We start from the raw sequence: 70,353 nt of genomic DNA on the forward strand, positions 1-70,353 counted from the left end.
ATTAAACCGGACCAGGACAGACGTAATGCACGACTCTAACACCAGCGTATCCCTGCACCGTAGTGAAAATAGACTCGCTGCACCACACCGAGACAAACTCTCACGGCATCGGCCAAACCCTCGCCGCATCAAGCCCAGACTGATGCTCATCCCGCCCTTTAAAGACGGGCTGCCGCATTGGACAAACCTTCGCCGCATCAAACCCAGACCGATGCTCACTCCGCCTTCAGAGGACCGGCTGACGCCCTGTCTCGACATCTGATTCTACAGCAGACATAATATGAAGCTAAATGGAAGCTAAAAGTCGAGTAAATATTGCTGTTGAAATGGCAGTCATGTTACCTTCAAAGTCCATGACAGTGCTCCAAACGCAGACACTAGGAATGTCAGACCCGGCAGTTTTCTCATATCCTGGGTAATGTCAGATTTACATTATCTGTTTGACACGTGCTGTAAAAGCTTTCTTTTGAGCAGCATTCGTCAGCTGTTTTTAATGAAGTTGCTCAAACTCCAATTTGCCGCTTCACCAGCCGCGCCCTGAGGCTGCAAGGAGTCGAGTTCGTCTCCAGCCGCAGTCCCCCAAACAGGTACTGCATTCTGTCAGGTCTCCCGATGTCAGGTCTCCCTATGTCAAGTCTCCCAACAGGCCTTTCTGTAGAGTTGCCTTCTGCGGCGCCCGTTAGAAATGTTGATAGATGACTATTTAAAAAAACACACAAACAAGTTGCGCTTCTCCCGACGGAAATGCTGCGGATTGTTGTGCTTGTGCTGACGAGCATGTTCACTATTGCAATCCTAGAACTGGTCAAATGTCAGTCACGGGATTGGTAGTGATCTCGGTCGCAGAATGCCACGATTGATATCCCTTGCCGACACCCATTGCAATCACCTTCGCACTGACCAATGTGGTACAGCTCTCTGTGTGCGGCGCCTCTTCTTGTTCGGATTATGCGCCACAATACGCATGCATTCCTACGTAGCTTTCATAAACCAACCACCCAGCCTTGCGTAATTAATCTACGGAAGGTTGTTGCGATCCTCGTGTTAGTAGCGAGAGCTCCAGCAGCCGACCCACTCTAAGAGAGTCGTCCGGAGGCGTTCTCCTCCGCCTGGGATGAGCCGCTGCGCCCCATTGTGGGCTGGGTTGTCGTCCTCTCCGGAGTCGTCTCAGTGGAGCCGGAGTCAGCCGTTTCGGAGAACCTCGTCAAAGATCGGCCTTAATTTGCGATCTATCTACGGATTATAATGATGGCACGTCCGGCGAATAACTTTCGTAACCACGCGCGCACCATGCTGATGGACCGCGGTAGGAAGTGTTCCGTTTTAGTCATGGAACTTATGCTGTACTTATTGGGCGCTGCCAGCACGGGGATTTTCCCACGCCCCTGTTGCGTCACCACTGCCCCGTCTCCTCCCTTCCGTCGCTGTCGCCATGCAGTGCGCGCCCGGCGTGGCCGCCGGCGCCGCCTGCAGGTCGCCCTGCACTGCGGCAGAGACCGCACGCCGAACGGGCGGGGGGAGGGGAGGGGTCGGTCCGAGTGCCGGCCGTGTTTCGACGCTCTGATCCGCTGGGATGAGAGGAGCCGGCAGTGGCGCGCGCCAGCCGCCGCGGCCGACTCCGATAAATCGCAGCGGCAACGGTGGCGCCGCCGCCCGCCCGCCTTCCGGCCCGGCCTCGCCCATCCCTCCTCCCAGGGGACCCGCACGTGCCCGGCTTCGCCCGCCGCCAAAAACAGATGAAGACTGTCCCACGGGACAGGCGGATAAAGTCGCGCAAACTTGGGACGCCGTAAGCAATATGCTGTTTAGGTCGAATCGCAGCTCCAAGTCTATATGCATCCTCTTACCGAGATTAGCACGTCAAACCTAGCTCTGTCAGAAGGAGAAAAATGCATGTGGCACACGTGCACGCGGCGCAGAGAGGACGTGCAGCGACAAGCAGCGTCTGTGTTCAGCAATGCACGGGTGATACATACAATACGTCTGGTTCTAAGGCACAGGCAATACAAGTGTTGGAATTGTGCTAGGCTTGATCATTCTGATATTCGTGCTGAATCGTATGTACGCAGGCGATCGTCATTTTTTGTTAATATAATGGGTACAGTCGTTAATGTTTTAATCAGAACTGCGAGAAATTTCCGAAGTCACTGCTGCCTAAAATACGAGAATCATGTTTTCGTATTTTTATATTTATTAAAATCAAAAAAATTCTGCCCAGCCCCAAATCACGCACCAGAAAAAATGTATGGCCGCGTTCGTAGTATTCTCAGCTTACGTAAATTGTTTATTGGATTGGCGCGGATCATTATTCACATGGATAAAAAAGTGGTATTAGCCTTATTTCTCGGAAATGCCAGGAGACTGGGGATAAAGTTGGGTTGATATTTCGGCAATATGCCTTCATTCAAACAATAGCACGAGTGCATTGCTGTTGTTTCGATGAAGGCATGTTGCCGAAATATCAACCCAACTATTCTCCATTCTCTTGGTTTTTCCAAGGAATAAGGCTAACACTACCGTCTTACCCATATTCTCAGCTTACCTTACAGAAATGTTATGGTCTACGGAATGCGGTAATTTTTCGTATTACGTGCGTGTCGTCTGTTCGCCGTCCAATAAGCCACATAAAACACGACGCAAAAATGTCGCGGCGAGACTAAAATGTCATGAATTGGGGAGGAATTTCGGAACTTTTTTCCATGGCACAGCTTCTCTCTCTCCCTCTCTCTCTCCCTCTCTCTCTCCTCCCTCCCCCCCCTCTCTCTCTCTCTCTCTCTAACACATCATGATCTTCCTAGCTCGTTAGTGTGCTTTAATTGGGCTGTCTAAATCGTGAATGAATTGCTAAGCCTCGGCTTTTTATCGCATCGGAGTAGCTGGGTGTAGAGCCATACGAATGATGTTGTATGATTCACGCGAGCTCAACGCATCTGCCAACTTAGTTTCACTTCTTAGCAGTCTGCTAGAGGTCATGTCACCTGAAGAAAAGCTACGGCATAGAGCTTGCTGCCAGACCTGTTACGTGCCGTGTCCACTGTTTTATGTAAGTTCGCCTCGGGCATAAGGCCAAAACTGATGCCGAATATTTACTGTGGCGTGCATCACGCGCCGTGACAGCGTCGTAACCGATGTGAGCGCGCTGCCAGACCGTACAACCGGTGCCGCGCCGCCCATCTGAGCCAGCGGGGCTGCACCAGCTTCGGGGGGAACTACGACTACCCGGGCGGGAGCTGCTCCAGCCCAGGAAAGAGCTCCACCAGCTCCGGGAGCTGCGCCTGCCCGGGCGGAAACTGCTCCAGCTCGGGCGGAAACTGCTCCAACCCAGGCGGGAACTGCTCCAGCCCAGGCGGTAACTGCTCCAGCCCAGGCGGTAACTGCTCCAGCCCAGGCGGAAACTGCTCCAGGCCAGGTGGGAACTGCTCCAGCCCAGGCGGTAACTGCTCCAGCCCAGGTAGGAACTGTTCCAGCCCAGGCGGAAACTGCCCCACCTCGGGCAGGAGCTGTGCCAGCTCCGAGAGCTGCGCCTGCTCAGGCGGGAACTGCTCCAGCCCAGGCGGGAACTGCCTCCAGCCCAGGCGGGAGCTGCGCCTGCTCGGGCGGGAGCTGCTCCAGCCCAGGCGGAAGTCGCACCAGCTCAGGCGAAAGCTGCACCAGCTCAGACGGCCGCTACACCAGCGCTTCGCATGAGTGGAGCGTCTGCAGCATCTGAATAAAAATGTTAAAACGTGATGGTGAGGCTGAATGAACAAAAAGTCTTTGAAGAAAGACTTAAATTACTTTTCTGTTTACCCGTCGAGCCATTTCTGTATCAAATTGGTGAGGGGCCGGTGGCAAAATCTGTAAATGACAAGCGGGTTGTGATTTCAAAACACCATTCGTTCTCAAGACCGCTGCAACAGATATTCAGGGGACCCTTCCGTCCTGCCACGTTGCAGCAACTTCACTGTGCACAGCAGGATATCGTAGGAAGCCTTCTGACTGCCAGGAAAGAGACACAAGGCAAGACGTCCTAGCCTTGCGTTAGACCACAGACCTAGACCCACAGACTCAGTGTTAGATTACATATGTTATTGCTTTACTTTATCCGGGTTGACGGTTTAAGTTGTGTGATCGCTGCACGGTTCCAGCTCGCGGGAGGTACGCATTTGGATGAGACGCACGAGTTACAGGGGTATCACGGATGAACTGTCGTTTCGATAAGAGTGCTGAGTTTGGTTTGCTTTGGCTGCAGAAAACGGCGACGCACCATCGTGGTGCGTTACTGCCACAGGTGCCGACAAGGAAAGAGGTTGCGGCCGACGCCCCACTCCCTCCCTCTCTTCTAGACCTGCATTTGTTAACTGTAGTCGGATCATGACAGAATATTAAAAAGCAGCATGATGCGTTGTTACTGCCCCCCCCCCCTACCGTTTTAAGAAGCTCCTGTCTGCGTTCCCGCTCATTGCTGTGCTACCGAATTACGTACTTAAAGGTACAACAGCGAGTTTGGTCCCGGCCAGACTCTGCATTTTACACGACCCGTAAGGCGCACCGCATGACGCTCATTGAGTTTGTCGAGAACGGTCTTCCTTGGAAAACTCACGGAACGTGTGTCACCATCAGTGGAAAGGGCTCAATTATGGTAATGTCAATGAAAGTTGGCGTGGCTCCTGACACACGGCATTTTCACACGTCACATGTTGCAGTCGCCTGGAGCCTGTGGGCAAGCCATAAACTAGAAGTCATTTACTCATTTATTTACTTCCGGCAAGGAAAATAAAATGCAACAATCGCGCTCATCAGCATGTCCGCTTACCACACCTTTCCAATGTTGAGCTGCCTTTGAAGTGAAGCTACGATGCGATCATTTCAAAAACTCTTCACACGAAACCTAAATATTTTCCGAATGGAGGGCTTGAGTCTTGTGCCAACTTACAAACAGTAAATGTAAGCCAGAGAACATGAAACGGCTTTGAAACTGTGAGTTTTCAACATATATGTGCGGCTCGCGCCATGCACTGCTGTTAGTCGATCGTTATGGTTTGCCCATGTCCATTCTGGTAACAAGAAGATGGAACAAATGACCACTATGGATAACTTGTGTATCCTCAGGCACACACCCGCTAGAAGTTTCGTGAGACTTGTTTTCTGCACTTGGTCAGGCTAGGCCTGCCGTGCATGTGATGATCGAAGAAGTTGTGTCGGGTCCGGACCGGTCGGGCCGAGCTGAGCACGCGGGTCCGACCACCTGGTACGGGGGAGCCCCCTGACCTGCCGATGAGCATGGGACCAACTCGGGCCGGATGCACAGGGCCGGGCTGGGTACGACAGGGCGGGGACGGGAAGAGGCCGCGTGGTGCGGCCGCGTGACGCGGCGACAGCTGGCGAGGAGCCAGCGTGGCCGCCGCCGCCGCCGCCGCCGCTGGCCTCGCCGCAAATAGCTGTCAGAGCGGGCGCGCCGGACAGCGCCGTGCCGCGCGAGGACACCGGCGGGGCCTCGCCACAGCGCAGCCGCAGGACCCGGGTGTCGTACGACGGCGGACACCGGCGGGGCCTCGTCACAGCGCAGCCGCAGGACCCGGGTGTCGCACGACGGCGGACACCGGCGGGGCCGCGCCACGTCGCGGCAGCAGGACTCTGGTACCACGCGGCGGCGGAGGCGCGGGCGGGACGGCATGGGACGGAGAGCGGGACACGAGAGGCATCGCGGTGGGTAGCCGATGGGACGACGAGGGACTCAAGCGAGACGGCAGAAGCACAGGCACGCGGGACGCGACCGCGGTAGTTACACCGGCAGCGTACTGGGAGCGGTGCGCCTCTCGGAATCTCTGCCCGCATTTTCGGCCGCATGCCTGCTCTGCAGGGGGGGAGGGGGGAGGGGGAGTCGTCACCCCGGACGGCCGAGCGGCGTAGGCGGCGGCGCTGTCCAGACGGCCGCGTTGCCAGCTGGACCGCGGCTCAGGTCAGACCGGTTCACTCCGACGACAGCCAGACAGTCGGTCGGCCGGCCGACCCGTCCGGTCCGAACCCTCACCGACAAACGGGCGACACGTGGGCCGGCCATCGGCGGAGAGGTCCGCTGGGCCGGCATTCCCCTCCCCCGGCCGCATTACTCATCCACGAGCACCGGCGACTTTACGTCGGCCAGTCGGCTCTCAGAGCATCGCCGGGTGTCTCATGAGCATACAGTGCCGGATGCCAGCTGATGAGGAATCTGCAAATGGGACTGCTCTCTGTCCCCGCAGGATCATTGGTCTTTGGACTGAGATCGCGGTAGCGACCCGCTCGATGAAATTGGCATGATGATAGCACTATTGTTTCTACATGCTCTCATCGGGCGGTATTTCCATGGCCAATGCCAGATTCGCCGTTTTCAAAGCGGTTATGAATAATTTGACGTCTCACCGAAATGGGACCGGAAATGAGCACTGTTTCGAAACATCGAGCGACGTGAGTAACTCAATTTGGAATTGCTTTTATGTTATAGGTACAATGCACATACTCCTTGTTTTTGCACACGTTTAATATGAGATGAAATATCTAAGTCGAAAATGAATCATTGATATTCCAAAGGTCATTTCAGTAGGAAAACGAGCAAGAGCTGATTCAGCTGACCCGTCTTGAACGTTATGTGCTGCCACCTATACCACCTGAACCTAGCGGTGTGGAAAATCATACCAGAGATGTCGCTACTATGCAATATTTTGCTGGGCTCGTCACTGAACATATTTAAGGATCTTGTATTCATCTAATGAGTGGACTTAACCGCATTCATAAACTACTGCTGCAGCTGGTGCTGACTGTAATTGAACCGGATGCTAATAAATGGCTGGAAGAATCAGTAAGGATGAATTGGGCGTCCTAAATAACGTTACGCATTTTTGCCATTTTTCAACCTCCTCACTCCCTGAATACATACTTGATATACTGTCTTCCTGCTCACTCTGTATCAAGCGCAACATCCACAAAGGTAACACCCATTTAGTCCCTAAAAGAGGTAGAGGTGCGACACAAAGGGAGGAAAGCAATGTAATTACGGCTTTTTGGGTCAAGAAAACTTACAGGCATTAAGCATATTTTGCACACACCTGAGCGTAGCGTTGCGCCATCCAACGCCCCCCCCCCCCCTCGTTGCTCTTTTGGCTACGCTCCATTAAAACCATTCTGCCCTCCATTCGTAGCGCAGGATGTCGATGGCTCAAAACTACACCGCACATTTTTGGTTATTTTCAACCTTCCCTTCGGATGCGGATTGTTGCGCTGGGCGAAAGCTTCAGCCTGGTAACGCAGCGTTAAGCGGGACCCCCAGAACGCGTAACGTCCGTTTGTCCTCATACTGAGCAAGAGGTGTGCAACAAAGCGATACATTTATTTTTATGAAACGAAACTAACAATGTTCGGTATTAAGGTGTCTGCGTATTTTTTAAAGATTTTAACACGATCTGCGGCCACACCTGAGCGTAAAGTTGCGCTGTCCATCCTCTCCATCCTTGATATGTTTTAACTACCCCCCCCCCCCCCGCCAGCCCCACATTCCCGCCCAATGCTATGCACAACGTAATTTGTGGAAAGCCCTTGGCGTTCATTTCAGCAGTCGTAAACGAGCTCAGATACGCTGCTTTGGCATGGTGTATTACACCGTCTTCTGTAAAAGATTGGTTGAGTCACGGGAAATATATTTATTCGGTGTTAAATTTGACCGGAGGCGGGTCACTGGGTGAATTCAATTTGAAATTGGTGGGTAGAATTCAACTTGATCTTGAGCCTTCATCATGAAAAAAAATACTGTTGCACTGACAACTGTTCACATTGTCAAATATGACGTCATACGTTACGTCGTCTGCACTGTGAACTGCATCTCAGTCAATAACGTGGTATAGCAGGGGGCATATCGGTCCCAGCGCCATTTCTAATGACACGTTGCGACATACACGCATACACAGATTCGAAGCGTCTGCTCGCCCGTCTGAGGAAGTGGAGATCCTGGACAGGGCTCCAGACTTTTTCGGACATTGGCTGCATATCCGACCGACTTTAGGCCGGCTCTCTGCAGTTGCACAAATCCAAATAGGCAAATTTGCAACAATTTTTCATATTGCGTCTATCGAGAGGAGCTTCGCGTTCGGACATCCTTCGATTGCGCATGCACAGAGGGGAAGAAGCCCATCCTCTCCCGATCCGTTTCGCAAAAGTCAAAACAAACGTTCCAGCCATTACTAAAAGACCCATTCGGTCCCGCAGCGGCAGAAATGCGCGCGCCACTGGAGTTGTGCGACAAAACGTGTGATGAAGAGCCATAGTGATATTCCAAATCCGCGTTTTATTTCATGGACGAAATCCGCATGAGGTCGAGAGCTCACAAAATATCCCGTAAACTGATGCCCACATGCGGTTGTCAATATGCCGCCTGGCGCTGGGCCCTGATGGGTAAAGATTCCGTACAGTGTAGCCGTCGACGCACCGAACCGCCCGCTTAAGCCAAGTGCACCATCGGACGTCTCCTACCGACCGAGGCCAAGCCAAACACGGCCGGTGATGAGGCTCCCAGGAACGTCGGTAAGACCTTGGCATTGTTTTCTGCGGTAGCAGCACTCGGCTGCCAGCGGGGACAGTGCACTCCGAGGGGCAGCTGGCGGCGCGCGGCCTCATCAGCGTGGCCCCGTCCCCGGCGCTCGCGGCGCCGGCGGCGGCGCGCGCCTCTGATGACGGCTCGACATTATTGTTGTAATCTGATTTCCCTAATGTCGGTGTTTGGCGACGGCAGCTGCCAAACGTGCCGGGGTGTTGTCACAACAGATGGCGGCGCGCCGGTGTGACTCAGAGGAGCGGCTGGCCGCCGACTAGGCCGACCGACGGCCGTCCACCCACCACCCGCTCCGCCCGGTCAAGCGACACCCCATCTCGTCAGCTGGGTGGGGCCAGGCACCCCGATGAGCATCAGGGTGACCCTCTCCCCCCCCCCCTCTCCCTCCATGGACAGGGAGTGATAGCAGCAGTCGGCCCTGGGTTAGTGTCTCGCTGGATCTGGTCTGTGATTTGATGAGATGTGAACTTTCCTAAAGTTGTGCGCGTTGTCTCACGACAGCTGACGAGCCAGCGTGACCATTTCGGAACTCCTGTAACAAGGAATCAGCCAGTCATACGATAATTCCTGGGTACACACTAAATGCACATTATATGTCCGTCGTACACAAAGATGTGTAACTATGGTGCAGATGTGCTGAAACAATGTATCGCCCTTGGTAAAGGCCTTGAATAGCGTAACTGTGTTGCTGTTCCCTTTTCTCAAAAGATTGCCGGAGAATGTCAACTTCCATCACTTTTTTAGAAACAATTAAGTATAATTTCACTGTCATATACAGCGCGCACTCTGCGTCAACCAACTATTCGCAATTGATAAAATCTATCCGCAGGAATACTAAAGCACAGTTGTATAGCGTATTATATTGGCTCGAAATATGCTAATGGAAGGGGTTCTCGGTTTATTGGTTTGTTATAGCAGCATGGCGTAACATATCAGAAGGCCGACGAAGTAGAAAGACGAAATTTAAATAATGCGCTATTTGAAACAAAAGGCATGTGTCAAAGTACATAGGGTCCACAACAGCACACGATATTACATACATGATTACAATTGCTCCTAGGAAGGGGAATTGAACCACGAAAGGGAAGCACCGGTACATTGGCAACAACAAGGGATTCATAGACGATTTTTGCACCATACTTATCCATAGGTGAAGCGATCACTTTAATGTCAAACGGAGGAGCTCACAATCTGGTAGGGCGGGGAGCTCAGGTGCCAGCATATCCGAGCGATTTCCATTGGTGCCGATCCGAGGCTGATCGTTAACCGCAACCAAGCGAATATGAATGTGTGACGGTCCTGGGCCAGGGCTCGAGGCACCAGAGCGCGCATCCGTCCAGCGGCGATGAAGCGGACTGCCTGGCTGGACGGCCGTGGAGGAGTCTGGCCAGCGCGCTGGTCTGGCCGGGGCCGTGATGATCGATCGTGGCCGCACCTCACAGCGTGAGCGCGCTCAAGAGGATATTAGTCAGGGCTAAAGCACGTGCAGATTTATATCGGTTTTGACGCGTCACCACCTAAAAACACGCAAAAGTGGATAGCACGCTCTCCACCGTTCGGCCTCATTAGGCACTCAGTCATGTACATGCTCAAGAAAGATAGGAGACGTCTCGGCATGACTATCCATAGTAGGCATAGCATTTTCATAGCAACCAAGAACAGAGCCTGTGGAAGATAACACGATTCCCAAGAAACAAGTTTCCATCTTGTTTCCTCACAGCTGCCCTGTGCCCGGGCCCGGTCAGGTCAGGTCACGTATCAGGCACGGTCAGGCGGTATCTGCCGCACGACGGCTGCTCGCCTCTCAGCGACGGCCGCGGCTGCTCCACTGGGGCGACCGGGCCTGGAGTCGAACCGGCATCGACCCGCCGCCGCCGGGGCCACGGACGCTCAAATTTACATTGCCTGATGGCATATTCATGCAAACGACACGGATGTGAACGGCGCCGGACGGTTTCAAGGCCTGTGGGGAGCAGTGTATCGCGTGGGCCTCCAAGTGCACCACATGAGGCAGCGGCGGATGCGTCCAGGAAAACAGGGCGGGTACTTACGAGGGACTGTATTTGCGCCCCAAGTCAGCGAGCTTTGCGATGGATCCCCGTCGATAACTGCTTAGTAACGGTCGTGCCAATAAAGCGCGGACGTTGGGCGCAGCGCAGCCAGACTCTGGCCATCGACACCTAGCTCAGGGGCTATGTGACAAGGTCACAGGTCGACAAGGTTGACAGGGCTGGGTCGTTGTGCGACTGGTGCATTGTTTAGTTCTTGTTGTTAATAAGGAACGAAAGGAACCTTCATTTCTTCAGCGATAGGCTTGCTCCAGTTGGCATCCTGGCGGCTTAAACTTGATAACAAACATCTTGAAACATCTTAAAATCATCAAACATCATCATCAAACATAACAAACATCAAACAACAAACATCAAACATCAAACATCTTGATACAAGTTTCGTAATATCCACAATAACACTCACAGTAATCCGCAAGTCGAAGCACATCTTCAAGTCTATATTTTGTTTTAAATTTAACCATCGCATAACGACAAGGCCTCATTAGCCTCATAATGGTTTTTGCGAAGTAAGTTCTGAACGGTCTTGAAAAGAACGCAGACATTGCTAGTACCTGTGTTTACATTACTCTTACACATATTGTTAAAACTTTGCTTTTTGTCTTTGACAGCTCATGGTCTATGATGCCGTACTCGAGATCATGCCATTTACATCTGGCTCAAGGGCGATAAGCAACGCTTATTTCTCACAGGAAATATACTCCAATGAAGTTTTTGCACTCTTGTTCTTGTGTATACCGCTCTAGAGTGCCGTTTTATCGTTCTAATGACTTAGATGAGCTGTCTTGTGAGGACAGCTCATCTAAGGTATCAACCTGGAGTCATCTAAGGTCGCCAATGTAGGTCAGACCTCAACTTTTATCACCAGACTCGATTGTCGGAAGCTCATATGCGCATGTCTTGATGGCGCCGCATATCTTACGGGTTTTGGAGGTCTTTCCAACCGTGCTTCCCTATTGACGTGGCTTGTTTAGTTCTTGATATTGGGGAACAGGACAATGTAGCAATTGTCTTCATTCATTTGACCTGACATGACATGTCACAGTTCGCATCTGTCGATGTCCCTTGGTGTCTTTTTGATGGAGCCTTCCAATGGCTATCCACCACAGTCCTTCGCATAATCGCAGCACGCGTAGTTATGATTTTATAAAGGCAGGGAATAAGTGGACGGGTCTGTCAAGTCATAAGTTGACCGTTTTGACCGAATGTCGTCCATTGGGTCATATTCACCATCGTCCAGATCAATCTGCCGGATACAGTTTGACAGAGCTTTCACTGCCTGACGCCCGCTTTCAGCGAGCCTCGTATCGGTCAGATGTCGGACACCCACCAGCTGAGCCGCGGTGACGGTACTGAGGCATAGAGGACGCCACGTCATCCACATTATCTTCAACTAGCTTGCGATTAAGGTGAAAGGCGTGTTGGGTGCAACGTCCGTCTTACTTCCAAGTAACTGTGTTAAACAGTCTAGGCCCCCAGCCCACGGTGCTGTCATCAGTCTTCAGGTAATCACGTCTGTGGAATTCCCGCGTGCGAAAAAGATCATGTGAAATGTTGTGCCGCATGGTGGCATAGCAGCAGTTATTATCTAATTTCGCTCATCCTGACTTGCCGTCATATTTTGTCTGTAATCCGGTGTATGGAGGCAAGGAATATCGCGTGAGAGGGTGAGTGCATATGGAGGATATCGGCCAGCAGACAGCAGGTTGTATCCAGAAGGGCGTGTTCGACGCACAGGCGAGTGAGTCATGCAATGTCAAAAACCATTTAGCATGCGAGCGTGTGATCCAGAAATATTTGTCCCTATTTAAGCTTAAAACAGCTCTAACATTACTTCGTAGCCCTCGCTAATGAGGAAACACCGGAACAGTCTCCATGAAACAGCGCAGCCAAGCTGGTGCTGTTACTCAGCTTTGAGGTGATGAGGACCGGACAGGTCCATGTAAGGCTGTCAGTACAAAACCGCAGCGAGAACATGTTGACGCCGCATCGCCAAAGGAGAAGGCGTGCGACCCGCGCGTGTGGTGGATGCGGAGGCGACCGAGTCTGATCTCACTAATGCTGTCCCGCTGGGTGAACACCCATCCACCGTGCACTCATCGTGACCTTTACTGGCCGCGTTGTGTACCTCATACTGGCCGCGATCGCCGACGCATGCCTGACCCCATGCATAGTCGAACAGCGGACGGCATTCGATTGGAGCCAGAGAATGACACAGGAGCAGGACGGGCGCGGGGCGGCCGTCGTCTCATTAGCAGCCCATCGACCCTCTCATCTGCAGCCAGCTCGGCGAGTCCTGGCACCCGGGCGAAGACCACCCGCTCTCCACCCCGCTCACGGACACGGACACGGCCAAGTCCGGTGGTCGATGAGAGCGTGATCCGCGTTCGGTTGCGTTCAGGTGAATGACTAAAACGCTGTCCAAGAAGTTCGCTATGGCACAGCGGATCGTCCCGCTTGATGTTCGTCCGTGCAGGCCAACGTCTCACAGCACACAAGTTGGCGCCTAGTTGCCATTGATCAGCTCAGAATATCACCCTCAGCTTCCAATACAGTCTACCGCATTTACCTTATTTTGTTCTTACGCCATGATGAACTGGCACATTACGCAACAGGAAGCATGAAACGGTTTCGGAAGGTTTTATATAGTGAATAAATAAGATATCAAATCCGAAAAATTGTGTTCTTCTTTTAGGTGGTGTCACATCAGTGTCCATTGGTCTGGTAATTAATGCACATGTGTTGAGGTCTAAAGTCAAAGCATTTAACAACTCATTACTCTAACTTTTGCTTCTCATGCAAAGATACTAATAACCGGAAGCAGCGTCATTCCAACCTGGTGTTCTACTTATATTCGATCATTCGTCAGAAATTACGTAAGCTGCTAAGTGCATTGAGAAGAACTTTATGCACATCGATAAGACAGAACGCAGTAGTAAAAAACCTTACTCCTCGGAGAAAAACCAAGAGGAATGAAGGTCGATGACCTGATATTTCGGCAATATGCCTTTATGGAAACGAATGGCAGAAGGCTGCTCTTCTGTCATTCGTCTCGGTAAAGTATGTTGCCGAAATATCAGCGCAGTCTATATTCCATTCCTTTCCTTTTTCTCCGAGAAATAAAGCTATTAATGCTGTCTTATCACCTGTTAGAAATATTCAGCTGAGGAAAACAGTTGGCAGGTGGGATGCTTATTATGCAGTCATAGATGAACGCGGGAGATGCGTTCATTTTTCCATCGTAATCAATCGCAGACGCAACAGGGACTTGTTTGTGAGCGGATTCCAACCAGCGTCGGCGTACGCGACCCAGCGTCGGCGTGCGCCACTGTGCGTAGCGGCCACTGTGCGTACGAGCGTGGGCTGCGTGGCCCTCGGGACGACGTCACGAACGGAGCCAGGCCGTGACGGCGCTGCCATGCAGGCTGCAGAGGCGGGCACGGCGTGCGCGTCGCTGGCACGCGGAGTTCTCGGCCGCCGTCGAGGCTGAGCGCGCGGCTGAGGCCGGCGGGCCGGCGGCAGGACCCGGGGCGGCGGCGCCCGCTGCAGGGCCGGCAGGCCGAGACGGCTCCCAGCGGCCGGACCGCGCCCCGGGCACTGCCCCGGGCAGCGCGTCCGGTCCCAGGCGGCGGCAGGACGCCGTCGGCCGGCGCCCCGAGGGCGGCCGCGCCGCTCGTCCGACGGGCACGGCCGTGCAGTCACGGTGACGCGGGAGGATTCACCGCGGGAGGAAGTCCGGACTGGGCGGGTTCATAAGGCGGCACCGTTATCCGCCATAATCTGGGCTGAGATTCGCACGGGTTGACATGGAATGACAAGACAACGGTATGCCTACATTCCGTTTCACATCCATGGACACAAGAGCGTGTAATAGCAGGTCAGATGCTAAAAATAAATGATATTGCGGAAGATTGTTACAAAAGTTGCCCATAAATGCAGCCTATGGGCATCAACCACATAACTGGCACGCACGACGCATTATGCAATTGTCGATCTCACATTTGCAGGCTAGGTAAAATTGTTGTCAACCATAGACAGCTCAGGAACTTGTGCTTACTTTTTGTCATACCTCGGAGTAGTTAGAACAGCGTTCGATGTAGACCACAGTTCACGCAGTATTCGGGACATTAACATTAGTTTGGCACCTAACTCTTGACCACCAGCTAAGCACATATAACTATTTCGCTTGACACTTACACTTAGATAAAAGAATCGACCATGAAAAAGTCTGGCCGTCCCACACAAATCGGGGTTCGATTCTACACAACTGCCTAGTCTAGCATTTTCAAAATGCACAGTTTGGTACGAAACACTTGTGCTACTTCATCACGATTTTGTTGAAAAAAGCAAACATTTTCAGAAAATACCATTGGTGAGACTAACGCCGGGCGCAGTGTCAGTGGCGGGTCACTACTCCATCAGTGTTGGTCGTCAGAGAAGAACTTTCAGGGCGGCATTTTTTAGCATGGTGAATGGGGGAGTGCTCTCGCACTGGGCTTTATGCCTCCGCACCCCCCCCCCCCCCCGCTCCCCCTCAACATATGCACTGACCAGACACCCCCCCCCTCCTCACAGCTGCTCTAGCCCCGTTCTGGCGTCCTTTTAACCTCACTTTAATCAAGCCAAGTCGCCACGCATCGTTTGTCGTTTTTTTGTTGCTTTCTTAACGCACGAATAAAGCGATTTGAACTCGAGGAAAAAGTTGAAATTGGGGACAGTTTAGGTGAATCCGTACCTAGAATCAGCCGATACGCAACGATACGGCCGATATAGAACATCAGCCGCATCGCTGGGATCCTCTTCTCGATTCAAAATATCTTTAAAAAGCCCTAGATCGACCGAGAGGGCAAAGCCACCGCTGAGACTAAGACCAGTAGTAAAAACAGACAGCAGCCTCAAAGGTGAGGGCGGGACTGGTGGCGGGGGGTCAGACCAGAGCGTGTTGAGATCGACTTCAACAGTATCTATCTGTGAAGATACTGTGAAGTTGTCTCTGGTATCGCAGCACCGCTGCGAGACATGTATGGTCATCATTATCTTACTGCAACTTGCGGTGTGTAAGAGCTTACAGCAGGGTGGGCGTTGAGGACTGATGAGGATAGAAAGTGAAAATTTGTGTTGCGGATGGGACAAAGAGGCGAGGGTGGACCACCGGAGTTCGTGGGTGGTCGTGATGCCGTGACAGCGCACCTTCACGCATGGCACTTGGATGCCATGTCATAAACGGTTAAAGCTGAGGGGAATGGTCGAGCTTTGTGTGAACTGCGTACCTCAGAGACCGTGAGGGTGAAATCGGCTACAAAAAAGAAATACGCATGCATATTTTACGCCAAAGCTTTCCGCATGATTCCAATGCATGTAACGCTACTGCCGACCTACGTCCCACCCAGCTGTGTTTGTCCCTGCGACGGTTCATTGTCTCGAGGGAGCAGACCGCATGTTCAGCTCAGCTCCGTGTCCTGCGGGCTGGGCTCGGTGTCGGCGGCGCCGGTCCACTTCGGAGGAGTGTGGCCGCGGACCTGACCCGCCTTAGATCGGCGCTTCCCACGCTCGCGGCCGCCGCGCCGCGCCGGGCTGGACGCCGCGTGGGAGTGCGGCGGGCCTGCGCTCCTCTTCAGCGCGCTGAAAGCCAGGAGCAGCGCCGCTCCCCAGACACGAGGACGAGTGTAGGGCATGGTGTACCTAGGCGTATGCTGCCACTGCCACTGTCACGTGGACTGGGCTAAGATCACGTGGGGTTGCGGCGGCCAAGATCATATTTTTCATAAATGAACCTTAGTTCCATGCAGGTAAATTCTGGCAACTTATCACATAATAGGCAAATTCATCAACTACATAATAGGCAATTCGGAACCCAAGGAGACTTTGGATTTCGTTCTCTGTGGTTATCTTTGAAGTCGCAGCACCTCTGCGATACATGCATGGTCCCAATTATTCTATTGCATAATGACCTGGATGCATATCGTTGTTGAGAACGTTTTGTTAGATAAGTCAAGTCCTCACAATAGTATCACGGCGCTCTGAGATTTAAAAGTAGCCTATTTATTCCCGTTATTACTTCCAATTGGCCGTTTCAACCATTGTTGGCCATAGTGAACAACTTGCTATGATAAGCGGCCCACTTTGTCAGTGTTGAATATGGTTGCTAACTCGGAGACATTTCAGGTCAGTGAGCATAAATAAGCTAACGGCATGCCTCAGGAGGGCTGCGTGTTCCAATCTCAACTCCTGTCTCCCTTAAACATGCGGGAAAATCTCCGTGGAAAATCTCCGCACATAGAATAGAGACGGTTCAAACGGACTCGAGCCCAACTGACCAACATGGAATGTTTGCCACGAGAGATAAAATCACATGTCCAAGGGCATGGTTCCACAAGTGGAGTTATGGGGCTGAACAGTGAAAATGCCCCAACGTATCCCTAATGTACGTTAACAAACATATTCCAGAAGAAAAAAAGAAACAGAAATTCCTCTCCAGATTTGGCCCACTTTCTTGCAAAAACCTGGGAGCTGGAATCTAAGTTTGGCGGGGGTTAAAGTCCCCCCCCCCCCCAACTGAAAAGGGAGCTACATTCCTGCATATGCCCCGAGTAGGAAGCTGCACACCACGCATGAGGATGATTGCCGTTTTTTAATTTATTTTGGGCTCCAGTAGATCAAGTTTGGATAGACACGGGAGAGGGGGCCGCACCAATTGCCCGCATGCTGTGGAAGGCGGCGAAACCGGAGCAGCTGCTAAGGGGTAAAGTGGCCCGTAAAATGCGTAATACATGTGGAAAGTAGACCAGGTTTCATCATATTTGCATTTTATTTGCTTAGAAAATGTTTCTGGAACAGACTTACTTGTGGAGATTTCCTTCAAATGCAGTTTTTACGGCTTTCGCCTTTCACATAGATAACACAGTGGTAATGGCATTACTTCTCGGAGACAAACCAGGACAATGGAGATATGGGTGGGCTGATATCTCGGCAACATACCTCTATTGAAAAAATATCAGAAGATACTTCTGCTATTGTTTCGAAAAAATATATGTTTCCGGAATATTAACCCACTAAAATCTCCATTCTCCTGGTTATTCCCCGAGGAATAAGGCTATTACTGCTATCTTGTGTCTGTTATTTCTCCGAGGAATAAGGTTATTACCACTATCTTGTCTATGTTATTTCCCGAGGAATGAGGCTATTACCACTATCTTGTCTCTGTTATTCTCCGAGGAATAAGGCTCTTACCGCTATCTTGTCTATGTGGATAGCGTTCCTCGCAATGCACTGAACAATTTACTTTGCCTTTCTGCCAAGATGAGTAAGAACATCACTGAGCATCGGAAGTTGTGCAGCTTGGCACAGCTGACCGTGCTGGGCAATGATATATGCGTCTACGCTGCTGATGAGCATGACATTGCCGAGAAAACAAGCCACAGAGTTTCGTCAATATACTCAATGCTTTTTTTGATAGCGTCGTTTTGATAGTACCTCTTGGTATAGTGAAAATGGATAGCTGCAGATTAAGATCTCCCAACTCATAATGCCGAAAAACGGGAGCTTGCTCGTTTTTTGCTTATGTCACGATTGAGGGAATAAACTCAGACCGATCCAGCTGTTATCAGATAAGCCAGTTATTATCAGATAATCCAGTTATTATCAGATAATCCAGTTCTTCAACAATGTTAAATAGAATTGATACTGGAGCCAAACACGGGAAGCGCCCGATTTCAGCTACTTACTTGTGATGCACTCGCGTCCCCAACATATTTGTGTACGAGGTTCATGTGCATCGAACGAAAAGCTCGCTGGTTCTCGAGAAATGTGTGCATGCAGATATACGGCATGAATTGTGGTGTCAGCTCAACGGCTTATTCCAATGGTAAGCCCCATGTTCCGTCCAGTCTCCAGCTTACTCCAATCTAGTTGTAATGGCACCTAATTTAGCGCAGTATCTACATCACACCTCCTCACTAGTCCATAGCACTAAATGTAATTGAAAAATATATGTTCTTTCGTGTAATTTATTGCGCTCATTATGCACCATGCGCAAACATCACATGGCCCGGCTCTCCCCTAACTGCAGCTGTTATAGCCGGTACAACCTGTTAAAAGAAACTAAACGATACCATCTGCAGACTGAAACTGCCGCTATTACGACAGCCTCGTCCCCCTAGGGTTTCTTGCAGTCTGCGGGCTCCAATGAAGCAGGTGGCGGGCGGCCATCTGTATCCCTGCCAACGAATGGACGGTGAACGGCAGTCAGTCCAGTGAACCGGCACGTAACCTGCACTGCTCGCCTTGCCGCGGCCACTTCTCCCACATGCCAGTTTCGCTTTCGTCGGTCCGTAACGCGTCACTTGCTGCCGGCCGCTCTTTCGCGAATCGGAGATGCAGGGGAGAGATCGCGGCGGGGACGCTGGGTCGGCGGACCGTGCCCTTCGGTGGGACGCTTCGCCGGACACGTGATCGGCGTCGCACGCCGAGAGTGAAACCGCCGCCCGGCTAACAGGGCACGCCAAGTCAAGCGGCACGCGCCGAGTGACGGCGTGCCGACGGCGGCGGCGGCTTAGCAAGGCTATCGGCTAGTGTTCGGCGTGCGGTGTTCCGGGTTCTGACAGGGAGAGCGCGGTGCCGGCCGCGGCGTCTGGAGCTGCGGTAGAGGTGCGGAAGAGGGCGGCACCAACACCACGTGTGTGTGTGTGTGTGTGTGTGTGTGTGTGTGTGTGTGTGTGTGTGTATGTGTGTGTGTGTGTGTGTGTGTGTGTGTGTGTGTGTGTGTGTGTGTGTGTGTGTGTGTGTGTGTGTGTGTGTGTGTGTGTGTGTGTGTGTGTGTGTGTGTGTGTGTGTGTGTGTGTGTGTGTGTGTGTGTGTGTGTGTGTGTGTGTGTGTGTGTGTGTGTGTGTGTGTGTGTGTGTGCCGACCGGGCCGAGCCACTTCCGCCCGCACCGAAGAAGGGGAAAAACTGAGCGGAATGCTGACGCAAGGTATGCGTCCAGCGCTCTGACAGGAGAGACGAGTGTTCAAGTAATGAACTTTCCATGCGCCATAAAAGAGAACAAAACATTATATTGATTGTGATCTGCTGATAATCGAGCATGCCGATGACAAAAGCCTGATCCTGTGGTCTGCATTGGAGTGCACTGACTGATAAATGTCGGAGGCGTTGCAGTGAGCTGTGAAAGCAATGGTGACCTGTCAATGTTAAAGACATTCCAGCGAGGGATATTTAAAACTTTTTGGGTAGTGATCAGATAACGTTAAGGAGGCAAAAACAGGAGGGTTAACAGTCAATGAGTATTGAGTGGTTTGGCTATGAACAATGTAGTACGAGGCAAAGAGGAAGCCTTCGACTTTGGAACAATCAAACATAAGCCTTACCGGATGTTACCCATTCCGCATATCCAACCTTAAAGATATTCTACCGTCTCAGGCTCTCGCCGTGAAGGAAAGGTCAGGTGCGGATTGCTTATACACCTCACCAGTGCAAAAGGCATGACCATCCCGTTCTTCAAAACGCGTTGAAGTCCTGGACAAACCAACGTCAAAGTCCCGACTCGGATCCTCTGCAAGAAAGGGTGGCGAATAGGCAGAGTATAGGCGGATGACGCCAGCGGCAATGACAGGAGTGTGGGCGTGTCCACGCTCACGATATCCCAGAGAGTGATGCAGACGAAGTCCAGTTAGGTAGTGACCGAATCATATCTCTCAATCATTAACGGCAGAGGATGTTAAGGTCACATATTCCATTGCGATGCTAAAAGTGAGAAGGGCAGCTTTGAAGCCCTGCACCGAAAAAACGGGGCTATCACGTCCCGATCGGCCTGGCGGAAACGCCGATGTCGCAGACGTGCCCGGAAAGGACCGCACGGCACACACAGCCCCCGCCCCTCCTATCTCAGGCGAGAGACGCGCGGCTGGCGCCGTTGACAGCGGTCGCCGATGCCGGCGGCGGTGTGCGGTCAGCGTCCCGGTGCCGGGGCGCCGGCGGCCGTACGTGCCGACGGCCCGTCTGACCCAGAATGCGGCGCGGCGCGGTGCGGCGCGGCGCGCCGGAGACGCCGCCGGCCGCCCAGCTGGAGAGCGCGCCCGGCAGCCGGCCGCGCCAGTGCAGCTGGAGCGGCCTGTGAGAGCGGTGCACGGCCGGCCGCCGCCGCCGCCGCCGCCGCCGTGCGCCCGTGCGTCGCTGTCGAGTGACGAGCCGAGGCGGGTCACGCCGCCGCCTCCGGCCGACGGGGCCGTCCCTGCTGCGCCGCCGTCCTGCTCGGCACGCCCGCCGCGCCAGGTAGGTGGGGAGGCGGTTCCGGCGGTTCTTGCCAGATGCGCGAGGGTTTCCGCGTGCCTGTAGATGGCACTTCGCAATGGTGATGGCGTGATGCCCTTCGATCGATCCGTGTGGCCTGCTGTAAGATAAATGGGACCTCAGCATGCTTGGTAGCTGGTGCGTCATCCCAGAGGAGTTCCCACGTGCGGGCTTCCTCTGCCTGAGCTCATCAATGGCAGCGACGCCCCACCAGAGTGTGTCCTTCCCCGCCACGAGCTCCACCTGTTCCGTGCCCCCGGCGAGGCGGGCGGGAACGATGCCATCAGAGTCAGCGAGCGACACAATCTGACGACGCGCCGGCCGGCCAGCCGGCCCGCCGTCTGCGCCGGCCGCCGGTAATGACCGTCCGCCCACAATGGCGCTCACAATCGTGATGATCGCTGTTCGGGGAGAAATCCCGCCGGCTTTCAGGGTATGCATGGCGCGGCGGGAGTCCGCCGCCCAGGAGCGGGCCGCGCTCCCGCCGCCGACGGCGTCCGTGGCACGCACACCGGAGGAGAGAGGTCGACTCTCGCACACGCGTCACGTGCCGGCCGCATCGGGATATCCGTCGGTCGAGAGGCCGGGCGCTCGTCACATTCGGGTCATCAAGCGTGACTGTGCGAGCACGCCAGCTTGGTCGTGTTCGTCGCCAGATATGAGGGCTTTACTCACATGAACGCCGGCCGCCCATTGTATGTTTCAGAGCCGCGCACTTCCGAATATGTAAATGCATCGCCTGAATGTAGATGTATAAGGTATGGAGAGAGAGAGAGGGGGGGAAGAGAGCGAGAGAGAGAGGAGAGGAGAGAGAGAGAGAGAGAGAGAGAGAGAGAGAAAGAAAGAAAGAAAGAAAGAAGAGAGAGAGAGAGGAGAGAGAGAGAGAGGAGAGAGAGAGAGAGAGAGAGAGAGAGAGAGAGAGAGAGAGAGAGAGAGAGAGATAGAGAGAGAGAGAGAGAGAGAGAGAGAGAGAGAGAGGAGAGAGAGAGAAGGGAGGGAGGGAGCGAGAGAGGGGGAGGGAGGGAGAGAGGGGGTGGGTGCTTCAATGAAAATGGCGATTTTAAAAATGCTGCGATTTGTGTAAAAACATTGACTGGCAAGTTTTTTGCATAACAGATGTTAAACATTTTGGTATACTACTTTTCACTGTCAGTTTTCATCAGCCTAGCAATCGCCTCCACGACGGGTCCCTGAACACGAAAGTACTGTTACAACCTGCACAATGACCCATACCGGCTGGCGTCTTCGAACTGGCTGTTCACCCGTTGGACCGGCGAGAGGAGGTCTGCGCCCCTGGCTCCAGACCTCACTGATTGTGTGAGACAGCGATCGAAAGGTTAAACAAATTGTGCTTCTTGCCAGAAACCGTGTGTTTGCTGCATTAGTATTTTTAGTTTATTTCAGCATCTCCACGTGCACTTTTTAACTTGACGTTTCAAGTGAAGTACCCCAATATATGCAAACTCCCATGAACTAGCAGGCACCGATTGTGATTTATCCAGTTGGCTGCCAATTCAGTTCGTAATGCGTCGTTCTCCTTCGATGGCCTGGAGTTGGACAGTGGCGACGTACCGCTATGCGTGCACCGGAAGCGCCCGGGAAGCCCGAAGTGGGCGCAATCTGCAGGGCAGAAATGCCCATACTATATCCACGCATCAGTGCAATTCATATACCCAAACGGGCAAGCTGGCATTCCTCTGGCTGCCAGCGACGGTGGCCACGCGGCTCGCGAACTGGCACGCTTGACGGCATCATTACAACAGCACCGGCGTCATCACCGACAGATCAAGCCTGGCGCCCTTTCACACGCGGCGACCAGCCGGCCGCGCCGTCTGGCTCCTGCTCAGATCATGAGGATTATCAGGAGGCACCATGTTCGGCGCCACCCTTTCACATTCGGCGACCAGCCGGCCGCGCCGTCTGGCTCCTGCTCGGATCAGGAAGATCATCAGGAGACACTGTGTCCGGCGCGACCCACGGCATCATCGGCCGGACATCCTGCGACGGTCCTGACTGATGAGGCCCGACGGGACCGGGACGTGCGCGCGGCTCTGCCGCCCCGGGCGCCGGGCCGCCTCTCGTGCCGAGCTCGCCGAGCGGCGCACAGTCGCCGCGCCCGGAGTTCAACGTCCGGGCGCGCACGGCGGCCACCCGCGCCGCCCACCCAGCCATCGGCATCTGACGGCTCCCTGGAAGACGCGTGGCTGGACTGGCGCTGCGCTTCACGTGGAAGGGTTTACTGGAACGGCGCGTGCGACCGATCCGACGCTGTATCGGGGGGATGGAGCGGCGCGTGCGACCGATCCGACGCTGTACCGGGGGGATGGAGCGGCGCGTGCGACCGATCCGACGCTGTACCGGCGGGATGGAGCGGCGCGTGCGACCGATCCGCCGCTGTACCGGCGGGATGGAGCGGCGCGTGCGACCGATCCGCCGCTGCACCGGCGGGACATGCCGAGGCGTCCGGCCCGGCGCGCTGACGCGGCATGTGGCTGGCGCCGCGCGGTGACCACGGCAGGCGCACCGGACGACGGCGAACGTCCTAATGTAGGAGTGGCAGCTTGTCCAGCGAGCGCCGGCGGCCTGTGGCTCTGGCTCTCCGACCAGGCGCAGAGACGAGGCGGATCCGTGCGCCACCACGCCCTCGGTTGGCCGTCCCCTCCCACGCGCGCCTTACCACCGACCCCCTCCAGACGTCCCTGGTCGGCGGTACTACTACATGACGTGATTCAAGGTGCGCCGTACACCTGTTGAAATCGGTTGCTTTTCCAGCGGTGTGCCAAAGTACCAGCTTGGCTACAGCAGTAGGTCGCGAAAGACTGTTTGAAGCTGATTTCCGCAGGTGGTCATGACCCTGGCTCTCTCTCTCTCTCTCTCTCTCTCTCTCTCTCTCTCTCTCTCTCTCTCTCTCTCTCTCTCTCTCTCTCTCTCTCTCTCTCTCTACGCCAAACGAGCTGATTGCTAAACAGAGTCAGCTCATGTGAATTGTTGTATTTAAGCGTCTTTCAGAAAATGCAAATATTTCAGGATCTAAGTGGATGGAAATGCTCTGTTGATCTCGACCCTGGCTGAATAGCGCATTAATCAGCCCTCCCAAGACATCCATCGTGGCCCAGCCAGGCCCTGGCGTGCCGGTGGCCTGGTACTATCCCACGACACGGCACTGCCTAGTATTTCAGATTCAAGACAGAGCCTAAACTTTGATCCTGCCAGCGATCTAGTTCAAACTCGTTAACGTAACGAGCCCGGCTACGTTTTGATACGAAAAAGGTGATTTTTATGCAAAGCGCTTAAGATAGCTCAGGCCACAGCGTCAGGTATTCGAGACCAGTTTTAGAATTCGAGACCAATTTTAAATTGATAAAAGGCGGCTTTGCTCGCTCCTCGTTGTCGTCATGCCGCGCATGTGGGTAATGAGGTTTTGGGATATGTTAGTGTGTTCCAGTCGGTACGTTCGTCAACGCCACAGAGTTTGTTTCACAGCCTGGTCTGCTCTGGATGCTGCGAACTGACATAACTCCTTTAAAACGCTTCAAAACAGGCTCTTCCATAGTTCTTGCAGGATAGCGCGCAATAACGTGTCCACATTGACCCACACGTTTGGCAATGCGGTTGTCCGTGTTTTTCCTCCGTCGGTATAAGCTAGTTTCATGCCGCTGTAAGACCTACTGGCCAAAATCTCCCGTCTTCAACCTGTGTTTCGGAAATCGGTGACTCGGCCTAAAAATTCACACCTTCTACACCACATACTGGGAGAAAAAAGTGAATTTTTTTGCAACGTTGCAGTAATACGCCACTGGGTTACACATCCCGCATGTAAATGTCTCGGCAATGCTACAGTACAACTTTAAAGAATTCCATCACTTATTGGTGACAACTCTGCGCTGATGCGATCAATAGACGCCACGACATAGGCCGGTGGTCAGAAGCATTACTGACCGGGCAGGGCAACTGAAACCGCACATTTTCCGGTTAGTTGACGTTGAGACTCACTCGGCCTGCGACACCGCTCGTAACCATGTTTTGTTATCTGAAGAGCATCGAAAATAATCAGGTACCGTCGCGTGTCCCAGATCCACGAGCAGCAAGGAAATAAAACGAGAACATCCCGTATCTTCCTAAAGTGATGGCACCTGTGAACAGCCAACGCTGTTCGCCAGAGCGTCGACCTGCAGCGTCCAGAACGCAACATGCCGCGCACGGGCTCCAGTGAGCACGGCTTGTCCCGCGGCGGTGCGCCCGCCGCCGCCGCGCCCCCGGCGTCTGCTGTCCAATTCCATTACGCGGCGGACAAGTGTGCCATCGCATCCACAACACTCCCACGGTTCTCGCAGGGAGTCCGCGTGAATCGGGCCATGAACAGACGTCTCGGACGCCAGCTGCCGCCGGCTCCGACCCGCCGGGCCACAAAAACCGCAGTGTGCAAGCTGCCGCAAACTGCGCTTTTCGGCCGGCGAGTCAAATTTAGTCCTTAGTCCACAGGTTTGTGGCTGACGATAAACGAGGCTCAAGTCGGCGGTCATCACCAGATTAGTTTTTTGGGTTTTTGCTTATTTCTTAAATGTTGCGACAGGTTTTGGATTCCAGATCCGCAGCAGTCCTTTGCATTTGACCTGATCACGGATCATAGACCTTACCTGAAGTGGAGCGATCTAAAAGCGCGTAAGCCACGCAGGGTGTAAGCCAGACAAGACGTCAGTCAGCGCGCAAGTAGTGTGTCGTTCTTAAATAGTGGGAGATGCGTGTGTGCTGAGCTGCACGGCACACGTGCATCTTTCGCAGTTTGAAAACTGCGCAAGGATTCCGAGCGAACTTACGCACGACGGCACTTCCGCGGGCTTGGATCCCACCACGGCACTTCCGCGGGCTTGGATCCCACCACGACACTTCCGCGGGCTTGGATCCCACCACGGCACTTCCGCGGGCTTGGATCCCACCACGACACTTCCGCGGGCTTGGATCCCACCACGGCACTATCCGCGGGCTTGGATCCACCACGGCACTTCCGCGGGCTTGGATCCCACCACGGCACTTCCGCGGGCTTGGATCTTGCAGCCCCGGTGCGCGAGCCACAGCCTGTTGGGTCACGGCTGCCTCAGGAGGCCGTCGGGCAGGGCAGTGGTCAGCATTGGTGGCGATCGAACGGCGCAATCTGTGTGAGGCTGCATGCGCCACTAACTTAGCCTGAACCGACGACGGACCAGCCACTGGATTTGACCAACTATCCAGTAAATGGACTACACGCCTGGCTAGTAGCAAGGCTACGAGAAGCGTATGGCTGATCGCACGGCTCCGACAAGTTTGTCTCGGTCCCAGTAACTGGAGCCTGACCAATGAGGATCACGCTACAGCCCATGACCAGCTGCTGGGCAGTTGGACTTACATGGCCTGCAGAGCATGTACCTCCATGTGGTGTCATGTGCTTCCATGTGGTTCCATATCAGACCACTTGCGCGTCCTCACTGCCTGCGTTGCGCGGAATGTGGTGTGCCTATTCAGGGAGCCGGCGGCTCTGGTGGCGGCGCAACGGCCGGGAGGAGTGTGCCGTTGTATGGCGTACCCCGCTGGCACGGCCGCCGACGCACGGTCCTGCCCGGCGCACTGTCAATTACCCCCGCTATGCACCATCTGTGTTAATTGCACCCTCACAGCATGCGTGATTGGCTGCACGGCATGCTGGTCTCAGAAAACGCCGCTCGATAATCTACGGCCCTATCAAATGCATAATGAGGACTGTCTGAGTACCAGTGATTAATTTCTTGCACCGTCTTCGCATGGGTGAATGGGTGGAGCGTGCAGGATGCACTGCGATTGGCGAGGCTGACTCACTCGTGCCAGATGCGTGGCACATATAACTCTGAACGAGAGCTATTGAGTTCCAAGAAGAACGCGCCTGAAAAAGGGGCCTGCGCCTTCAAAAGCGTGTCATTAGCAGCACGGACGCCGCTAGAAGAGGCTGTAAAAAGGGAATAAGTGTCTTTAGAACTCTGTCGGTGGGTGCATCAGTTTAATTCCTTTCCAGGAGGGTGTACTAGTACAAACAACTATTAGGGCGGATCGGAAATATACATAAATATCATCCTAATCATTCACAGATTATGTGTAAGTATGTGTGTAGGTTGAGCCGAAAGTTTACCATAAATCATACCGATTTTAATTATGCCATAAGCACAACGTTTGTGGAGTAATCGAGAACTTTCTCACTTCGGGTGTATGGTGGCTCACATCTGTCTCCGTAGCGGTACATACCCTCACATCGGTATAGGTGCAGGCATCCTGGATATGTTCAACACGTAACAGCGTGTGAATCTACGAGGCGAGTTTGCCAAAGCCTGGCTGCGAGACTATGCCCGGTCGGGCTGACGCTCACAGCTCCCACAGCTCTCTGGCTGTCGATCAGGAGGTCAGGCCTCCCAGTATTCCAGGACTATGCCCGGTCGGCCTGACGCTCACAGCTCACACAGCTCTCTGGCTGTCGATCAGGAGGTCAGGCCTCCCAGTATTCCAGGACTGTGCCCGGTCGGCCTGACGCTCACAGCTCACACAGCTCTCTGGCTGTCGATCAGGAGGTCAGGCCTCCCAGTATTCCAGGACTGTGCCCGGTCGGCCTGACGCTCACAGTTCACACAGCTCTCTGGCTGTCGATCAGGAGGTCAGGCCTCCCAGTATTCCAGGACTGTGCCCGGTCGGCCTGACGCTCACAGCTCACACAGCTCTCTGGCTGTCGATCAGGAGGTCAGGCCTACCAGTATTCCAGGACTGTGCCCGGTCGGCCTGACGCTCACAGTTCACACAGCTCTCTGGCTGTCGATCAGGAGGTCAGGCCTCCCAGTATTCCAGGACTGTGCCCGGTCGGCCTGACGCTCACAGCTCACACAGCTCCGTGGCAGCCGATCAGGTCAGACCCCCCAGCATTTCCGCACCGTCCAGCGGTGGCGCTACTGTCAGTGAGGCTTGTGGCGCTGGCCGCGTGGCTCTGGAATAGTGTATGTTACGTCAGTCATGTGTACTTTTAATGGCGACGCTAGCATCAGTCCGGTGTCTTTATCGGGTATTCTTACCAGGTATTCTTACCCGGATCTCTTACCCGAATATTTTCTCACAAACATTTTTATCAGGATATTGTTATTGCTTGAGCGAATTTTGCCCTTAGCTGCGCAAGAAACCCAGCTCATCCGAAATCCGGTCAATAAATTCGGAAGCTTGCTCGTTAAAAGCAGATACATTCATATTATCGAAACTTGCGTTCACAAGTTCCAGACACCATGCCTGAATCGTTATCAGCTCCAGACCAGTAAAGCCGGGGAATGCCTCGGAATCCCAGGCTTTTCCTTCACGTATTTATGTCCGTCCGGTATTTACACCAGTATCGGAGCGATAATCCGGCTGATAGCGAGGCGGCACTTACAAGCGTTCATTGGCCGCGCGCGTGCCCCGGTATTCAAACCGGCCAGCGGTGCACGGCCGGCCGAACAACACGGCATTCCTGACCAGCCGACACTGGTATTGGGGACGCAATTATCCACGATGCTAAGTGAGATACCTATGTAACCAGTCACGAATGGGATGTCGGTTGCCCTTGGTATGCGACGGAAATTGCGTCACAAACATGGTGCGTTCAGATTGCTTCCTCCCCAAGTATTGTGTGGACAGCGCCGTGCAAGCGTGGTCTCGCAGCTGCGAGTACAGACCCAATAAAGGATTATGAGGACTGGAAACGAGAAGCCGATGAAATGCGCAGGCCTGGAGGCGAAGAGGAAGAGTTTGGGGACAATTGCATTGAAAAAGACAGGGGTAGAGGAATAGAGAGAGAGAGAGAGAGAGAGAGAGAGAGAGAGAGAGAGAGAGAGAGAGAGAGATAGAGAGAGAGAGAGAGAGAGAGAGAGAGAGAGAGAGAGAGAGAGAGAGAGAGAGGGAAGTTGTAGAACACTGGAAAAACTCAACATGAATGTGCTTGCCGTCATCTTGGACTCTTGGACAGCCTGTCCACGCGACCTTAACTGGCTTGTTGTTTGAGTGGCGCACGCCACATGTTTGATCATCGGAGTAAAACACATGGCTAGTCGGAACTCCTAGTACCACTTGGGAGCCGTTTTTAGACAGCTCCGTTCCTCAGGGAAGAGAAAGCGGCGCGGGAACCGGCGATTACCGTCCACAATGGACAGCCGTTGTGGGTGCAGTCCAGGCAGTCGATGACCTCCGAGATGGACGGTACACTTCCTCGGGCTGCAACACCTCCCCGGAATTGGCCGGGCATGGGCCCGCCGGCACGAGCCGCTTCAGCCGGCCGGCAGAGGGAGCCCGGCCGGACGGCTGCTTGAGCGGCGGCGGGTAGCAGCGGCAGGTCACTGCTGGAACGTCACCGGGGCGAGCGGACGACCGCTGGCGCGTGGGGACTGATGACGGGCCGGCACTCGCGTGCCGGGCAGGTGTCGACAGGCGACCGTTGACAGACGGGTGTTGACAGGCGGCGGGTGACGGATGGCTGGAGCGGTCGCGTCGGAACCCCGCCGTGCGCCGCGTCGTTAGCTTCAGGTCGGGCCATGCCAGGGGCGGCCCGAGCGGCGTCGGCTTCCAATCTGGTGATGTGCAATCCTCGTCGCACTGCGGGGACGTCAGACTGCGACACAGGAGGCTAGGATGAGCCAGCCCGGCGACCGCGGCGCTCGCACTCGTCTCCTGAAATTGGAGCGGCAGCAGCCGGCGTCGTCCCAGGGATTAGCGACGCGGCGCTCGCCGTGAGTGAAGGCAATGTAATGGCACGTATCAGACTGCCCAGGAGTAGAACTGTGGGATTTGTCACGGGTGACTGGCCAGGCTGTGAAACTGCCAGCTGTTCCCATCCTGTCGCCAGACGCTGGTATCGCTGAGCTTCGCCTGAGGTTTTGAAAGTGCGCTCGAGTATTGTCTTTCTCAAGAGTAATTGTCGATATGGATGCCTCTTTCATAAAAGAACACGACCAGTGTAGCATCTGAAACCGCTACGTTCGAGATACCCACCACGCAAGTGTTCTGGCACTTGCCGAACGCACCTGTACACCGCGGTTGCTGTCGCCGCGTGTGATCTGTGGATCCGAACTCGACGCGCGGCCAACAGAAGAGTTGTTTCAGCCTCAACGTATTGAAGCCTATGATGAGTAGCCCAAATCTCACTGCGATCAGCTGATCAGCGCTCGGATCCGCATGAAGCTCGGATAGTCTGGGCTCACTGCGACGCCCGCAGTGAATGGCATCCCATCTCATCTGCAAACCCGAGTCCATCGGAACTCCGGCGGAGACTGTGAGCGGCACGCGATCCGGCGATCGGAATTCACCGCCACTCCGACGGCGGTCGTTACCGCGCACGATCTGCAGATCCCAGCTGAGCGCGGCTCCGGCAGAGGCTGTCACCACGGCTGATGTGCAGGCCAGTGCTCTCCGCCGCCCCGCCGCCCCGGACCGGCCTGTGGCGCGGCGTGACGACCTGCGACGCGGCGGCCTCTGCGCCCGCTTTGGCAGCCGTTTAGTCAACTGACCGCACATCCGGTGGGCGGCCGGGCGGTCAGGCTCGTAGGACGATGTCGGCGGGTGCGGTCGGCCGGCCCAACCCGCTGACCGTGCCGCCACGGCCGCCCTGCTCCGACCGTCAGCGACTCGCGAGGAGGCGGCGCCCGAAACGGGGCTTATCAACTCACGACGCGGTCTTGAACGCTTGTCTGCTGGCGGGAGATCTGGGCGATCACTGGACGGCGAAAGCCCAATGAGGGGATGACTGGCGGTCTTCAGTGTGCGCAGCATGCACCAAAGCAAGCTTCGTGACACGAGGCGTGTAGCGCTTAGTCATGGCCGTGAATGATGACTCTAAGCTCCGGTAGGACACACTTCAAATAATTGTAGTCTAAACTTGAAGCGCCTGCTATTATCATGGAATTTTGGAGGTGAAGATCACTGGGTTCGGTGCTAATAATTAGCTGACTAAAAACATGACTTAAGACTCTTCATCATAGTTAACCTTCTCAACCCATCAGTGGCATGGGGTCTACTTTGATGGAGTGTATTCGTGACTGCCGTTTTAGCGTCAGTCGTGGACAGTAGGAACAGCCCCAAAATTGGTGGGTAAAAATCACTCGTAAAGACGGTTGTTGCCATGCGTCATCAAAGGGCTAATGTCAGATTTTCACCAAAAGTGGGTGGACCTAAAACCATCCACTCCCACTCACTTTCTCCCCCACCCTTCATATAACTTACGCTCAGGGCCTGTGCGTGCTCTGTCAGGCCATGCCCGTGTGGGTTCGCCTTTGTAGACATCTGCACCCAGCCACCATCGCGAAGTCGACAGCATGTCCCCGCGTGGCGCACATTTCATTCATCGTCCACGCACCAACATGTGCTCAGTCTGCGGCGTTGATCCAGCACCAGGACCGCCCTAAGCCCGGAGACCTCAGCTCGCTCACGGCACGTATCCCGTCCGGCTGCCGGGCGGCCCTCCGCCCAGGCGGAGCCGGCGCCCCGCTGCTCAACCGCCGGATGCGGCCGTCATCCGGTCCCACGGTACCTGCGCTGCCGGCGACGCCACACACACACACACACAGACACAAACGCCATGGCCCCGGGCGCTTGCAATTACGTCTGGCCGCAGTTACACCGAATCGAGTCCGGCGGCAAGCCGGTAAAAGATCGGGCCCCGTCCACGCCACCATTACGAGCCGGTGGGTGTACGCGACGGTTTCCGCATTCACGAAATCTAACGGGCTGGCCGCCCAATTAGGTGGCGGCGTCCACCAACAATGGCAGCCGATGCGTCGCCGAGCCGCGCAAAGTAGGCTGAGCTCATTTCGCTGGTGCGCGGAGTGGCTGGTGGGCCGGCGCTGACGCATCAGGGGCGCAGCGGACAACAAAGCGTGCCGGCGTCGGTATCTGGAGCGATGCCCGCGACCCCCACCGGCACCCCGCGTCCGATCGGACAGCGCTGTAACGCTTGGAAAGTTTGCCCCGCTTACCGCGGTCAAAAAGGTTCACGCGGTGAACGATGGGGGGCTATTCGTGACGCGGGAACACTGTTTATGTGGCCTGCTTAAGAAGCCGAACTCCTGCAGCATGTGAGGATAGCATTGATTCATCACAGGTCACATGGATAACGCCTAGAGCCTATACATGATAAGGGTGTTGGCGAGTTTGAATTTGGTATGTGCTACTCTATGTTCTTTACTCGGATTAATGAAACTGGCCTCTATGCCCAGTACGTGATTGATGGGGAGCTTGTTCGTATGACGTCAGATGACCGGGCCCACTCTCCACGTGACGTCAAATGACTGAAAACTATGTCCATGTGACGTTTTATGTGTGAGCCATCTGCCCATGTGGCTGGGCGACTGGGACACCTGCCCAAGTGACGTCAAACGACAGACGCATCTGGTTATGTGACGTCATATGACTGGGACCTTTGCCCGCGTGAATTCAGGCGGCTGGGACATCTGCCCACGTCACAGGGCAGCTGACTGAATGACTGACTGATGAGCGCCTGACTGACGGCCGGTGGATGACGGATGCCCCCCCCCCCTCGGTGACGTCAGGCGGCGCGGCTGGAATGCAGGCGTCCGAGCGCCGCTCCATTCACACGTCGACGTCGGGTCAAAAGCCTGGCAACGGGGCTCAGTATGCCGCGCTGTGATTACGGCAGGCAGGGCCGTTATGGATGGCGCGGCGGCGGCGGCGGCGCGGCGCGGCGGTGCACCTCTGCCCCACCTGGGCACCGGCGGGAAGAGATCGGCCGCTCGTGATACCACCGAGATGGGGCCGATAAGCGGGAAGCGATGAAAACAGGAGAGAAATGGTCGGTGTCACGGAACATTCTACTTTCGGCCGCCGCTCCGGAGAACGCCTGCCCATCGGCATCAAATCCCATGCTGTAACCAGCTGGCGCTTTTTGTGCCGCTTCTTCAGCTGAGCCGCATCAAATAAGCGGGCACAGATGGCGGGCAGAGAGCCGAGCGAGCATCAGGATCAAACCGCGCTGGTGCTGGAGATCATTGTTTCATTGTGTGCCCGATGATAGCAAGACACAGCGCCGAGGAAATACCATCCGTCTCGGCTAGATCATACGGCATGGCGGTCACGCGGATAAGGCTTACATTGCGTCGTTCGCACTGAGGAAGAGCGCTGAGCTCCGCCTAAGCTTGCAAGGCTGGGCTTTTTGTGCCCGGATATGCGGCCAGCGGTGCCCAGGGTGCGAGGCCGAAACAAACGGGGCCGCGAGCTGCGCTGGAAATGTGAAAGCGGAAGGCAAGGTGGAAGTAAAAGGCCCATGTCATATACGTGACGAAGTCATTTCTATCACCGACTAGTTCCGCAGTATCCCTCACCTGTATTTTGTAACTTCCATGATTTTTACCGGAATTGCGGTGTTAACCACATATTCATCAAGAGACACCTGGAAGGACAAAAGTGTACGAACACTTGCACCTTCTACTGGGCAGCTGCTCGAGCACCTTAGCGAGTAATGGCCTGAGCCGATACGGCTGACATTGTAACGAGCTCAAATTACTTGCGGTTACAATTATGCCCAGCATGATCACTTACATAGACAATGCGCGTTCACTCTCGTACTGCTACCGAACAGTGAGCACGGCTGGTGAGAACTTGCAACGCGACTGGCGAGGTGTGCTGTTGCAGCCGGTGTCCTCGCCCGGCGGCAGACCGGGGAGGTGCGTCAGGTCAGCCCACCACACGGCGCCGTGACGCCGTGCTGTACTCAGCAGCAGCCGTTGGGACCCCCTCCTAGCCGTTAGGCCCTGGCTGCCGCTCGAGTGAAGAACAAGTAGCAGGTTCTGCTTTCCAGAGGAAGTCGTAAATTACACAGCGGCCGGGCCCACAAACCACCCGACACCTAAACCGTACAATCAGTAATTACCCTGGCTCGTCGCCGTAAAGACTCTTGCTCCGTTTGAGAAATGGTAATGACTCGACGGGGCGGCGCCGCGATGTCAGACGGTGACAGCGTATTATGCTCGTTGACATTGTGAACGAGACTGTAAGGTGGTGCCAGAGGCGAGAAGGCGGCCGAGCGACTAAACTGGTGGGCTAATAGGACCATGTCTGCCAACACCCGGTCTTCGTTCGGGGGTGTCCCATCGCGGCTTTTCAAACGCCACCTAAGGGAACCGATAGCCCCTGTGATCAGTGCTGTCACCTCAAGCCACTGCGACGGTCTCATCAGTCTTTAGAAACCTCAGATCGCAGGGTCTCGGCTGGAGCCGATCCCCTACCTCTGGAGTCCCCGTGTCTCCCCATCCCCCACTCCGACTGGGGGCGGCAGTCCCCTGTCTCTGGAGCTGGTGAGTCACACCGTCACCCAGTCTGGCGCGCGACGCAGGGCGCCCGCCAAGCCTCACCGCTGCCGGCCACGGTATCCGCCCCCGAACAACGACAGCAGGTCAGGCGACGATCTGTCGAGGTCCGCCGCGGACACAAGTGGGCTGCGTTCCGGTTCGCGCGCTCTGGCCGCTCGGCCGCGCAGCTGTCCAGCGGCTGCAGCAGCTCCGGCACGCGCGCTCTGGCCGCTCGGCTGCGCAGCTGCCCAGCGGCTGCAGCCGCTCCGGCACGCGCGCTCTGGCCGCTCGGCTGCACAGCTGTCCAGCGGCCGCAGCAGCTCCGGCACGCGCGCTCTGGCCGCTCGGCTGCGCAGCTGCCCAGCGGCTGCAGCCGCTCCGGCACGCGCGCTCTGGCCGCTCGGCTGCACAGCTGTCCAGCGGCCGCAGCAGCTCCGGCACGCGCGCTCTGGCCGCTCGGCTGCGCAGCTGTCCAGCGGCTGCAGCAGCTCCGGCATGCGCGCTCTGGCCGCTCGGCTGCACAGCTGTCCAGTGGCCGCAGCAGCTCCGGCACGCGCGCTCTGGTCGCTCGGCTGCGCAGCTGCCCAGTGGCTGCAGCAGCTCCGGCACGCATCGTCGCTGGCTGAGTCACTCCCTGGACAGAGTGGCAGCCCCAGCAAACGCGGCGGCCCGTTTGGTCACGGCCGTGTGGTATGGCTCCAGCAGCTTGGGGCCATTGTTACTCAGAACGCAGTTTCACAAATGCGCTAGCCCCTGAGTCCTGTGCCAGCCCTGGGCGGAACAGTTTCGTCGCAAATGCGCCATTGTTCGGCACCTGCAGCAGCTTGGGTCCGGTTGCGCAGCTGTCCGGGAGTTACCGCAGGCAGGCTGCAGTCGCGGCGTAACGCCCAGCCGACGAGAGCTAGCACCCGCCCGCGCGACGTTCATTGAGCGATGCTGATCTCTCGTAAGATCCGGCCCACTCGTCCACCGGCCCATTCAGCTTCCGGGAGAAGCACCGGCTCGCCGAGGATACCGAGGATGGGAAGCCCCTCGAAGCACTCCAGAGCCACTTGTCTGTCAGCACCACGTCCGATTATCTCCGGCGGTAAAGTGCAGTGTCATGTAGAGCTAGCCGGGGACGTTGTCCGTTATGAGGGTACCCTATGGCCCTGTCGGGGCGGCAGTTTTCTGCCCTGCTCACGTCCTCTTTACGGGCAAAAACCAGCGCCTCCCGATCTCCAGGTCCGGTGCTCCCCCCCCCCCCCCCTTCCGACAGACTTTGTCGTCGTTACTGGTGCGGCCAGCCGGTCGGGGAAACCGTGACGGCCCGTGCGCACCTGTTCCGCCGCATCGCAAAGCTGACGCCTGCGGAGCAGCCGGGCACCGATCGGCGCCGGCCGGCGCGGCTGCGGCGGCGGCGGCCGCGACCCCAGGAGTCGTTGACCCGGCCGGTCGGCGCCGGCTGACCTCTGACCCCGCCAGCGCCGGCGGTCGCGCGCCCGCGCCGCCCTGGCCTGCCTCCAGCCCGCCGAGCCACGCGCTGACGCCGACGCGCGATTGTGTGCCGACAGATCGCCGATAGCCGGCCTGGTTCGCGAGCCGCCGCCATGGGAAACCACCACTCGCAGACGGTGGAGCTCAACCCCACGTGGTCGCACTCGTTCCCAAGAGAGAGGGAGAAGAAACTGCTCAAGTACGGCGCCATCCAGGACTCGGCACCCGCCCGAAAAGTGAGTACAAACGACGGGGTGAAAACGGGGCGGAACGGCCGGACGCGGACGGCCGGCAGGCCATGCAGACCAGCCGGCCAGAACTGCCAGCTCTCCCCCGCCCGCGGCGCCCTGGGAACCAGCCCCGCCGAAATGGCCACACACATCAGCCACCCAGCCTGTTTTCTCGGACCTGGCGCGCCCACTGCTAATCGAAGCTGGTGGCGGGAAATTTCTTTTTGTCCAATTGGGGGTCTGGCACAAAAGGTAGGCGGCCAGTGGCGACGAAATTGGTCAAGGTGCCTGTTATAAGCGGGTAAAGCAGGTCGGAGAAAGGCAGAGTGAGGGAAGGACAGCCATGCTGCCACCGGTTGGTGAGACCAACCATATGACATGCGTCACCCGCACTACGTTTTAAAGCCGTCTGGGATACTGCCTGAGTCATGCTGTCCACCAACTAACATTAGGCATGCGTTGACTCAATATTTATTCATGAGAATTGTCACCTAACTATCCTACGCGTTAGGCCATTATACTAAATGATCATGTGGGTGCCTGCCAAGCGCGAGGTACGTCACCACCAGTGCGGGCCGGACGATCCGCACGCTCCTCTCTGTCCGAATCGGTGTTGCGGCTGGTCTGTTGTCAGCTGTTGTCAGCTGTTGTCAGGTAGTCTGGCGTTCGTGACGTCAGCTGTCATGTCTGGGCCCGTCAGCTGGGTTCGGTCATCGTCAGCTGAGCAGTTCGGTCGTCAGCTGAGCTCGGACTGTCGGGCGGTCTTCAGTCCTGCCTGTGTTAGCTGCCGGTGAGCTGACGCGGTCGGCCGCGTTACCATCTACAGCACCAGCACAGAGGGTGTACTACGCCGACAGTTCCTGTAGAGACTATCTGCAGGTGCTACCAGAGGGGGTCCCTGGCCAGAGATGCTCTGTGCCCGCTCCGTGTGTGTTGCTGTGCGACTTGGCTCGGCCGACCACGCGGCAGGTACTGCCGGAGAGGATCCCTAGTCAGCGATGCTGTGCCCCTGCTGTGTGTGTTGCTACGTGACCTGGCCCGGCCGACCACGCGGCAGGTGCTGCCGGAGAGGGTCCCCGGTCAGCGATGCTGTGCCCCTGCCGTGTGTGTTGCTCTGTGGCCTGACTCGGCCGACCACGCGGCAGGTGCTGCCGGAGAGGGTCCCCGGTCAGCGATGCTGTGCCCCTGCTGTGTGTGTTGCTACGTGACCTGACTCGGCCGACCACGCGGCAGGTGCTGCCGGAGAGGTCCCCTGTCAGCGATGCTGTGCCCCTGCCGTGTGTGTGTTGCTGTGGCCTGACTCGGCCGACCACGCGGCAGGTGCTGCCGGAGAGGGTCCCCGGTCAGCGATGCTGTGCCCCTGCCGTGTGTGTTGCTCTGTGGCCTGACTCGGCCGACCACGCGGCAGGTACTGCCGGAGAGGGTCCCCGGTCAGCGATGCTGTGCCCCTGCTGTGTGTGTTGCTCGTGTGGACCGGCCGACCACGCGGCAGGTACTGCCGGAGAGGGTCCCCGGTCAGCGATGCTGTGCCCCTGCTGTGTGTGTTGCTACGTGACCTGACTCGGCCGACCACGCGGCAGGTGCTGCCGGAGAGGGTCCCCGGTCAGCGATGCTGTGCCCCTGCTGTGTGTGTTGCTACGTGACCTGACTCGGCCGACCACGCGGCAGGTGCTGCCGGAGAGGGTCCCCGGCCAGAAGCTGCGCCTCACCTCCAATGGCAACATTCTGCAGCAAGGTGGCACCATCAGCGGCCGCCGACTGGCCGCGGCCCACAGCTTCAGCCCGCTGCCTGACTGTCAGCAGCCCCGGTAAGGCCCGACCCGGCCGCCGGCCGCCGGCCGCCGGCCCTCTCCGTGTACCCCCTGGAATAGCTGCGGGGAAGATTAATGACGCCCTCTAATTATTACACGATGGACATCGGCTGGGATATAGTTGCGCCACGCAAAACACGAATCGGCTCACGGGTGGCTTCCTTGGCCAAATATGAGGTGATCGTTTACCTCCTTCCTCCAATTACACGCATACGTCAGCCATGATGTCTGCAATCATGACCCCTGCCAGTCCAAACACACTCTGTCATGTCAGATCCATCCCACCACCGTCACTGCCAGATCCGCCCCTATGCCTCCCCCGTGACATCTATTCCTCCGCATCCATCGCCCATCAAGTCTCTCTTGCCCCTCCCCCCCCCCCCTTAGGAGCCCCTGCCGACACCAGCACCCCGCACACCGAGTACAGCAGCGCTGCCTGGCCACGTCTCAGCACGTCCCGTGCTCCGCCTCGGCGGCGGCGGCCACATAAACCGACACGCTGTGCGGCCGGCGCTGCCTAAAGCGCGGCCGGCGAGGAATGCCGCTTTCCCCAGCCGCCGCGGCGCCTCCGGCCCGTACAAACATCTCAGCCGGCTCGCCACGCACGTCGGCGCCGCGCCGCCCGAGATGCACGGTGAAAATACGACCGCGCGCTGCATACCGCGTCGCGCGGCCCAGTAGGTCGCGGGGAAAGTGCGCCACGGCGCGCGCTGATTATTTACGCCGCGGTGCGATTAATCGGTGTGCCGGACGGCGGCACGATGCAGCTGGTCGCCGGAGCAAGGAGATCGCTCTCCAAGCTGGGGGGGGGGGGGGGGGGGGCTGAGCTAGGCCGAGCCTGCAGCTGGGGAGACTCACAACGAGCCAGACCCAGAGCCGTCCTGGAGGCTGTGGCGTGAGGTGGTGCGAGGCTTACGGTCTCTGCCTCCACAACCGCGGTCAGATCCACCCAGCCGGGTCCGAAACCGCGGTAAAATCCACCCGGCCGGCTCCACAGTCGCGGTCAGATGCGTCCAGAAGGCTCCAAAGCAGGTGTCAGGTTCGGCTGCAGGCTATGTCTGCAGGAGCTGACGACAGTGTCCGTCGCCTCCGTGGTCGGCCACCTCGGCGCTGACTCACGCTCCACACACCGTGAGACATCCAGCGTCCGACGCGGCAGCCCGACCGCGCGGCTTTGACGCCCATTTATGACGGTCGGCAGGTCTTCGTCCTTTAGGCCAGAAGCTAGGTTTATTATCTGAAATGACAGCTGACACGTCTTCATCCTTCAGCTTAAAAGCTGGCCACGTTATGTGAAGTGTAACTTAAAGTAAAACGTGCGCACGCAGTAATAATTACGGGCCAAGCCTGCCCACGAAACATGCTCATGAAAGGACAACCGTCATGAAGCGTCCCGTCGCCGCCCAATACGTCCTCCTGACGGTCGAACCGCGACCGTCAGCTGTACCCCTCACAGCCGCTGACAGGGCCTGACTGGCCTGCTGGTCCCTGTGAGAGGTGCGACCAGGCGTCGTGACAGGCTGACGGCGCGTGACGGCCCGTCAAAGCCGCCATAACAGGCGGCGCGCCGGGCGGCCGGGCTCGTGACGGGGCCGTGACACGGCCGGCGGCGCCGTGACACGGCCGGCCGCCGCCGGCGGCGGCCGTGTCACCTCTGTGGGAGCGCGTGCGACCGCCGTTTGCCGCCGCCGACACACGTGAGACGCTCGTTGCGGCGGCTCCTGCGGCGCGCGGCGCTCCGTTGGGCGACGAAAAACGGCGCAGCAGCCCGCAGCACGGCGTGTCACGGTCAGGCAGCGAAGGCGCCACGGTCAGGCAGCGAAGGCTATGTGGTCTCAGCTGGGTGGCTGTGAAAGATGCCGGAGCCTCGGATATCTAACTGTGAACTATATTAGAGACAAGTCTGGCTTTTTGACCAAGGACATCATATTTTTCACGAGGCGTTTTACGGAACACAACGGTGGTAGACGATTTCAGACAAAAGGTGAGCGAGACAAAAAACTGTAGACGTTTTTTTAGAGAATGTGGACAGTCGACGGTTTCGAACAGTTAGCGGACCGTCTGTGTCCGGTCCGTAGACATAAGATATTAGCACCCATTCTAACTATGTGACGGTGCGTTGCCTAAAACCAAGAGGCACGTGACTGTCCCTAAATGGAGCTGGGCTGACAAAAATGCTGCTCTTCATTTGATCTGACTCGATGCTTATGACTGGCAGTTGCCACTCTCCGCTGTCGGGGGCGCAAGTCAGGTCTGTGTCTCGCCGTCAAAAACTGATATGATGCGGGCGGCGCCGTAGCTTCGAGACAGAGAACGGCTCTGGAGCTTAAGCTCCGTAACATCCGCGGGATATCCCGGAGTTAGTGGGCTAGAATTATTCAGGGCGACATCAGGGGTCAAGGGTCTGCGTCTCGTCTCGCACGAACTTCGCGAGATCACGAGAGTGACTCCTGATCCTCCCACGACTGACTTCCCAGCCACACGCCCACCAGTGAATGTGAGCCCGTGGGCCAGGCAGCGGCACCAGCTCCCGACCATGGCCCCATCTGCGGGGCTTTAAGCGGGCAGCCACAGCGGCGCCGCTGGCAGGCCGCGCTCCCAGCGGCGGGTTCGTGGACTGCCGACCGCAGAGCCTCGCAGGCGCGCTCCCATCGGCAGGCTGGCGCTCCGCTGGCGACTCGGGCTCGGGGCAGCGCCACAATCCAGGCCAGCGAAGTCGGCCGCCGCTCAGGCCGGCCGACGGCTCCGGACGAGTCGGCCGGCCGGCGTCGGCCGCCGTCGACAGCTCGTTCCCACGGCACGCGCGCGCCGGCCTCTCTCCGGCGACACGTGCGGCGCAGACGGCTCGGCCGCCGCCGCAGATGACACCGCACGTGACCGGCGGACGTGCGTCCAGCGTCGCCCTCCTTGCGCGAGCGAACGACGTGAGACGTGATGGGCCGCCACGCGAAATTCTCCTCCCAGAGAAACTTCACTATGAACGTCCGTAAAAGAAACCTTGCATGGAAAACTCCACAGAATGGGAGTTTGACTCTGAGTTGAGTTTGAAACTCCACAGAACGAGAGAAAACTCCACAGAATGAAAAGCCGTAGTCGTGTTGCCAATTCAGATGGCAATGAGGAATTCCAGGGAAGCGACAATATATTGGGGGCGTTTGGTAGAGCTATTTGCACCATTTCAACATTTCATAACGTCAAATGTCATTATTCAGTCGTATTGATACTTAAGCATGGTGAGCACTGCAGCCAACCCTACCGCACATGTCATCACAGCGGAACTTTACCAGCAGGCGGCTCTCCACAGGTCCCTGCAGCCGGGCATGGGGGACGGCAGCGAGGAGCCGTCGGTCGCGCCCGACCCCCACCTCCAGAAGGGTTACGACAGCGAGCCGGACCTGCGCGAGTCGGCCGCCGAGTCGGACAGCCACCAGCCAGACCACCAGGCGCGCACGCTGGCGCGCGACACTGGCGCCAAGACGCGCGCGCGCTCGCGCAAGAAGAGCCGCGCACCGCCGCCGCCGCCGCTGGAGTCGCAGCTGCCGCCGCCGCCGGACATGCCGCCGCCGCCCGTTCCCACCGCCAGCCAGCCGGAGCAGGGCGAGCGGCCACGGAAGCGGCTTTTCAAGCGGCACGCCGAGGGTCGCGAGGGTCGCCGGCGCCCGGGCGTGCGCTCGCCCAACTTTAATCGCGCGCTCTCCGAGGAGCGCTGGGTGCCGGCGCAGGCGGAGGCCGAGCAGCGGCAGGCGCGCGCGCGCAGCATCGACTGCATCCGGGCCCAGGCGCTGGCCAGCGAGCAGGACGAGCAGACGGTCAGCTGCTCGAGCCTACCGCGACCGCGCGGCACGCAGCGCAGCTCTGCGGAGCTGGAGCGGCAGCCGGTGGCCGGCCAGGCCGGTCTGCGGGGCACCGGCGGCCGTAGCAGCAGCGAGGGGGCGCTGCAGTCGGCCGCCGGCCGCGCGCACGGCGTCACCCTCCAGCAGGCGGTCAGCACCGAGGACCACAGGATCACCATCACCATCAGCTCCGGCTCCAGCGAGGGCGGCAGCAACCAGAAGGACGGCAAGCGCAACATGTTCTACTTCGGCATGGAGCCATCCGGTGAGAAGCGCAGCGACGGCGACGGCAAGACCTCGGCACTCGCCAAGGTCAAGCGCAACGAGCATGTGTCGATCAACGGCTCCAGCGTGAGCTACCGCAAGCGCACGGCGAGCACCGGCCGCGCCAAGAGTCACAGCTCCGGCGACAGCTCCGAGTCGGCGGTGCGGCCGGAGCCGCGGCCGGCCGCCGGCGTAGCGCGCATCCCGTCGCGCAAGCTGGCGGACTTTGTCAGCAGCCTGGAGCGTAGCCGCAAGAAGCTGCTCTCGGCCAGCCGCGACGAGATCCTCACCAACTCGTCGGCGCTCAGCTGCAAGTCGCAGCAGTCGAGCGTGTTCGACCTGGAGCTTGACGTGGGCACGGACGAGTCCATCTCGATGCATCTGCGGCCGACGCTGCCGCGCAAGCAGCTGGAGATCCCCCGCTTCTCGCCACTGTCCGCCTGGCGCAGCCTGACGCTGGAGCAGGCGGCCGCGCGGCCGTGGCGCGGCGCCGGCGATGCGGCCAGTGACGCCAGCGACGCGCCGGCACCGCAGACGGAGCCCGAGCCGGCGGTGCTTCGCCGGCGCCGACCCATCACCAAGTCGGCCGACTCGGGTATCTCTGGCGACGCCAGTAGCCCGCCGCCGCCGGCCGTCGACGCCGGCGAGCCGCCGCTGGCCGCGTCGTCACCGGCGCCGGCGCGTGCCTCCGGCTGGGTGCCCGCTCAGGACCTGGACATCAGCAGCGGCGGCGAGGAGGGCGTCGGGGCGCTGAAGCCGGGCCAGGCCGTGCCGTTCACGCCGCCGCAGCTCATGTCGCGTGGCGACATGTTCCAGGCGGCGGAGCGCGAGGACGGCGCGCGCCCGGCCAAGAGCCGGCGCGGAGAGCGCGGCCTCTCGCCGCACACCTACAACAGCCTGCGCCAGATGAAGCGCTCCGTGTCCACGGCCATCAACGCGCTGCGCCGCTCGCCCGCCCACTCCATCGACGAGAACTGGCTGTTGAGTCGCAGCGTCCCGAGCTCGCTCAACGGCGGCGACGACGAGCCGGCGCCGCGGCCCAGCGAGGTGCGCTCGGACGGCGGCGGCGCCGGCCGACACGTGCTCTACCTGCCGCAGTACCACTCGCTGAAGGCGGAGCGCAGCCGCCCACGCTCGCCCACCGGCTCCAAGACGAGCCTGGCTGGCCTGAGCGGGCGCGGTGGAGAGCGGAACGAGCGGCGAAACGAGCGGCGTGACGAGCGGGACGAGCGGCGCGACGAGCGGCGAGACGGACGGGATGAGCGACGCGACGATTGGCGAGATGATCGGAACGAACGGCGAGACGAGCGGGACGAGCGGCGAGACGAGCGACGCGACGAGCGGGATGAGCGGCGCGACGAGCGGCGCGCCACGCCCGAGAAGCCGCCACGCAACTCGCTCGCCAACGGCAAGAAGAAGTTCTCGTACCAGAGCACGGTGCGGATGATCGAGAAGAAGAAGCTGGAGGCGCGCCTCAGCCGGCAGGCCGAGGAGGAGGAGCAGCAGCGGCTCCGGGAGCTGCATCTCCTCCAGCAGGTGGAGCAGCAGTTCCAGCGGAAGCGCGCCAGGGAGCACGCCGAGCTGCAGCGCAGTCAGCTGCTGGCGCAGGAGGACGAGCAGCGCTGGCCGCGCGCCCGGCCGCTGCTGGACGGCGCGCCGCCGATGTCGCTGCAGGTGACGGCGACGTCGGCGGCCGAGTCGCCGCCGGAGCCGGCCCGGGGCCCAGCCAGCCTGCAGATCGCCGTCGGCTGCGGGCCGGCTGGCGGCGCGCCGCGGCCCCCGTGCCCGCCGCCGGACTACGCCAGCGCGGCGCCGGACTACGCCAGCCTGCCGCCGCTGTCGGCGATCAGCGCGTCCGACGGGCCCGCCTCGCTGCCTGTCCTGCCGCAGCACCGGCACGCCAAGAACAAGGACAAGCAGACCTTCCTGTCCGGCGTGCGCAACTGGATCCGCGCGCGCAAGGAGGTAGCGCGCGGCCACGAGGACATGGTTCACGTGGCGCGTCAGGAGCCGGAGGGTGCGCCGGCCGCCGCGCGGGAGCCGCACGACGGCTTCCGACAGGAGATCCTCTCGGCCGCCCGCCGGCGCAGCGGCCGGCCACCCGATAAGCGCAAGTCCATCTACAAACAGGTGAGGAGAGCAGGAGTGAGAGGTTGGCACAGACAGAGAAACACGGAAAGAAAAATGACAGACTCGGACGCCTCAAGAGTTTTGTGCATGACGTGGTATTAAACCGGATCCCGAAACATGTCATAGTGCCGTCAAAAGTAAGTATTTCCTTTGTTAGCAGCACAACCCCAATTTTAATCGGCTAATGCAGTGCTCTCCACACAGGCCTCCTCTGCTTGCACTAGACGAGGACATTCGTCGCAGACAAGTGCCAGGTGTGTCCGTCCGTCCACAGGTGGCCGAGTTCACGGAGGACGTGAGTGACCTGAGCGGGGTGAACAGCCCGGAGTCGGAGCGGGGTCCTCCGTCCCTGTCCGGCTCGGCACCGCGTCAGCCCAGCAGCGGCTATGAGTCGTCGCCTCCGCTGGACTCGGCAAAGCGGCTCACACAGGAGCTGTCCGAGTACCGGCAGGAGCGGCGCGACTACCGCGACTACGGCGACTACCGGCCGCCGGCCGCCCGGCCGCACGACCCGCTTCCCGGCAGGTGAGGACGGCGGCCGGCCGCAGCCAGCAGGTTACGCCCGCGCAGGTCAGGACGGGTCTCGCGCCACACAGGGGTTCATTCGTTGACGGCTAGAAGCGGGGTCTGGCAGGTCGCCCCCGGGGCGGGCCAGCATATCCCTCCCCATCTGGCCGGTGTGCTACTCCCGTCGGCCGAGTCCCGGCTGCCGCTCGCAGCTGGTCGGGCGGCGCGCTCGTCTGACGCCGCCGCTCTGTCGTCAGGGGTGTGCCGTTCGGCGAAGTGTTTGGCCCGGCGCGGCAGGGCCGGCGTACGCCCGCCTCCATCTACAGCGACGTGCACAGCCGAGCCGCCCACGCGGCCAGGAATCACGGTGAGCGCCGGCACCGCGAGCGAGCGCAACTCGACTCGACTCGACCCGACTCAACTCGACCTAAGTTGACTCGACTCGACTCGACTCAACTTACCTTGACTCGACTCGACTGGACTCGACCTAAATGGACTCGACTCGAATCAACTCGTCTCGACTCGACTCGACTCGGCTGGGCCGAGCTGATCTGGCCTGAGCGGGACAGCTCGGCCCGGGCTCTCATGTCGTGATACGATCTGGCTGTCTGGACTGATTAACGCGACGCCATTGTCTCTCATTTGACATCTTACGAGGCGGTATCCTCCGTCTGGCCACATACGAACAGGTATCCTGAGCTGACCTGATCCACTAGTCTTCACTCGCATGTATTGGGATAGGCAGTAGGCGGGCGGTACGCAGGGTCTTCGGCTCCTCGAGACTCACCCGCTCGCCCCGGAAACTACACTATCAACATAGGTGTGCTCGGGTCCGTCTCGATGCTGCATGCGACGAATCTGAACCCAACAAACATGCCAGATCAGACCTAAAATTTAACGTAGATCCACAGCAGTAAACACGCACGACCCCGCGCCTGCGCTTCCTGGGCACGGAGGCCGAGCCGTTGCATCATGTGGAGAGAGGGTGCATCCAGCCTGGCATCGGCGCCTGCGCGGCGCCCGTGCAGCCGCCGCCGCCGTCGATGACCGCGCGTTCCCTGGCCGCCAGTGGCGACGACCGACCCGTACGCCGAGACGCAGCCGCTGCGCACCGCGCCCATGCACAATAACTACCGGCGCGAGTTCGCGCTGGGCTCGGCCGCCAGCCCGCTGGCTGCCGGCGCCGACGCCGCGGAGCTGCAGCCGCAGCCGGAGCCGCAGCCGGAGCCGCAGCCGGAGCCGGAGCCGGAGCCGACGGCCGCCGCCGACAGGAGGAAGCCGGTCGCCAGGCGAGTGCCGCCGGCGAAGAGGCCGGCCAGGCGGCGGAGAGAGGGCTCTGAGATATGACACCGGCCAACAGGCGGAACGAGAGAGAGAGAGAGGGAGATAGGCAGCGGGATAACAGGACGTGGAGAAAGACGAACAGGTTTTGGTGGGAGACGAGATTTAAAACAGGCTACACCGGCGGTAATTGGATGGTTCTGGAGAGCCACGCATGTGCGAGACGTCGGACTGGTGGTTAAATAAACCATTAGGCGTTATCGAGTAAGCTACCCATACAGCTGTAACGGGACTGCCTACTTATACGCATGAATCGACTGCAAATGACCATCATGTGCGGGCGGAAACGGCCACAGAGCGCACGGGCACTGCCGCCCGGCTTTGTTTCGCATCCAGCACGGTCATTTGGCGGCCGCAGTCCTGACACTGCCGTCCGATTAAGGACACCCGTACGGCCGCCGGCCTCGCCCGTTCGTCATCATTAGCCTCCGTTCTCAGGACGCCCCGGCGCAACGACAGCTTCAAGCGGAGTCTGGCGCTTCACGAGCCGGGGCCCCGGGAGGCGGCGGCCGGCTGGGCGCGAGAGGCGGGCCGCGGCCGGCCGGCGGCGCCCCCGCACCTCGCCCAGCTGCACTTCCAGCCGCGCCTATCAGACGCCGATCAGCGACGGGTGAGGCACCGCTCCAGGGTGGAGGGTTGGGTGCAACGGCGCCGCAGTGGCAAGCTGGAGGAAGCCGTGACGGAAGGATGCGGCGTTCGGCCGCCTGCCGTGCTCACGGACGCCGGCGTCTCAGTCACATGCTGGCTAATGCGACTGAGGACTGTGGCGAAAGGGCGCCTCCCATGTGCAATGTTGGGGACAATCAACCATGCAAGGCAAGGGTTGAGCAGCGATCTGGTCCGTTGGTGTACATCGTATTTGCTTTGAACCCCTCGGCCTGACCAGCATCAGAGATATCGGCGTAAGACCAAACAATCGTCAGTAAAACCAATCATGTTTTACAAATAACCGCAAACCACAGCATTTTGGGCACGCGGGCGCGCATGTGTGCCAGCCATCAGAGGCCGTCCTGTTACCCACCTGGCGCGAGTCCCACCGGCCGGGCCGGCCGTGACCCGCGCTCGCTCTGACCCGCAGGGGTACGCGGCCCACATCAACAGCAGCCCGGCGCGCTTCGTGTACGCGTCTGAGCCGTACCCGGCGTCGGGAGGCTACCGAGCCGGCCACCATTGCGCCGTGCGGCCGACCTGAGCGGCTGCAGCGGCGGTGGTGCCGCCCGGCGGCTGTCGCACGAACCGTCGGTGATAGTCCTGTGCAAGAGGTGGAGCCTCTGCTGTGCGGTGCGAGTGGTTAAGCTTGGACAGCATGCGACGGCTTTGATAGCGCGTCGTTTTCAGATTTTGGGAGATGGTTATTTGACACATACCATGTGTAATGACTGGATTGCTCAAATGTCTCCTATATGCATATTGTTCTAGGTTATCTTTGATAGAAGCATAATTTATTATGTTATTTGTTGATGTTACGAGACTTTATGGACGCAGTTGCCACTGTTTAAACTGATGCACAACTTTAAGGCCTCCTCCACTTCTATTTTTACGGGGCGTCTTCGTCTGACGAAGTATCCCAGCGAGACGTCCTCGTCATCTTTATCACCATACATGAGGATCAATACAACGGAAAGAAATGCCGGGATCTATTAAGGCTGGGATTGCCGAAAAAAACATTACTTTTCAACCAGGCATCTACAGCAACATGAATTATCACTCATCATAGGCAACCACTGGGACCACTTCTGCCGCAGGGACAGATCTTATAACAAAGAACAACTCCAAATCAACGGCAATTATTTGCATCGTAGCGGGGTAACCTCAAGCCACGACAGCAAAAATCGACACACGCTCGCAATATAAATGTCTGCAACACATCAACGATCGCAGGCTGCCAAGACAATAAAACAGGCCGAGTGTTGGCGCAGCCCGGCGGCAACTCCGCCAGACTCCACGCCTGCGCTCCCGCCAGCGCCCGGGTCCGCTCGGCCGGTCCGGTGGGGGGCCGCTCCGCCGGTGCGCCGATGGCAGCCCCCGCGCCGCCACCGCCGAGCATCGGGCCACCGGCCGGCGGGCGGTCCGGAGCGGCGCCGGCCTCAGTCAGCGTACTCCTCGATGTTCAGCTCGTCGTCCGGCTGGTCCGGCTCGGCACAGCCGGCGCTGTGAATGGGCAGGCGGACAGGCCGGTCTCGTCAGCGTCCTGGGAGACGGCCGGCCGGTGGCCGCGCGCGCCACGAACAGGACGTCGTAATGCGCACATCTCGGATCAAACCACACGATTCAAACACAAACAGGGGCCTGGTCAGTGCGCTCTGAATCATCTAAGGGTTGCTTAGTTTTGTAGGAGATAATTCTCCAACTGGAGAGGAGCCGGGGTAGACCAACTGGCGCCGAGTCACTCCTGTTCGTTACGTTGCGTAAAAGAAATAAGCCGGTGGTAACGTCCGCTAGAGGCTTGCAGTAACAGCACGTAACGTCCAAACAGGATGAGCCGGAGGTCATCATTCACAGAGAGCAAACAAAAAAAAGTTGACAGTCCCCGAACGTGACAAAGCTCTGCGACAGAACAGCGTGGCCACACTGTCGGCACAGCTGTCAATATCGCCTACGACGAATAAAAATAAGACGAATATACGAATAAGCCCAAAATTTGCATGATGGTGTAATCAAGAACTGTTCAGAATGCAAGCATAACGAAGCTCGGAAGTACGCCACAAAGAACGGATAACTACCTGTCCATGACCGGAAGATGGAGGCTTCGGTAGAAGCTGATATCATGTTCGGGGAGAGACAGAACTGCAAGAACATCAATCGCATGTCACGGCGAGCGACAAATGTCAGCGACGAGCAAGCCGCAGGGCACGCGGAAAATTATGTAAGCATCATTTATTTCTTGTTCTTCAAGTCACCCCTTCGCCGCAGCAAACTTACTAAAGCGGTCTACGTGCGGGGCGCAGCAACTAACGCACTGATCGCAGTACGTGAACATCTAACAATTTCTGCACGGGACACCAGAGCGAGTGACGGTGCCTGCGCCCCTGGCACCAGATCATCGGTGCCTCTGTACGGGACACCAGAGCGAGTGACGGTGCCTCTGTACGGGACACCAGAGCGAGTGACGGTGCCTGCGCCCCTGGCACCAGATCATCGGTGCCTCTGTACGGGACACCAGAGCGAGTGACGGTACGTGCGCCCCTGGCACCAGATCATCGATACCTGTGCCATAGGACTGGCGAGCGCCAAAACCTGTCGTGCTGGGCGCGGCTCCGTCTACTCACGGCCGGGCCGGCGGCCGGCGGCGCGCAGCTCCAGGAACGGCAGCAGCTCCGTCACCAACGACTCGGTGGTGACCCGCCAGTCGGCCAGCGCCAGGCGCAGACCCTCCAGTCTGACGGACACATCGGCCGGGGGTCAGGACCGGAGCGGGACAGACACAGCGGCCGGGGGTCAGGACAGGAGCGGGGCAGACACAGCGGCTGGGGGTCAGGACCGGAGCGGGACGGACACAGCGGCCGGGGGTCAGGACCGGAGCGGAACAGACACAGCGGCTGGGGGTCAGGACCGCAGCGGGACAGACACAGCGGCCGGGGGTCAGGACCGGAGCGGGGCAGACACAGCGGCTGGGGGTCAGGACCGCAGCGGGACGGACATAGCGGCCAGGGGTCAGGGCCGGGGCCGGACAGACACAGCGGCCGGGGCCAGGGCTGGAGCGAGGCACACTAGCCGGGGGTCAGGGCTGGAGCAGGACAGACACAGCGGCCGGGGGCCAGGGCTGGAGCAGGACAGCCACAGCGGCCGGGGGCCAGGGCTGGAGCGAGGCACACTAGCCGGTGGTCAGGGCTGGAGCCGGACAGACACGGCGACCGGGGGGCCAGGGCCGGAGCAGGACAGACACAGCGACCGGAAATCAGGGCAGGAGGGGGACAGACACAGCGGCCGGGGATCGGGGCCGGAGCAGGACAGACACAGCGACCGGAAATCAGGGCCGGAGGGGGACAGACACGGAGGGCGCGGGCGGGCTGTGCCAAGCACGCAGACGACCCGGCTCCTGTTGGAGCATGGGCCCTGAGAGCCGCACTTGAATAACGTGCTATGCGAAAATGATCGGCATCACTGGCCATGCATCTTGAAATGTCGTCATAACGGCTGACCATACTGGCTGAGATAACAAACGATGAAATGGACGGCAGACGAACAGAGGCACCGAACATGCTGGTCCGAGACGGGCCAGCACGCTCGCTCGACGCCAGGGACACCGTCGGTGAGATGCCGGGGTGAGATGCCGGGGACCTGCAGCGTGGCGTACCTCCGCAGGCGGCGCTGCTCCACCCGCGTCAGCTGGGGCTGCGAGAACTGGCGGAAGCCGAGGCTGACCGAGCTTTGACGGGCGAACATGACGCCCCGGGCCGCCACCGAGCTGCCGTACGCCAGCATCGCCGCGCGCGACTGACGACAGGCAGGCGGCGTCACTCGCGGTCAGACGGCCAATCGGCACAGGTGAAGCGGATCCAGTGGGGCGCGCTTCGTCGGCTTCTGATCTCACTTTGTCCGACACGTCTGCATGAGCGCCTGCGCAGCATCACAAGGACAGGTATTGCACCGTGTCCTCTCCCAATCTAACACACAGATGGCGCTAGTTGACTTCCGTTCCGTCAGCGCTATTGGCGCAGATGGCGCCAGTGACGCACGGTCTGACCGACATCACTTTAGCCTCGTCCCTTGACACGCTCGGCATTTCGCTCAATGTCCGGTGACGACGTCCTCAGCCGATCACCTTCGGTGAACATGAAACGCAACCATCCCATGACCCCACTCTGACCAATAGCCGTCGGCGGTGGTCGCCGCTGGCGGGCGAGACCGGGCGCAGTGCGGACCGGGCCTCGCGCAGACGGCGCCCGCGGGGCCACACCTGCCAGTCGGCCGCCATCAGGTCGGCGTGGCTGATGTAGGTGGCGCTGGTGACGGCGTCCTCCAGCTGGCCGCAGAAGTCCGGGTAGTTGTGGTGCAGGTGGGCGACCAGCGTGTCGGGCTGGACGCCGGCGCGCTCGCACACCTCCTCTGGCTGCCGCTCCAGCAGCGGGGCACGCCGCTGGTCCGCCAGGCTCGGCGGCAGCGCCGGCTCCTCCCCGTCACCGCCTGAGCAGCGACGGACGGTCGACGGTCACTTAAGGACAAGAGACGGCGCCACGGTCGGATAAGGAAGGGCAACAGACTGCGCCGTAAACACACAAAGACGGACAACAGAGGCGCCGCGGTCACACAAGGACGGACAACAGACAGCGCCACAGTCACACAAGGACGGACAACAAACGCCGCCACGGCCGGACACGGCTGGGGCGCGGCGCCTGGGTCCGGCCGGCACCTGGCCGGACCGGCCGACGCCCAGCACGAGCGCGCCGCCACAGCGCACCGTCACTGTCTGGTCGCTGGTCGCTTGGTTCATGTCTTGGTAATAAAACAAGTGATGAATGGCGGATGGGATGGCGGATGATTTTTGCTAGAAAACTGAGCATGGTTGCAGAGTGCATAGTGACCTACACCCACGAAACAGAACACCTTCAACACTGAAAACATTGTCTGGTGTTTAAATGAGTGAATGCATACACGTGTACAAGGCGGGTGCCTACAAACACGATGTTCCTCGCTGTCTTTATCCCTATCATTGGGGCATTACGACGCACCCAGCTGCTGAGGCTACACGGTATCGCGTGCTCCTCACCCTGATAGGCGGAGCGCGCGTCTAGGGAACTGAAGCCCGTGCCTCTGATTTCCCAGAAGCGCAGCCCAACTACTACATGAACGGCACCCCTCACTCTCTCATGAGCACGTGTATTGTGTATCAGCGGATGTGTCTGCGGCACGAACGTTTGGCGTAGATGATCTTGCCCACGGCTCTGAACAGTCCGAGCGAAGCGTCCCTGCCGCCCACAGCAGGCTCCTCCGTCCGGAGCCTCTTCTGTGCCTGCCAGGCCGGCTCCGCGGCTCGCCGCCGCTGACCGCCTGCAGCAGCCACACAGCGCAGGTCAGGGCCTGGCAGCGTACTCGTCTCAGGATCCAATCCAGGAGAACCAATTTCAGGAGAGCCTCAGCCCGCGTCACGGCCGAGGCTCAGCAAAGCGAGGAAGTCAGCCCTTCATTGTCAGATTACTGGCAAGTCGGCCCTGAATTCCGGGTCATGGCAGCGTCCGCGCCCCGATAATGCGCTGCCCGCGGCTGGGGCATACCCGTCTCCTACCGACACGGTACCGCACGAACATCACAGACACGAGCGTCTGACAGCGCCCATCCGACCCCACCTCCTGCCGCCCTGGCACCACCACCACCGACCCTGGACGCAGACGAACTGCAGGGCGTTGACGGCGGCGCGGACGTCCCCGGAGGCGGCGGCAGCCAGCTGGTCCAGCACGGGCCGGCCCGGGTGGCGTACGCCCGCTGCAACGCGGCCGTCCCCGCTGGAGTCAGACCCACGCGGCCGACGCGGTCACAGCGAAGACGGCTCGACCACAGAAGCAGGCAGCCTTGGTCCGAAGTTAGCAATATTCCAAAATCAGAGGCTAAAGTGATCAACGATGGATGCTGATTGTATGCAGCAGGCAACTGTTTCTAGAAGGCGCGTCGTGTTTTGATATCCGGTGTAAAAAACGCAGAGGACCGCAAGGCTCGGACGGTATCCAGGGTTGATAGCAGCCCGCTGAAATAGTATTTGTCGGCCAGTTTTTGGCGATTAAAAGCCGGTTGCTACGGCTATGTCACCCATGCTGGTGGGCAATGTCCATTTTGATAGGCATCCACGCGCTACGCAGCGCGGACCAGTGTCGGCTGTACCCGGGCGGATAGAGACGCCACTGTACCTGCCCCAGACGCCTCCACAGCCAGAATCCTCTCCATCGCCGTCACCAGCTGCTTCTGGGTCAGCGGACGGAACCTGGAGCATAGCAGGCCCGCCATGATCCAAGACGACTTAGCTCGGTAGCGCAGCACAGTCGTCACGAACCCGAACGCCGGACATGGGCGGTCGTTGCGCGACAGAGGCCTCCTCTCCACCCGCAGACGGGCATTCAACCGTCGGGGCGGCCATCAACATCCGCATGCCACCAGGGACACCGCCACACTGGCCACCGCTGGCAGAGAGATGCTCCTGATAATCGCGGTTGCGTACGCGCGCAAGCCATGCCACTGTCGCTGCAGCCAACACAAGCAGGCCGACCGGCGAGGGCGGCGGCGGCTCACGTGATGTGTTGCACGCCCAGCTCGGCCTGCACGCTGTCGGGGAACACGCTCAGCTGGCCGAGGTCGGAGCGAGCGGCGCCGTCGCTCATGACGAACACGCATGGACTGCGCGCGCCGCGGCTGTACCGCCTGTAACCGGGCGGCGGTCGGGACGTCAGGCGGGGCGGCCAGGGCTGTATCGGGGGGAGAGCCGTCTGCACAGGTCCCGTGCCGCTGGCGCGCCCACTCGGCTGGTGACGCCGTCAGTGGTGGGACCGCGGAGGACAAGGTCAGCTGGGTGTCACTGTCACCTCACGCTGCGGCCTGGTACTGGACAGTCAGCGACAGGGTTGAACAATGTGGTGAGGCATCGGTCGCGGACTAGCAATGGTAGGGTTGAGGTACGTTTGCAAATACATCGGTAGAACCACCAACGGCTGCAGTGAGGAAATGGGAAATGTTGCTATATATTTACGAGCATATTAGCTGAAGGCCATTGTTCCCTCAGTTCCCCAGCAACAGGATGCAACGGGCTTCACAATATTACACTGATAGCCGCACTACATGACTGTCTTCGACATATCCTTCCGCCAATCGACCTCACCCACCTGAGAACATCATAGAACTCCTCCTTCCTGTAGGCGATCACATTGGGCAGGTCGTCGACGAGCACCAGTCTCGCCCTGCCGCCGCCAGCTGGCAGCACTGAGCCGTAACGGTTGGCCCGCACCATGAAGTCAGTGAACTGGCGCAGCTTGACCGTCAGGTGTCACCGAGTCATCTGCACCCTGCCACGCGCCTGTCGGCAGACGCCGCCCTCAGACTAGAGGCGGGAAGTCGGCGCGCGCCCCGCCACTGCGCATCTGTTGAACACGCTCACTTTCCGCGTCTGGTGTAAAGACGGCCGCGGCAGACGGCGAACAAACTGGCCGATGGAAAGCCCTCCTGATAGCCGACGCGTCACGGCCGCTGAAGTGACTTGAAACGTCGCTACCATCGTCGACGTTGTTAACCACATTCCGCCGGTTGCGTGGCCTGGCGGCGACCCTAGCTGGTTGGCTGGGTGCGGCACGACACGGCCGCCTCTGGTAACCCACCGCCGTCGGAGAGCTGCGCGTCCGCGCTGGTAGCGGGCTGCGCCGGGGCTGAGCCACTCCACCAGCGCCATGTCCAGCCGGTCGGCCACGCAGCGGATGCAGGCCGACTTGCCGCAGCCGGCCGGCCCCGTCACCAGCAGGAACGGGCTCTGCGGCGCGGCCGGGTGACGCTGCTGATGACGGGGAACGGACGGCGGTGGGGGCGGGGAGGCGGGGGGGGGGGGGGGGGGGGGGGCGGGGCAGGACGACGCTGACGTGGGCAGGCAGCAAATCTGATGCGGGACACATGGAGGCATGGTCAGAGATGCTGCTGACATGGTGGACAACAGCGCCTGCACAGGGACACACCACTGCTGACACATGCAGGCGCCGCTATCGACATGGAGTTGATGGCCGGGTACGCGCGGGGCAAGCGGTTGCAACACACCGCCTGCTGCCTAATGCTGCTCAGGCTCGCCTGCTGTGTCGGCCCGTCAGTGCCGCCAGAGTCGGCGCTCACCGCGGCGGGTTCGGCGGCCTCCAGGCGACGCTGCGTGTCCGCCAGCCGCCGCTCCAGCTCCTCCACCTTGGCGCGGTGTACGGCCAGCTGCTGACAGTGGCGCGGCTGGTGACGCTCGGCCCAGAGGCCGGCGTCAGGCCGGCCGGCGGCGGCGTCCGCGGAAGCTCGGGCGACGGCACGCTCCCGAGCTGGCCGGGCCCGTCGCCGGGGCGCTGCCACTGCCGCCGCCGAAGCCGGCCCGTCCGAAAACGTAGAGCACACCCACATACTTGGCAGCGGAGCAGGTCACTAGTCCACCTGAGGGGACTGTGGGAGTGGGGCTGTCAGTGAAAGGCAGTGCCAACAAGACCAGCAGTAGTAAAGTTCATGTCACCCTCAGGGATACACAGTGCAAATAGCTGACAGCACTTCCAAAAGTACCAATAGCATCACCTCTATCTTGCTCACATGAAGGATATTAAAAATATGAGCTACTTGTGATTACCTACTGGCCTTTCTACTCCCACCATCTGTGGGACAGTCAGCAGTTCAACCATCACCATTTTTGAAAAACTTTGCCTGATGGTTTTATCAAGAACATCAAAGGGATAACAATCAGTGCAGACCCACATTAATCAGAAACCAGAACAAAATTATTACCCTCAGAAGGACTGAGCCAACCACTTAGTATCAAATGTGTACTGGCAATCTCACAAAAGAAATGTTTTTTATATGGTATTTGCTGCCCAAGAAATTGCTTCTAACATTAACAAAAAGTAATTCATAGACCACCAAACACATGGTCAAATTATTGTCAAAACTAAAGGCATGCCATGCATCAAATGATATAGCAACTAAAATCACAGTCATCAATTAATTCCCAAAAATTAATTCCTAAAAAGTATTAAATAGATGAATCTTATCAGCAATCAGGGATTGTTTTATTTGATGAGCCAACCTGCTCCTGAATAACCTTTTTCTGCAGCTGGTTGTCAAAAGCTGTTCATGAACATTTCAAGACTGCATTTTGCATTACTCATGTGGGTTTTATGACAATTCATTTTTGTTATGGCTACATTATTTCATGTAGCCACTTTTGAACTGAATGACTACCAGTGCCCAGTAAAGCCCCACAGAGGGCTTAACAGGTGTGCTGCATGCACCATTATAAAATAGGCACCTGCCTGGGCTAGGCACAGATTTGGTGAAAACCATGAGCATGTGCACCAGTAAGGGTATGAAATTTATTAAATATTGGGCAGATGCTTCATGAGCAAAATATCATGCAATATCTAATATTGTATTTTATCCAGTTATACTTAGTTCCATTCAAAACACTTTGAAACCACAACCATCAATGACCATTGTGAGATAGCTGGCGGACATGGGTACATCCCCATGTGTTGCGGGTTGCCTGGGTCTGGATGGGGGAAATCTGACTCATGGCAGCCTTTAAGGTCTTACATATATGGTGAGTTTAACATATTTCCCTTGCATTCTGTTCATCTGCATCAAAAGCAGCATGACTGGTGGCACATGGTTGGCTGCAATAGGAAATGTCTTATAAATACTGCACTGTACTGATGTGCATTCACCAGCATCAAAATGCATCATGTAGGGTATACCTTCAATAACTAGTCAAGACTTGTTCAGTTGTCACTGATTTACTGAGTTTGTCATTGGCAGCAATGCCAAAATAAAATGAACAAATTACAATCAAACATGTCAATGCTAAATATACCAAATTCAAATATAGCATTAGAGAAAGTTATGGCAAAAGCATTGCTAGGTGTCTGGTAGCAGCCATCCATGTATACAATGCTCTATTATCCAATATCAAGCCCAAAAGATGAACTCACTGCTTTCCTCCTCAGAGGTGTGACAGTGTCACTGAATCATGAGACCCACTGAGCATGCTGTTGACACATTCATGACCACTAACACCCATACTAATAATGAATCATGAATGCAACCAACCAAATAAATAACCAGCTTAAGTGGTGGTCATTAATGGAGCCGTGTGTTGTTGAATAACGAATGTTATGGACAAGGCGTCATGACCACTGCACCATGTCTCAAGACCCTTCACCCCACCCGGTCATACTCCAAACCATCCAACAACATCCCATGTTCGTTTACAGCTTCGCCCTGGCTATGTGGAAGAAAACTGGCCTTGGCTCTGTTTTACTTTTCAATCACCGACACTAAATTTGTATACACATGAAATACTAAGACCCGTTTATAGGTGTCCTACACATGAAACCGTTCGAACCATACGCGCCAGAGCTTCCTGTGACTTTTGCTGCCACATTTGCCTGTTGTGCGCCTATTTAACTGAGGCTGCGCTCGACCCTATGGTCAGCATGGTAGCACCAATCACGGACTAGTATCTGCCCTACGTCATGTCAAGTGACAACAAAGCCTGTTGTCTGTGACGTCATGCGCGGGCTGTCGATGGTGTTAGGGCCCCGTTTGATCTATCGTCAGCACGATTGTCAGCCGGAATGCGTGACGTCACGCGCGCTGCCGGAAAGTTCTATGTGGGTTAAGTTCGGTGTGTGAGTTGACGGGAAAGTTTTTCACTTGCCTTCTGCCTATTAACTTCCCCTCTTCCTTTACCTTTTACTTTAGACCACACATCAACGTCGCGTTCCGTTCGGTCTGTCGTTAGCACGTTTGTCAGCACCAATTACTTCCCAGCATTCGCCCTACGTCACGTAATGTGACTACACGGTCACGTAGCCTGTTATGTCACGCGCCGGCTGACGATGGAGCCAGGATTTTTTGTCAACCCGTGAGCTTGGAGAGCAAGCGCTACAAGACTACAAAATCACTCTGACAAAGAAACGGGAGTTTGACTTGTTGGCGCTCTCGGAGCTCTCGGGCTGGCGAATACGCGAGAGGGGGGTGGGGGCACTTGCCTCTAATTTTGGGGTAAATGCGACGTAAGATAGATGAGGACGGAACTGAAATGCCAAGAGTACTCATGAAAAGGTGAGTGATAGTGACTGGTGTGGTGTGTGGTTGCATTGCCCAGTAAATTAATGGCGTCATAAGTAAGCAGTTAGAATGAGAGGGACGAAACTAAAATGAATTGGAAATGGGAAGAAGTACTCAACACACGGATGGGATACATGGTGGTAACACCGGAACAGAAGCCACACTTCCAAACACCGCTTTGTACGCATTATGCCATGGTTGGAGGCAAGCCAGAGTAATTGTGTGGTATGAAGAAAAAGAAAAAGGAAGAAAGGGAAGTTAAGTTAAAAAAACTTTCCCGTCAGCCCACACATCGAACGCACCGTCGAACGGGGCCCAACTCCGGTTTATCGCAGATTCACTTATGTGGTCTTGGAATGTGCAGACACTTATGTGGAATGTGGTCTTGGAATGCCCATATCGACAGGAGAGAATGCTGGGCCGTGATTGGTGTTGACAAACTTGCTGATGACAGATCGAACGCAGCCTACGATTTTTTGTCTGCCTGTGACCATGGAAAGAAAGCGCTACAAGATTTGAAAAATCACTGACAAAGAAGCGGGAGTTCGATTTAGAGGCTCTTCTGTCAGGTGGGGTGGGTTCGCCCATCTCTAATTTTGGGTGATGCAGCGAAGAATCGATAACAGGGGAATTGGACTGCCAAGAGTGCCCACGAAAAGGTGAGTAACAGCGATTGGTGTGGTGTGTTGTCAGGATTCACCAGTAAATTAATAGCGACGGGGTAATTGTCAAAGATGGAGAACAGGAACGAACCACCATGGGTCTCGAACATAGGCCTTGTTAGTTTAAGTTGGAGTTCAATGAAAGGATAGGCTTCATGCCAGCACAAGTAGCAGTGAAGGATCTTTAGGCCGTTTCCACACACAAAGAGGGTGAACACTTGAATGAGAAGGGAAGAAATTGAAATGAGTTAGGAATCAGAAGAGGCGCTCAACTTACGGATGGTATGGATGGGATGGATGGTGGTAATTTCGGAGCAGGACACACACTTCCAGATACCTCTTTATAGGAAATGCATCATGGTCGACGGTTAGCTAGAGAGTGTGGGGTCTGAAGTTGTTGGCGCTTGTTACTGTCTGAAGTAGTTAAAGGTAAAGGGAAAAAGGAAGGCAAAGTTAAAAAAAAGAACTCCCGTTGGCCCACATATCGAACGCTCCGTGGCAGTAGAGTAAGCAGGGGGCACAGGTGGCACGTGTCCCCCCTTCCTCTTTGGGCTCCGTGGGGCCCTTCGGGCCCCTCCGAACCCGCAATTAAGGGCTCGATTTGAGGGTCTTAAAGGCTAACTGGAGGTCCCATTCAGGGGCCCAGGCCCCGAGGGCCGGGCACTCTAATACCAGCCGGGGGCCTTGCGCGCTGATCAGAGGCCCACTGAGTCGATCTGAGTTGTCCACTGAGTTGTCAAGGGGCCCCGAGCTGGTCAGAGGCAGTGTTCGTGGAGGCGCGAAGAGCCTAGCGGGCCCACCGGATCCAACGATCAAGGGTGTGATTGGAGGATGTAAGAGCATAAAGAGCTGGCCGGAGTCTTATTCAGATGCCCCGGCCTGCGAAGACGGACTCTCAAATAACGGTCAGAGGGCCCTTTGCGCCTATAGGGAAACCCCTGGGTTGATATGGGCCTACACACTGGTCAGGTAACACCGTACCTCACAGTTTGCTTCGTGTCAATATGGGCCTGAAGACTCACTTCCCAATCAGCTGTAAAGCTGGGGCCAGTGATTTACACTGGTCGGGGCGTTTTATCTGTCAGGGGCCCACAGCGCCAAACAGAGGGCCCTGTGCTCCCAAGGGCCCCAAGCCGACCAAGGGAAGTTTTCGATGAGGCCCGAAGAGGCGCCCGGGCGGCCCACCGGAACTGACGATCAAAGTCTCGTTTTGAGGGCATAAGTGCCCGAAGGACTGGTTGTAGGTCATGTAAAGAATCGCAGTCCGTAAGGTTGCGTCCTGAAATATCAGTCGGAGGCCCTCTTGCGCTGTTTGAGGAGCCCCGGGACAATGCAGCTGTCTAAGTCGGTCAGAGACCACGAATACCGAACAGCTGGCTCCATATCAGACTGAGCCCCTGAGACCCATTTCCCAAGCAGAAAAAAGGCCGGGGTCCGCAATTTGCAATGTTTGGGGTCCCTGACACCATGAGGGGCTCCTACGTCCGTTAAGGGCCACTGTGCCGAACAGGAGTCTTGTGGCGACGGGTGACCCTGAGTCGGAGCGGTGTTTGAGGGGCCTGAAGAGGGGCCGAAGGGTCTTTTGAGACCAAAGATCAAGGGCCTGATCAGATGGCTGAAGGGTCCGAAGGGCCGCCTGTAGGTCACATAAGGGAACCCCGCCCATAGGGCCGTGATCTCAAATGTCAGTGAGATGGTGTCTTGCAACGATAGGGACCCCTGAGACAGAGCGTTCTCCTACTTCGATCAGAGATCACGAACAACGAACAGTCGGCTTCGTATTGGTCTGAGCTCAGGGGTCCAATTTTCAAGCAGGCACAAAGCTGGATCCACGATCTACATTGGCCGGGCTCCTTTGTCGTTCAGGGGTCCACAGTGCTTAACAGGGACATTGTGTCCCATGTTTTCTGTGTCAATAAGGGGCCTCGAATCGGTCGGGGAAAGCTTTCAACAGGGACGGGGACAGGAGCCCGAGTAACACAGGACCTCTTAAATTGGGCGGGGCCCTCTAGTAATCGGGGGAAACATGAGAACTTATGATAAGTGCTCACGCTCACGATCATGGTGCGCCGGGCGCCGATATTGATAACATGGAAGAGTTTTGTGCCAGTCAGGGACCCCAGCACCGAATGTTGGGCTCTTCAGCCCTTTTCCAGCATGGGCCCGTTAAGCCCAACTGGAGTGCATGTGCTAATAATTTGACCACCTGCGGCGAGCACGGATATTGTTGCGTTAATGACGGTTCACGCGTCGATCCGTGTTCGAACGCGCAGGTCGGAAGGCCTCCCGTGTCAGGGAGTGGACCGATGTGATGTGATGCATCCATCAAAGGGCCTTCGGATCGGCCAGGTGATGCCGCCCCGTGTCGCCAGAATGACAGCCGGAAAATACACTGCGGTGGGGCAGAAAGGCATTTCAGCCCTTGACCGGGAACAGCAATGTGCCCCGTTGTGTTGTTCTCAAGTTCATGAGTTTTAAAGCCACAAGGCATCCCATGTTTTCCTGAGAGCGTCCATTATTTTGCAGAATCGACTGGTAAAATAAATACTAACAAAAGGTTTGATCCCGCGCGCCGGGTGTCGATAGTGTAGTGGTGAACGCGCACGCGTTAACCACCGCGTGTCTCGGAAACCAAAGATAGGGGTTCGATTCCCCGCGTTGCTCGCCCTTTCCGCCATGATGAGAGGCAGGCGACGCCACATATGGCCCCAGCAGATGAGTGCGTCATAAAGTCTTAATGACGCGCCAGTAATCTCAGGAACAAGGATAGCGATGGCTAGGGTTGCAGTTTTCGTAAAACCGAACGGCATTGGCCACTATAGGTAACACCAGGAGGCAGGCGCCGCGCGCACAACAGTGGCCATCGTAAAATAGTGTTTCTGAACGTCGTTCAAAGTAAATTCGTACAGTTCAAAGATTACATTAGGCGAGTCTTTTTTGCAACTTTGAGTTTGTCCGCTGGACATATTAACAGTTATAGCAACACTGAAAATAGGTATTCTACCATACTATTTCCAGTGTCACTACCAGACTCCAGCACCACTTCGCGGTGCTGTGATAACCAGTACGTTGTCATCAATCTGAAAATCGCGCAGGTGAAATATGCGCCCGGAATATCTCTAAATGTACGATTTGGTGTCCTAGAGCGTTCAGAGGCACTTCTTTCAGATGCGTCACCATTTTCGTCAAACTGTTTGCTATGGCTTAGTGTTATCCGTGAACCAACACCCCATGGCCTTGGGAGACTGCAACGCCTGGCGTCGAGCTATTTTTTGTTGCTAAAATATGCGAGGGCGTATGCTCAAAACTGCGTTACATAATCTTTACCACTAATCGATTTTGACCGAATGTTAAACGTATCCGGACAAACATGGCTAAGCCATGTTAGTACAAGTTGTTGGCCCATTTTTATCTTCAATCCACATTCGCGGATTCCTCGCTATCTCTGTACAACCTAGATAAAAATTTTGACAAAGTTTCTGAGTTTTATCGGTTTAAAAGAGTTCAATCGACCGATGTAAAACAAAAAGCACTGGCGATTCATTTTATGCAGTCTCGCGTGTTTTTGTCAGTTTATTTACTGCAAGTTGAGGCAGAATTTATCTCGAGGTAGCGCCTGGCCTATATTCCAGTCATAGAAGGTAAAAGTGTGTAAGTCCTTCTTAGATTATATATATATATATATATATATATATATATAATCTAAAAAGACTCTGTCTCCAGTAACAAGCGGACCATATCCGGCTATTTTGGGGGCCTTTTTACTGTCAAGGGGCCCTTTGTCAACCCTGTGCCCCACTTGCCAATGTTCTGGCTGCGCCCTTGTTCCGTCAGCACGCATGACGTCACGCACTCCGGCTACAAATCGTGCTGACAAATGATCGAACGGGGCCTGAGCACATCGCTTACCATATGAAGTAAATTTTGAGCCGAAAATGAGGAGCACATCGTGATATTGCCCCACATCGTAAAGGACGCGTTCTATCTGCAGTCACCACGTTTTTCAGCACCAATCACGGCCCAGTATTCGGCCTATGTCACGTCACGTGACCAAAGTCACTTGGTCTGTAACGTCACGCCCTGGCAAAAGAATGATGCCATGATTTTTGTCAGCCCTTCAGCATGGAGCGAAAGCGGTACCAAATTGAAGAAAAAAAATGCTGACAAATTAGTGGAAGATTGATTTGCAAGCTCTTGCGTTGGCGAGTGCGCTAGGTGAGGTAGGAGCACTTGTCTCTAATTGTGGGGAATGTAGCATAGGATAGATGGGAATTAAACTGCCAACACCAGCCACGAAAATGTGATTGGCATTTACTGGTGTGCTGTGTGGTTGCGTTCTCCAGCAGAATTAAAAGCGTTGGAGAAATTATAAAAGATGGAGAACAGGAACGAAACGCTACGGATCTCGAGCATTGGCTCCGTCAGTTTAATTGGGAGTCACGGGTGTCCATTTGTATTCTTTTGGGTGAGCCACTGGTCCCCAATGTCCGATTCGGCCCCGCCCCAACGGTGAGTTTGCCCCCCCCCCCCCCCCCCCAGCCTTCTGGAGCCAAAGAAGACGCGGGGCATTACAGATGGGGAATGAAAATCATACCAATTCTAATAAAAGGTTTCTACTAAATGTTTCTAAGGTAAAAGGAACAGCGAAAATGAAATATGGGATGTCCTGTTGAGTTGAGTGCAGCTTACTGAGCTAGTCTTATCGTGTAAGCCCGATGCTCCTACCGTGTTTGCTTGAGTATTTCGTTATGTTTTTCTCTGTTGCATGATGCATCCTTTTACTTATATGATTAATATGCCTCGCCGACTCCAATATAGTCGAATGCTATTGCCTGAGTGTTTTGGTATTATTCGGTGGTGTTTAAAGATCCACAGATCACAGCAAGCTACGCTATTTTGGTTCGGTACGATTCGATGTTTATCGGAAATGAAAGCAAGCTGGCCAAACATTTGCACCGGTGAGTGCAAAGAAATTTTACGGGCAGTGCTCGAAGGAACCGCCGAAATGTGTCCGCCTCCAACTCGACGTGAATATTCGAAGGAACAGTTGTAAAAACTTAGCGATCGACACCAGCTTACGAAACCGATAGCAGCAGTCATCCGACAATGATCACCAAAACAGCACAAGACGTGTCAGACATGCCTAACGCGAGTGCTGCGTTGTAGCGTGTAGCCCGCCTTACGGCTACCAAGCGGGGTGTCCGAGGCGGCCTTTAAAAGTCGCGTACGCCAAGCTACTCTCTTCACTCCCAAAGCCGTAGACATCTAAGGACGTCTGAAGCCACATGACATCGACCCTGCGTCGATTACCGAAGCGTGATTTCGACGATCGGCGCCAAACAAAATGACGATGATGCGCAACGAGAACATCTTCCGCCCAGGCATAGCGAGGAAACGTATTAGGCCAGTGCTGTAGATTCCTATTCACTCCGGTGGGAGTCCAACTCCATTCCGTTGGGACGAAAGTGAATCAAGTCCGGGAATAAGCCATTGCTCTGTGTATTCAAGGCTAGGGTTTCCCCGCTTGGCCTCTCAGCCATTTTGGGAAAACACACCTCTGTGGTAGAGGCTTAATGAACGTGACGCATGAAGGGACGCCACCAGATTGCTACAGCGTCAGGTATGAAATTCAGGGCGCATTTCTGAAGAGGAGACAAGGCCAGGGCCCGCAATTTACACCGGCTGGGACCCCTGAGACAATAAAGGGGTCCCCGTGTCAATCTTGAGGCCGGAGTGCGTAACAAAGGTCATGTATGGCAAGGAACACAGAATCGGCCCGGGGCAGTGTTCAAGGGGGACCGCGGAGTGGCCTTCGATCAAGAGCCTGATGGGAAGGTACGAGGGGCTGGCTGTAGGTCACATTAAGGACCCTGGTCTGCAGGGCCGGGCTCTCAGGTGTCAGCCGGAGAGTCTCTTGCGCCGTTTGCGGACACTCCAAGACAATGCGAGCCTCTATTTTGATCAGAGACCAACAACAACGAACAGTCTGCTTCATGTCCGCCTAAACCCTGGCAGCCCGTCTCCCGAGCAGGGACAGGGTTGGTACCCTCGAGTTGCATTGGTCGGGAGCGGGACCTTTCAAACAATGAGGCCTCTGCGTCGGCCAGTAGCTCACAGTGCCTGACAGAGGTCCTTGGCTTGCTGACTGACTGAATCGACATCAAGGTGACATGGCGTCTTGCTGACTTGCTGATGCTGGCTTTAGGGGAATGCTCCACATTTGAAGATATTGAAGCAAGCATCAGACACGATGCAATCAGCTCCTTTTGCAACAACTGGTATGCATTGAAGAGAAAAAGACTGCTCTAGATGGCAAAATGCTTTCAATTCATTAAATATGTTTCTCAATGCGTCGTTGATTGATTGCGTCATGGAACGTTTCTAATGCGCTTAGGCGCTGCGAAACTAGCCGCGCTCGGTCGCCACCCTAGCACAAATGTGGTACTTCAACTCGCCGAAAGATGGCGGGAGCGGAGTTGGAAGTGCTAGCTGGGCAAAATGTAGTTATGGGCTCATATTTTCTTCCTTTTTCATGGTCTTTTCGCACATTTATCCGTGATTTTAAAGAGTCGGCTTGCATTTACATCCTCGGTTATGGTACCATTCTTAAGTTTTTTATTATTATAAGTATCCTTTCCGTAATAACTAGTGACTATCCAATTTCTTATATCACGCGGCACAAAACCCGATTCGTGATTGAAACTTGCACTGCTTGCACGTTATTGAATGATAGCTAATTGACGTCTGCCAGAACTGCAAATCACACAAGTTGTTCAGTGCACTAGCGAGGAACATTATTCGTATAAATAAGACAGTAGTAATAGCCTTATTCCCCGGAGAAAAACCAGGAGAATGAAGATATAAACGCATTGATATTTTGGCAGCATGCCTTTATCGAAACAGGGACAAAAGAAAATCAAAAATTGTAGAACAGCCACCTTTGTTCTTTTTCTATTGTTTCGATAAAGGCATGTTGCTGAATTGTCAACGCAATAATACTTTCATTCTCCTGTTTTTTCTCCAAGAAATAAGGCTATTACTAATGGCTATACTAAGGCTATATATTACTAAGGCTATATATTAGAACTAGAAATCGTGCTCACGGACGTCAGATCTGAATGTCTGCAGAAGAATACTCTCATTCGCCTTAAAGGCATTAAGCCCCATGATGCGGTAGAAGCAATTTAGATCGTAAAGAGACTGTTCCACATTTCTATGGGGTTTTGAACTGCAGTAGCTATCTTGAGGATCATTCGGTGCAGTTCACAGCCCTGCCCTTCTTAAGACCTAAATCCCCCTGGTTTCCGGGCTGCACGCCCGCGAAGATGGGGAGGCCCTTTCAGGGAAAGTAATTCAAACCCTGCCGTTCCATAATCCATGCGTCGGTCAAGGCCAAGAAGAATATACTGGTCGAGTCGCGCATATCTGGCGTTCGTGAGCACGATTTCCAGACATAGCTACCATCAGTTGGTTACCAATCAACGTTTTGCCGGGAACGTTGACTTAATCAAACAATAACGTATCGAGGAACATATTTACTGAAAGGAAAAATTGTGTTGTCTACAGCGGCCTGCTCTACCCGAAGGCACACCAATAGTTATACGTGAGCTTGTTTCATAAAATCTGGTTCTTGCTTCAGTATCTTCAAATGTGGAGCATTGCCTTTGAAGGGGGTGCAATACATCTGTATAGGGTCTTCAACTGAAAAAGCTGTCTTGAAGATCACTGAATGCGGTCCACAGTCCGGTCTTTCTCAAGACCTAAGCCTTTCTAGTTTCTGACTCAGACGCCCACAAAGATGTGTGGACTACTTCGGAGAGACCATTTCTAGGTCAACCAGACATCCGTGACGCCATAATAACCTCACTGAAATCCTTTCATTCCATTAGCTATGAAGAATCAAGAAATCTGATGGCCGCGGCTGCAGTTCCCATTAAATCGACCCCGCTAGCGTGTCAACACCAGGCGGCGGGCACCTGACGCGCGAGAACATTCGTCGTGAAATAATGCCTCCGAACGTCTTTCAAAGTGAATTCATGCCGTTCAAAAATTAGACTAGAGTGTAAATTTCACATTTGAAATGTTGAGGACATTCTCTGAACAGATAAAAAGCGCCAGCAACAAGAAAGAGTGATTTTTGTTTACTTGTCTAGTTCCCCCCACCACATTCCGTCACCGGTTCGCAGTGCTGTGAATGCTAATCCGTTCCTATGATAAATATATAAATTGCACAGGTGAAACACGCTCCCATATTACGTTATAAACGTTCGGATTGACATCTTAAAGCGTTTGAAAGTGCTTCTTTCAGATAGGTTGCCATTTTCTTCCTCCCAACGGCCACCGCCTAATGTCGACAATGGGGCCGATACCGCGCGGCCTGCGGAGACTGCAACGCCGGGCATAAGGGGAGGGGTTCTAAGGCTTGAGAGCTCGGCTGGTCAAAGCTTTGTTACGTAATTCTCCTTCTTCTCTCTCCTGAACAAAGGTTGGAGATTCCCAGACGAGCACGTCACTGAGGGGCCAGGTCAATCTGCAGCGCCTTTGCAATCAGCCTGCGTTGCTCGTGACATTGGCTGTATGGTCGTTCATTTGCTATACACACATTCAGGCTAATGCGGGTTAGAGTTGCTTTTCTCTCAGTGGCACAACAGTTTAGAACCGTGTCTCCCTGAATTACAGCTGACTCGCAGTGCGTGTTTGATAAAATGTGCAGCAAAAGGTATTATTCAGAGGAGGGTAGGCGAACGTTTGGGAAAAGGTTGAGACCATTTCTGAAATTATGTGTGTAGGATAGTTTATGTTTACTTGTGCATTAATTGAAATGTATATGGTTTATCAATGTTTTTTTCTTAATGCCGAGAATCTTCATGCAAACGGGATGCATTGCCAGACACCGATGTTGTGGACAATTTCCTCGTAATTACATAAATATATACACAAAAGAATTAAAGACGCAGAGAATGGCAAATTTCACGCAAATATCACTTTTAACGCACAGGAAAAAGGTGCAACTGTATCCCTTTAGTTCTATAAATTAAGTGCGTTTATACGAAACTGATGCAAACTGCCAGGCTTCCAAATGTGATTGCTGTGGCTACGCGCTTGCGGTCAAAAACATGTAGGGAAGCATAGTTTATATAAATGTATATATATATATATATATATATATATAATGTTTGTTCATAATGGATAGCAAGAAAAGAAGAACATACGTGGACTACATCTGAGAAGTTTTCGCACCTGGCCCCTCATGACGACTTCTAAAACTCCGGCCCCTAATCATTTTGAGAAATCGACACCCATGGTAGAAGTTCAATGAAAGGATAGGCTCCATGCCAGAACAAGTAGCAGTGAAGGATCGATAGACTTTTTCCACACAAAACTAGCAGACACTTTAAATGAGAGGGTGAGAAATCGAAATGAGGTGAGTATGGGAAGAAATACTCAGCTTGGGGATGGGATAGATGATTGTAATGTTTGACCAGGATTCACACTTCGAAACATCACTTCATAAGTGTGTGTCATGCTGGGCAGTAGGCCAGAGTCACCATGTGGTCTGAAGTAGTTAAAAGGTGAAGGCTGACGGGACAGTTAAAGAATTTCCGTCAGCCCACACATCGAACGCTCCGTCAGCACGCATGACGTCATGCGTGCCAGTTGACGATCGTGCAGACGACCGATCGAGCGGGGCCCAAACGACTTGGTAGGATGCAAACAACACGCCCTCTAGAGACGCTAGAGGCTAGGGTCTAGAGGCTAGGGGATGTCAGTGCCGCGTCTCTCGGAACTTTGTGCCCCCGGTCATAGGAAACAAAACTCCACGATGTCCGTCACTTAATTTTCAATTAACGAGTTGCTTATTTGCGAACCCATCTCCCAGTGCGTAGCATGAAAGGCCAAAAATAGCAATAGGGATATGAAGCGCGTCATTTTCTCAAGAAGCTGATGGTTCACAATTCTTAGTATTCAAGGGTGTAGTTTCTTATTTTTGAGGGGGGCTTCAGCCCCTCTCTCCCGAACTTGGGCTTAAGCCCACGGGCGTAGGAATAGGGGGGCCATGTCCCCCCTCCACATTTCAAGGTGGGGGGGGGGGGCAAGAATGTTAACTGCCCCCCCCAACTTTTCAGATTAAGGTTACATTTGGCTTACTTTTGCACTACATTAAACATGCATGCCGATTTACCTAGTTCACCAGCCATCTCCCTTAAGATGCGTCATCTTTTTTGTTTGCTCATTGGCCATCGCTTAGCGTCACAGCCGCAAACCTGACGCCGCGCGGCCTGTAGACTGTAACGCCAGGCGTCGAGGCTGTTATTACTATGACCTGCGAGCACGCATGTTCAGCACCATATTACGTAGTTTTCTTATCAGTTATCAGCTATGACAGGATCACGAGCATTTTAAGATGAGCATGGGTTAGCCATTTGAAAACAGATGAGGAATCCCATTTCATCTACAATCTACAGTCAAGGAGAACTCAATATTTCTGAAGAACACAGAAAAACACTGAACTGGAGTCTATTTGACAACTATCGGACCGCCTACGGTGATCAGGGATGTTGTTGCGCCAATGAGGGTAACTGTGCTGATCCGGGGCTAACTGCACGGATCAGAAGGCCTCCCGTGTCAGGGATGGGGACAATGTGATATGATATATCCTTGCAATGGCCTCCGGATCGCCCAGGAGATCCCGCCCCGTGCCGCCAGAATGATAGCCGGAAGACACTTTGCGATGGGACGGAATGGCCCTTCAGCCTTTGACCGGAAACGATAATGTACCTCTGGTGTTCTACTCAAGAAGCCCTTTGCTCGGAAGGAAATAAGGGGTATCATTATTGTTGAGGAGATTGGGGTTCTCATTACTGTTGAAGAGCGCAGATCGAAATGATTTTTTTTAAACGAGCAAGGTAATGCCATGTTTGCCAGAGAACGTTCATTTTTTCAGAATGTATTATTGAAACAAATTGCATCAAAATGCTTGAACGTGCCCGCCCGCAACCTCGAGAGCAAGGACAAGGATGGTCTGGGTTGTAACTTCCGTATTACCGAAAAGGTTCGGCCACTGCAAGCGCCGCCAGATGGCGGGCGCCGTGTTAATCTGTCTTCTGGACAGATAAATAGCTGCGAAAACACGAAAAATAGAGATTTTACCTTCACTCTTCCAGTTCAACCACCAGATTCCAGCCCCATTTCGTGGTGCTTTAGGGGCTAATCCTTTCTTTTAATCAGCCTAAAAATCACACACGTGAAATATGCGCTCTGGCTGCCTTCTAAATACAAGATCTGATGCCATGAAGCGTCCAAGGATTCTTTTTCACAAGCGTCGTCATTTTCGCCCACTCGTTGGCCACAATTTAATATTAGCTGTTGGGCCGACGCTGTGCGGCCTACGAATACTGCAGTGCCTGGGGTCGAGGCTCGTGTTTCTAAAATTTTCGAATGCGCATGGTCAAAATTACGTCACATAACTTGTACTACTAGTCGATTTAAGTGTTTAAAGGTAATAATTTCGGAAGCGTCATCGCTTCAGGCCATCAGTGGGCCACAGCTACATATTAGCTACTGGGCTAAAGCTCCGCGGGTTACGGAGACTGCAACGCCTGGCGTCGAGGTTTTTGTTGCTAAGATTTGCGAGTGGGCATGTAAAAAACACGTTGCATAAAATGTGTCTCTAATAGATTCTGGCTGAATGTTGAATATTTTCGGACAAACATGGCTTGGCCATGTTAATACACATTGTTCACCACTCGATCTACAATCAAATTTTCATCTTCAAATTTGGACCAAACATACCTATCTACAATCTACCTACGCGATGTGTTCAATGCCTGTAGAACCGAGATAAAAATTGACAAAGGTTCTGAGTTCCATCGGTTTAGAAGGTCAACTAACCATTGCAAATTAAGAGCGCCGGTGATTTCTTCCATGCAGTCATTCCACGCCTGATTTCTGCAATTTATTGATCTTAAAATGCAAACAGAATTGAGCTCACGGTAGCTCCTGGCTTCTGTTCTGGTTACAACGTAAAAACAATAATAAAATAAAGAAAACCGTTTCACTTGCTAACAAGTAAACTATATCCGGCGATTTTGGGGGGGGG

General features: G+C 55.9%; 3 protein-coding genes and 1 long non-coding RNA gene across 4 annotated transcripts; 3 read left to right on the forward strand and 1 right to left on the reverse strand.

Moving 5' to 3' along the window:
• Nucleotides 1–20,860: 20,860 nt before the first annotated feature.
• Nucleotides 20,861–43,473, forward strand: LOC119111353 (uncharacterized; the record flags this gene model as incomplete). The annotated part of the gene is made up of 6 exons (XM_037235169.1): nt 20,861–20,899; nt 35,778–35,936; nt 37,599–37,738; nt 41,046–41,205; nt 41,281–42,333; nt 42,547–43,473. Coding segments are annotated over exons 2-6 (2,403 nt in total), but the record flags the coding sequence as incomplete, so codon positions are not given.
• A 160-nt stretch (nt 43,474–43,633) lies between these two features.
• On the forward strand, nt 43,634–45,815 carry LOC119111354 (uncharacterized). The gene is made up of 5 exons (XM_037235170.1): nt 43,634–43,968; nt 44,243–44,493; nt 44,733–44,842; nt 45,545–45,666; nt 45,747–45,815. Exons 1-5 carry the CDS (start codon nt 43,825–43,827, stop codon nt 45,813–45,815), a joined length of 696 nt encoding a protein of 231 aa, XP_037091065.1. The 5' UTR covers nt 43,634–43,824.
• A 526-nt stretch (nt 45,816–46,341) lies between these two features.
• LOC119112410 (uncharacterized) lies at nt 46,342–47,447 on the forward strand. The gene is made up of 2 exons (XR_005095713.1): nt 46,342–46,426; nt 46,895–47,447. It is a non-coding gene; the product is annotated as an uncharacterized LOC119112410 (long non-coding RNA).
• A 109-nt stretch (nt 47,448–47,556) lies between these two features.
• Nucleotides 47,557–54,649, reverse strand: Rad17 (Rad17 checkpoint clamp loader component). The gene is made up of 12 exons (XM_037236591.1): nt 54,613–54,649; nt 54,114–54,262; nt 53,625–53,815; nt 53,038–53,166; nt 52,659–52,732; nt 52,135–52,239; nt 51,673–51,807; nt 50,717–50,943; nt 50,114–50,253; nt 49,086–49,195; nt 48,540–48,603; nt 47,557–47,967 (listed from the first exon to the last, which is right to left on the reverse strand). The coding sequence occupies exons 3-12, from the start codon at nt 53,747–53,749 to the stop codon at nt 47,904–47,906; spliced, it is 1,173 nt and encodes a 390-aa protein (XP_037092486.1). The 5' UTR covers nt 53,750–53,815; nt 54,114–54,262; nt 54,613–54,649; the 3' UTR covers nt 47,557–47,903.
• Nucleotides 54,650–70,353: the final 15,704 nt, after the last annotated feature.

The sequence above is a fragment of the Pollicipes pollicipes genome, unplaced genomic scaffold (genome assembly GCF_011947565.3).
Source record: "Pollicipes pollicipes isolate AB1234 unplaced genomic scaffold, Ppol_2.1 Scaffold_7261;HRSCAF=8764_pilon_pilon_pilon, whole genome shotgun sequence".
In the NCBI taxonomy this organism is placed as follows: Eukaryota; Metazoa; Arthropoda; class Thecostraca; order Pollicipedomorpha; family Pollicipedidae; genus Pollicipes; species Pollicipes pollicipes.

Excerpts from the sequence above, each read along its gene's own strand:
- LOC119111354 (XM_037235170.1), top strand. The coding sequence starts at position 43,825 with ATGGTTCACGTGGCGCGTCAGGAGCCGGAGGGTGCGCCGGCCGCCGCG. Across the intron at positions 44,494-44,732 it reads CACGACCCGCTTCCCGGCAG|GGGTGTGCCGTTCGGCGAAG; the intron begins GTGAGGACGGCG and ends CTCTGTCGTCAG. Across the intron at positions 44,843-45,544 it reads CCACGCGGCCAGGAATCACG|TGGCGACGACCGACCCGTAC; the intron begins GTGAGCGCCGGC and ends CCTGGCCGCCAG.
- Rad17 (XM_037236591.1), bottom strand. The coding sequence starts at position 53,749 with ATGGTGCGGGCCAACCGTTACGGCTCAGTGCTGCCAGCTGGCGGCGGC. Across the intron at positions 52,240-52,658 it reads TGTGGAGGCGTCTGGGGCAG|CGGGCGTACGCCACCCGGGC; the intron begins GTACAGTGGCGT and ends GCCGCGTTGCAG. Across the intron at positions 50,254-50,716 it reads TGATGGCGGCCGACTGGCAG|TCGCGCGCGGCGATGCTGGC; the intron begins GTGTGGCCCCGC and ends GCCTGTCGTCAG.